Here is a 72,089-nt window from a genome sequence, read left to right on the forward strand (position 1 = left end):
ACATTGGAGTTTCAAATTCTTACCCCTACTGAACAAGGTTTCCTCCTTGGAAACAACTAACTTATGAATTGAACAACTATATAAGACAATTGCACTAACTATTAGCTATACAAGGATAATGAACTAATTACACAAAGGGTATATAAGGCAACCCATTACCAAAGAATTAAAGTATTTTCCATCAACTTTCCTACTTCTTTCCCTTAAAGGGGTGTTAACCCGTTATGAAGGAATTGCAATATTTCCCATCTTTCTTACTTCTTTCCCTTATATAAGGGTTGCTCACCTATAAGAAACTAGTTATTAAAATGTCGAATGTCGTGAAATTTCAATAAAATATCGTCAATATTTCGCTTATCAAGGAGGGTCAACAAGATATTCGGCACCAAAAGTCGGATGAGAGATATTTCAACATCGAAAGTCGGATGAAAGATATTTCAACAATTTTTCAAAAATATTATTGAAATACCAACATTTATCAGATAGGGGGATTAAAACCTAAGCCAAAAGGCTTGGATGAGAGCCAAGCAACCACCAAGTCAAATCTATCTTTGTTAATTTATGTTCACAAACATGAATATTTTAAAGTCCATTATTAAAAGAATAAATAAATTAATTTAATTACTATATTTTAAATTTTATTTAATTGATTAATAAAAGTACAAAAATCATCATTATAATTTTCTTAACAAGACTTTTTTATATCATTTATATGATAATTAAATATAAAAATATAAATATTAAAACAAAATCATATATGTATCATCATTTATTTTACATTATTGAATGTATTTGAATTAAATAAATTATAATTTTAATATTAAATATATCATCATTTATCTCATTAATCATATCTTTAAAAATTACTATCACTTCACTTTTAAATTTTTTATATTTATCCTTTTAATTTTGAATGTTTTATTTTACAATATTAAAATTATAAATTAATTCAAAAAATTACTAAATTATAAAAAAACTAAAAAAAAAAACTAATGAAGTTCTAATATTTTAAAATTAAAATTAGTTTGATAAGATAAATTTTTAATATAATTTTTAATAATTTTAAGTATTTAAATAAATTAATGTCAATAGCAAAAAGTTGTCACCATAAGTAATAAAATTTTAGAAATTAAATCTCAAATAAAATATTTTATATAAATCTTAAAAGGACTTTAAATTTTTATTTAAAATGTAATAAAACATATTTTAATAAAAATAGTTTTTAATTTTTAAAATAAACGAAAATAAATATATTAAAGGAATTTAAGACAACATTTAAAAAAAAATTATAAATATTATCCTTGATCATACCTACGTTAATTATACATACAAAATAATTTTAATTTTAACATGTGTATTCTTGCTTATTTTATTATTTGAAGTTTTTTCATAAATTTTGAACAATTTCTGTTTCCACTATATTTTTGTTAAAATATCCACTGATATTTATGATGTATCTATAAAATCCAAATACCAATAGATCTGTATTTACCAATATTTTCATCCTTGCAAGAAATACATTGACATATCACACACTCATCCCATGCATGTTTGTATAGTACACATTGGCATATCAAGTGAGAATAATTCCAAAAGAAAATAATCATAATCTCAATCCAAATAGGCATTAGACAACATGAGATCAATCAATCATTCATCATTTTTTTATCAGTATGTCATTAACAATTTGTGTAGCCTATGCATCCACATGAAAGCATGGATAATTTCCATATTCAAGCATGAGAGAAGAAGAGTAGAAAGATGGAGAGATGAGCATAATCAAGACATAAAGAAAATTAAAGAGAATATACCTATTTTCCAAAAATGATCAAGCATGTTTCTCTTCTTTTGTCTCCAAGATTTTACATTTTCTTCAATATTTGTGGCAGTTGGCATCTCCTCAATCTTTACTCTCAAATGGCAGTCATGTTTCTTCTTCAATGGTGTACTAAGACAAAATGGAGGGTCAACAAGTTGTGAACCCTAGATTACTCTATTCTCATGCCCTAGATCATGTAAGGTGTATGCAAATCTATCCTAAACTTTCTAAATATATCGCAACGGATAAACATGTATTACAAAACAATAAGGATATCATAGAAAACATATATATATATATATATATATATAGGGAATAAATCCACATACCTTCGATCGAGATGTTCTCAGATCAATTTCAATCGATGTAGATAACTCCGAAGTTGTAATGGATCTTGTAAACACCATGATCTTCCGTTCAATGACTCTTCCTTGTGTTTAAGCATGGAGATGGTGGAAATTTCAAAGATAGAGGCTATGGCTCTCTGGACTGAAAAGGGAGAAATGCAAGACTTAGAAACCTTAACCCCTAAAGGGGCATTTATAGGCTTCCTCTAGGCTTAAGTGACTTAAGCCCACCATGGCTTAGGTCACTTAATCTAGCCTAAAAAGGTTGTTAATTGATTAATTAACTATACAAGACCTAATTAATCAATTAGCCCAGTCTAGAGATACTACTCATTTATTCCTATGCAAACTTATGTAATTATCAAAACGTTCTTATGCACAAAAGTGAACTAAAAACACATCCAACTCTCATCAAGTCGTGCCAACAAGGAATATGAACTCAAAGCAAGGACCACTAGTACCCATAGGAGTATTAGCTCTCTCATAATCAAATTCTTAAATTGAATCAACATCCCATTACAGAAAGTCAACTGCATTCCAGTACCCTATGTATATTACAATGAGACACCAAATGCTTGGGTTCGTGACTTACTATCCACTACATGCAGACTCCCTATGAATTGGTGTCTATAATCTAACAAGGTATTGTTATCACCTATCAAGATTACCTCTCAAATCATTGAGTTACAGATCTCACTTATTATGTGATCAATTAATATACTCTAGTTCCAAACAATATATGTCAAATTCCTCTAAAGGAATTACTATGACCATAGATTTCATGATCACATGTCTTTTAGATCACCCAAGTGGACATGTTGTCTCAATCCCATGAGATATCATGGTGTTTCTATTGAGAATACTTGTTGGCACCAACCTCTATCAATAGTGACCCAATCCATATGGATATATGACCACTTTCGGGTCTCACCTATAAGTCAAAGTCTCCTATTGATTTTGACACAGGCTCAAAGTCTCCTAGTGAATCATGACAATTGATAGCCTTACATCATTCACCATAGGTCTTATCTAGTGTACATCGCATAAACTAGTGCACTCACCATGGGAAACTCATCCCAACAACCAAGACAAGTCATCCCTCCAATTAGGAGGTGGTGCACTACAATCTCTAATAAATTGCCCAAATTCAGGAACTGATTGTAGACAACTTGTCTATTTATAAGGAACTCATGGTTAGCATTTTCTGTGCAACTCTTAATGCACTTAAGTCTTGTACAATGTAAGAGACATCAGTTGAATGCTCAAATCAATGTCAATACACCAAAGAAATAGCAAATGGATAGTTAAGTCTAACTTTGTTACATCATGTCTTGCTTTTAGAGACTTAATCCCATCAAACTCCTACTAACCCCAAAAGCAAACTAGGCACTACAGAAGATTTTGCTCTACAGTCATATCACCTCTCTATACTATCTCACTAGAAGATAACACTTGCTATTTATGTGTTTCCTCTTCTAATGGTACTTTAGTTCTTTAGACCATTCCATCGTCTCACTGTTATCACATAACATGATCTTAGATGATATAGCCAAGTGAACTACCCATAAGCCAAAAGGTTTCCTTTGTTATTATGGAAACAACAAAAAATCACTTAGAGTGTACACATAACTAGAGGTTGATCTGTGAGAGTCCTTATCATACTAAAGTCCAATTTCTTGATACAAAAGAAGTACCAACTCATCGTAAAGACTCACAAACATATAATCCATCATTCTCCAAATATACTAGAGTATATGTTTGACATCCGCCAAAGCTTTAATTAGGAAATGAACTAATATTCACTAATTATTCCTATAATAAAGCAAATATCTAGTTTAACACAACATCGCATACTTAAGGTTATCCAATGCAGAGGCATTAGATACCACTTTAATGCGATGTCTCTCCTTAGATGTCCAAGGACATTGTTTTTAAGAAAAACAACTCCAAATCCAAATAGTAACAAACCCTTCTTGGAGTTTTGCATCATGTGCTTGACCAAATGCTTATTTATGTAGGTGACATGGCACAATTTTCATATTCTTGCAATCCTAAAGAACCATGACCCCAAGAATATATTGTGTCTTCCTCTAGATTTTCATCTAGAATTGAGTAGACTACCAAATCTTGACTGGTGACAATATCCTTACTTCATATCCAATAAGTAGATTGTCATCTATCTATAAGATCTTAGAGTGTCACCATGCTTCCTTATGCCTTCTTATACACACAAGGCCTTTTTCTATGAAAATGTTTGGTTCATGTATCTTATAAATGTGACACATTGTAATAGATAAGAGTAATTTGATGGATTTGAGTATGACCATTGTTGAAAAGGTTGTTCATAGTTGAAACACAATTTCAAACTATAACCTTTAGCTACGATCTTAGCCACATAAAACTCAAGTTTTCCATTTGCTCTTATGTTCCTCTTGTAGACCAACTTACACCTATGAGTTTTATCTTTTTAGGTGCTTTTATAGGAACTTAAACAATGTTAGAATACAAATATTTTAACTACCTTTTCATAACTCCTTGCCTTAAGTGAGGACAAATATTGCTTACCACTTCATCATAATCTATGGGATATGAACCTCTTACTATGATGAGGCACTAGTGTACTATAAATCATAGGAATGGTATTTTTTTAATCCTCTAGATCCATAGTATCCTATGCAATGTGGGACTATCTTCTAATATATCCTCCAATTTGTATCACTCTTTGTCTTATTCCTTATCATATAGTTTTCATCAAAAAAAATTGATATTTGTGTCAACAAATATCTTTTGATGATCCTGAATATAAAGGTAATAACCTAAAAATCCTCTTAGATATCCTATAAATTGATATACCTCTTAAGAAAAAGAGGTGTACAAAGTCTATAAGACATATCCCCAAAAGAATTCGTGAAACAATGAGAAACTTATCCACAATCTCACTATGTCCAACCAAGTTTGATATTTTCTTTCCACTTCTCCATTTTGCGATGGAGACCCTAGTGCCTATGACTAGGAAATAATCTTGTGCTTCAATGGAAAGAATCAAACTTACTAGACATATAACATTGATCTAATCGAAGTGACTTTGTATATATACACAATAGGTTATCTAATCTCGCCTTAAATTCAATGAATGTATCCAAGGCATCAGATCTCCTATGTAAATATCCAAACTTAGAGTAATCATCACTAAAAGTGATGAAATGCCCATACCTTTCCCATGCATGGACATTAGAAGTTCCATACATGTCAATATGCACTAACTCTAAACATTCCTTGACTTTAGTCTTCTTGATCATTTTACCATCTATTTAAGATTTGTAGATTAAAAGATCTTCTGGAATTATGGAGCCCAAACGTTACCAGTCTTTGGATCCTATTTAGATTAATATGACCTAGGTCTAAAAAACCAAATATTTAATTAGCACTATGTTCAATCTTGAGATCTGACTATTCTCATCACTTGGCAAAGTAAAAATGGAATATATATAAAAGAAGAGGATATTATCTCCCACGAACTTGCATAACTAACCTTACATTTGAATCTAAGGTGAGTATAATCTCATCATTTAACATTCTCACTTTTTGAATATCCTATAAGGACTTATAGACAATGGACCTAGAATCTATCCACCACTAAATGTTCAATAATGAGAAAATGATGTATATTTTTTTTTTTTTTCTTTAGTTAAACTAGGTATTCATTTTCTAGTGTCCTACAAGGTCATAAATGAATTACTTGCCCTTGAACTTGCTCTCTTATTCCTTCTCTTGAACTTTTCTTATTTGGTATTGTTCTTCTTCTTCTTGAGAAATAAACCTGAAGAACCTTTGACTTTTATATGAACACCTTATATCTTTTAGAATCCTCTTAGCCATCTCGAAGGAAAATGGCAAGGTCTCCAAGATTATATGAATACTAGTGTTCCTAACAATCTTAAGAGTAGCTTATCAAAGCTGACCTACCCTTATCACGAAATAACCATTGCAAACTAGATAGAAAGAGAATATCAAAGTCTCTAGTAATAGACATGTGTTACTATTGCAACACATTATCCAAAGGTCCAAGTATTAGACACTTGTCTTCTGATCCATCTAATACCAACTTGATGTACCACTCTTTTTTTTTTTTTTTTGCTAGGCTAGTTCATAAGGAATAACCAACTCTACCTAAACTAGCTTCTATGCAATTAGTTACTATATCCAGAATAAAATTAGTTCAATTGATTAGTTGGGCTTAGCCTATTATGAGAAAAAAAAAGTGATAATAGAAATAACTTGATATCCATAACAAAGAATATAACCAAGCATATGAAATAATTGAGAATTGATGGCAATTGGTAATTAATTTAGCAAAAATGTAGCATTCTCAAACTACATGTCCTTTTGCAAGGTATCCTAATGTTATAAGAATCAAGCCTACGTGGGTCAAGTCATGGCCTTATTACTAGTTAGAAACCCTCTCATATTGATCTTCTTGCCTTAATCATAAATGTATCTAAAGACAAGATCAACATACCTTTTATTTGGCCCATGGACTAAGCAAGTGGGACCGCATGGGGCAATTCTACCACTTCATATCCAATGTCAAGTGTATAATCATTGTCCTTGAACTATCAATGTCACCAAGTAAAGAACCCCACTGTGTGGATGGTCGCTCCCACTAAAGACATATCTAGTCTCATTCATATGAAGAGTCTATATCTCCTTATTCTTAAGCATAACCCATTGTGGGGGTGGTGATGAACCCAAACCAAGATAAGCTCAACAATAAGACCGTGGGCTTGCCTTAGGACCTCTCCCACTTAATCTTTTGAGATAAATAAGAACATTTTAAAACCATTAGTAAATTCCCTGATCAATAAATTATCTACTTTGAAAATTCCCAAAAATATTTATTTCCTAGTTGGAAACCTAGTGTAATAGGAGAATACCAACATAAAAAATTTAAAATTTCCATAAGAGTAATTTTGATAAAACATCCACTCTCAAAATTTTAAAAACTATTTACATACAATTCTTCTCCTTGTATATATAATTCCAATTAATAAATATTTTATCTAGGAAATGTTTTAAAGAAATTTATTTCCACCAAATTACTAAGACTTTTGGTAATAATTTTTTAATGATAAATTATCTCTAATGAAAATTTCCAAAATATTTATTTTCCAAATTGGAGACTATTGTGTAATAAGGAAATTACCAATTTATGAGATTTTGAATAATCTTGAGAGCACCTTATCCAAAAAAAAGAACTTTTGCTTCTCATTTTAAAAAATCCTCATAAGATTTACTTTCCTTATTTCTTACACTTTTTTAACTTAATAAATATTTCAATTGAAATTCCAAAATAATTTATTCCATTAAATATTACCAAAAATAGAATCTTTTAGCAATTTCTTTAATAGATAAAATATTTTCTTTGAAAAACTTCCAAAAATATTTATTTCTAAAAAGGAATTAAATAATCCATTTTGGAAAGTATTTTCAAAATATTTTATATCTTCATTGAATTACTAAAAATTTCCAAAGTTATTTTGGTAAACCTTCTTATCATAAATTCTCTATCATGAAATTTTCCAAATTCATTAATTATTTTAAACCGGGACTTCTATGCTAAAAGAATTGTTATTTTATTCCTTATCATTAAACTATTCAAATAAAATGATTTTCTCATTCTCTCTAAGGAGGAGCGCCTGGAGGAACTACTATAGGTATAGTTTTCCTTCTCTCACTAAGAAATAACAAGAAAACCTTCTAAAGTTTAATAAACAGATAGTTCTAAAGAAATAGCAATCTTTTTAGCAACAACCAATTTAAAAAGACAATCTTGGAAAATCTCTTCTTGTGAAAATTTACTAAGAATATCAAAAAACTTTTCTTTAGGTTCTAATATTTATTTTGGCAACCATTCTTAATTATAAATTATCTATCATGAATTTCCAAAATTAACTTATTTTCTTTAATTCGGAATCCTGTGTAAAATAGGAAAAATATTATTTTATAAAGATTTGGAAAAATAAGAGTTTTTCCTTTTAAAAAATTATTTTTAAAGATCTCAAAGATTTGAGAAGATTTTAAATAAAATTAAAATCTCTAAGAATTAATTTTTTAAAAAGTAAAAAAAAAACTTTTAATCCTTTTTCCAATTTATCTTTTCTTTAAAATAAAATTTCCTAACCATGCACATTCCAATTTAAATAAGTTTTCCAATTTTGAAAAATGCATAAAAATTTATTTCTAATTAAGAATACCAAAATATCTTGAGGCCATATATGGAATTAATCAAGAGCATATAATAAAACAAGGGAATAAAAAAATAGAAACTTTTTTCATGGCCTTTAAGGATCCTTTTGCATATTTGGTAATTAAAATTTGGATGAAATCCAAATTACCAAAAATAACCCTACAACCAAAAATTGGGTTAGTTAAAATAGAAAACCGAAAAAGCCCAATTGTCACAAAAAATTAAGCCCAAGAAGAGGCCCAAAATTCAGCCCAGACAATAAAAAAGAATTGGACTTGTATGCAATCTTATAACAACATGTTCTTTGCGCAACATTGTTTCAATTGGCCATATATCCCATGTTTCAACTCTAAATTGCAATCATTTGAAGCATTGGATTTCTAAATGTGATTTTCCCTAAGAAAATAATTGGAAGTGCCCTTGATTTTGGCTCAAAGTTGACATCAATGTGTTGGCATGGACTTCGCGCAACCTTGCTTCATTCGACCATATCTCTCTCATTTCAACTCCAAATTGCAATCCACTTGAACCATTGGATTCATGACTTCCTGAGTTTCAAATCCATATGCGGGTTTCCCCAAGAAACCATTGGAAGTTGGTCCCAATTTTGAGTTCAAGTCAAAGTCACTGTGCTACCAAGGATCTCAAACCAAGAACTTCCAAGAATGTTTTTTTTTTTTCCTTCAACCACCATAGAATTTCAATAAGAACTTTTAAGATTCCTTCTTTTCTCTTAGGTTACCACAGATGGATAAAAAAACTAAAATTTTCACAACAATAAAAATTCCTATGCTCCTTTAATGGAGCTTACAACCCATTTATTGAAAATCAAAGATTTTAACAACCAAATAAAAAACTTATACCCCTAATGGGGTGTACAACCCAATCTAGAGAATCAAAAGACATAGAAGATATCCATTCAAATCAATCAATAACAATCAATTAATCCAAATATACTAATACATTTAATTCAATGAATAATTTCATTCATTCATCCCTTAGAGCCATGGGATGAATAAAACAACCATGCAAAATTGAATTAGCACACTCTAGAACAAATCTAAAATGCTAGAACCTACCCTAGGGTTCTAATACCAGTTGGTGGGAACCCTAGATTACTTTGTTCCCGTGAAATGGATTGTGTAAGGTGTATGAAAATCTATCCTAGACTCTCTAAATCTATCGAAGAGGATAAACAGGTATTACAAAACAATAAAGATACCATAGAAAACATAGATCTAGAGAGTAAAACCATATACCTTTGATCCGGATGTTCTCAAATCAATTCCAATCGATATAGATAACTCCAAAGTCGTAAAGGATCTTGTAAACACCATGACCTTATGTCTGATGACTCTTCCTTATGTCTAAGCACTAAGATGGTGGAAATCTCAAGGGTGGAGGCTAGAGTTTTCTTTCTGGACAAAAAAATGAGAAAGGCAAGACTTGGAAACCTTAACCCCAAAAGGGGTACTTATATGATTCTTACTAGGCTTAAGTGACTTAAACCCATCATAGGTTTGGGTCACTTAATCTAGCCTAAAAAGGTTGTTAATTGATTAATTAACTATACAAAACTTGATTAATCAATTAGCCCAGTCCAAAGATATCACTCACTTATCCTTGTGCAATCTTATGTAATTACTAAAATACCTTTATACACAAAAGTGAACCAAACACATCAACCCTCATAAGTCATGCCAACAAGGAATATGAGCTTAAAGTAAAGATCACTATTACCCATAGGAATATTGGCTCTCACATAGTCAAATTCTGAAATTGACTCAACATCCCACTATAGAGAGTCAACTACAGTCTAGTACCCTATGTATATTATAACGAGACACCAAGTGCTCGGGTCCGTGACCTACTTCCACTACATGCAGACTCTCTATAAATTGGTGTCTGTAATCTAATAAGGTAATGTTATCACCTATCAAGATTACCTCTCAAATCCTTGAGTTACAGATCTTATTTATTATGTGATTAATTGACATAGTCTAACTCCAAATAGTATATGTCAAATTCCACTAAAGGAATTATTATGGCCACATATTTCATAATCACATGTCTTTTGGATTACCCAGGTGGACACATTATCTCAATCTCATGAGATATCATGGTGTCTCTATTGAGAATACCTGTTGCCACCAACCTTCATTAATAGTGACCTAATCCATAGGAATATATGACCACTTTCGGGTCTCACACATAGGTCAAAGTCTCCTATTGATTTTGACACAAGCTTAATATTTTATTAAGGTTGAAAGTCCATGCAGTATACTAGCTTAGTGAATCATGACAATTGATGGTCTTGCATCATTCACCATAGGTCCTGTCTAGTGTATATCACATGCATTAGTGCACTCACCATGGAAAACCCATGTCGAAAACCAGGACAAGTCATCCCTCCAATTAAGAGGTGGTGCACTACAGTCTCTACTGGATTGTCCAAATCTATGAACCAATTGTGGACAACTTATTTACTTACAAAGAACCTATGACTTGTATCTTTTGTGCAACTTCTAATGCACCCAAATCATATACATGTAAAAGATATGGATTGAATGCTCAAATCAATGTCAATACACCAAAGGAATAGCAAAGGGATAGTTAAGTGTAACTTTATTACATCATATCTTACTTTTAAGGGCTAAATCCCAACACTACAAATATACCCCTATTTGGTAAAGAGAACAAAAGAACAAAAAGAAAATCAAATGAAAGTTGGGAATTAGTAAAAAGAACTTCACCAATCTTGTGATGTGGATCACAAAGGTTAATCCTCATAAAAAAAATCCTCAATCACTTTGGTACCATCCTTAGCAATGACGCCATTTTTGAATGACTGATTTTTTTTTTTTTTTTTTTTGTCATTTATAGCATCAAAACACAATTTATAACATAATTCACTATTCTAGAGTAGCTACCTAATCAAAAATGGTTTTAGTACAAACTACTATAGTATAGTGGTTTTTAGATGTCGTCCACTAGGATGGATTATTCTCGACGATTAAGTTTTGAATAGGGTAAAAGAAATGATTGTGATAAAGTGAAACTGGTTTGACAATTCATGATAAAAAGTTAAAATAACAATGATTTCAAATTTGGAAGAACAACAAAATGTAAAATAAAAGAAAATTAATAAGAAAAGAAATTCTCAGAGTTAGGATTTTCTAGAAAACAATTTCTATAGTAAATAGATGTTGAGATCTATTTTTCATCAAGTTAGATTGAAAACCTAAATTCTCATCTAAACTGATTTTAGATATAGTTGTAAGTTTAAACTTAATTTCTCCTTAAATTAAGTTATTTAATCCAATAGATCAATTTAAACTATATATTCAATTCATCTTAAATCAGCTTCCAATAATTCATACAATGCAACTATTTGATCTCATCAAATCTAACTTTAAGAATTTAATGAATCTATCTAGTTTGTAATTTAATATTCATTCAAGATAGTTTAAAGAGAAAAATCTTCAAAATTCAAGTAATTAATAAATTGGATCAAATTACCTTGGAAATTTTGCATATTCATACGAAATCAATTTAGACATCCTCCTTAGCCAGCAACACAAATCCTTCATCTGGTCCAATTCGCATGGTCATGCGAAATTCTTACATGATCATGTGAACCTGCAACATTTAGTTTTTTGTGATCCCTTTGTTATTTCCTCTATTTTCTTCTTTTGACTCCACCTTAACTACCTCCAATTAGTTTAAAATCATGATCCAAACTAATCACATTGCTTCTTTCTTATCATCCACATCATTCACCCTCTTCAATTCCATTTATCTTTTTCGTCACTCAATACATTAAAATCACCTTGAAATGACTCCAAAACTTCACAAAAATCATTAGTATATCTTGCAAAGGCAACAATGTATTAATTGGGCATGTTAGACATAATTACTACTCAAAATATATGAAATTCATGTGAATTATTATTTAAAATATGCTCTTTTTGAATAGTAATCCCCCCCCCCCCCTGCCAACCAACACATTGCTAGTTCCCTAGCAATGGTATAATAAAAAGAACTAAAAAAATAAAAATTAAACAACTCAATTAGAAAAGGTTTTTGAAAATCCCATAACACAAATGGTCAATAATAAAACACACCTTACCATCCATAAGTATCATCAAAATCCCAAACTCATTTATTATCTCTAATAGAAAATAATATCATGCAAATCAAAGTATCAAAGACACATCCATTTTCATTCCCCAAAATGATCTTTCAAACAAATCTTGAGTGTAATTAAACTAGCCCCATGATATACTATTCAAAACTAATCATTCCCTCAAACTAATTCAATTTATCTCAAACAACAAAACCCACTCTCTCATAGGTCAAGAACACACTCATCTTTATTTATTTATGTTTTTTTTTAAAAAGTCTTATTGCAAGAGTGCAATTCTAAAGGTATTTTCAAGTATGTGGTCCATGTAACGGGGATTCATTTATGACTCCCAACCATAAGGCATAGGGCACCAAGTTTATAGGATTAATTTAGCCACTAACTCCTTGAACTTCACCATGGACTTCACAAATTAAGATCCAATACCTTAGCACCTATAATTGAACTCATACTCCACCTATCTACCCATGTAGCAAGTATTGAGATCGATGACTCCCAACCAAAATGGCTTAAGGCACTAGGCTTTAAAGACCTTTGGTTATATACCCCTCAAATCTTGCTCAGATTTCAAGGCAAGCATAACTCAACATTTTTATTCATCAACTTTTTTTTTTTTTCTAACATATATTTTAATTATCGGTATGAGATTATGAAAAATATGCACGACTTGTAAAATTGTAAAATAATAATAATAAAAGGAAATTTGACAACAAAAAATATAATTTATAGATTATATAAAAAAAAATGGTGGAAAATAAAATATTATTTTTAATCATAAAAATTAACCGAAGTACTTGTTTTTTTAATAAAAAAATAATTATTACCTTTTTACTCTAAAATATTTACATACTCTTTTATTCTTAAAAATTATAAATTGAATATTTAAAAAAACTATGAAACTTCAAAAACAATTTCTATTGTATTTTAGGTATTTTATTTATTGTCTATGATTATCTATCATATGTTATCATTTTGTGTTTAATATTGTGTTTAATAAAATGATTTAAGCCAATAAATATAAGAAGATGAAACTTTAAAATTTTGAAATTAATAAGGTTTTAAAAGGAAAACCAGCGTGGTTTTGATATATTTTAAAAAATATACATCAAAATGTATATAGAGTAAAAAGGGAAAAAAAACAAATTGATGTTAAATGATAAAAAAGGAAAAGGATATTAAAAGTGAAGATGGCCAAGGATTCATGACTCCTTGATTTTTTTTTTTTTTTTTTTAAATGATTGAACCTTTTTTAGTGTTTTGTCACGTCAAGAAAGGGCAATTATGAACTTTTGTTATAAATGCTACTTAAGTGCATGTAAAAGGAATAATTTTCCACTCGTACTCTTGACATGAAAGGTGAAAGTTGGAGTTATTAATAGGTTTTTTTTTTAATATGAAAACATGGTTTCCCTTCAAACAAATGTCCTATGGGATATAAAAAAATTATTATAAAAAATTCTTTCTTACTTTAAAAAAAAACAAATTTCAAACCTTTTTTCTTTTGACTTACAAAACAATTTAAAAAAAAAATTATGTGAATATGTATGTATAGGTGAAATGGAATAATTATACACATACGTGCGTCTACAGACGTATTTTGGGTGTGCTAGGTACAATGGAATAATTGTATACACAGGACTCTGCTCACGACGCCAGGTGCAATGGAATATGTATTCCATTCTTTGAGCTTTTCCTGGTACAAAGGTAACTTGAAAAAAAATATTTCGCAACTCAATTAATCTTTTGATTGTAGACTAAAAATAATGTTAATTGAATCGATAAAAGTAATATAAACTTATTAGTAATTGAGTCGTCTTTCAAAAACGCCTAAAGGGTAAGTTATGGAAGCATTATATTGATTTGCTTTTCCAACATCCGGCTCGACGTGATAACACATCTTTGCAACTACCATGGCTGGCAAGTCCATCGCGCGCACAGTCGTCTATACACCAGTAAAAGATTTAACAACCACCATAGCCATAGCTTGTGCTTCCATGGATGGAACTGTACGTAGAGATTGAGGACTTACTCAGAATCCACCACTTTAGCTTTTGTTAGTGGTGACGCAAGTCCTTCCCTGCCATTCATGAATTAAGAAATATTCTAATGACAATAAAACAAGGTCTACTCCAAATTGATTAAGACTCCTGCATTTTGCCTCCTTTTGATTTCTTTCTTGGGAGTAGTACTGCTTTGTTTCCTCCCCCATCCCCCCAATAGAAAATAGTTAATACTAAGGGATGGAAGAGACTTGTTAATATGGCCATAGATGGAGAAGGGACCTTTCTTCTTTGCAACTATCAATTACTTCCATAAAGACTCAGAAATCAATTCAACTAAAGATTACTGATGGAGCATTGCCTAAACTTTGAAAACTGCTTTGTATTCGTGCAGTCCCACTAGTCACAGTGGCGTGCACATAAGAACTTGCAATAAAGTTCTACATCGCATTCTGGGATGGTGACTGATCCATTCTTTGGAATGATCCGTTCTTTCAATTAATAATTAGATTGTTTGGTGTCCCTTTGGGGCTAAATTATCCTAGTGATCTTATTTCATGGCTGAGCTCGGTGCTTGTTTTAACCATTGCAGCAGCACTTGTATCTGCTAATCAATACAAATATGAGCATGCGGAAAGGCGGTGGGGTTGAGCTGCAGGCTGTTAATGCTTCAGCTAAGGCAGTTTGATATTTATATTGCTCTAAAAGTCATGAACTAAAGAACCGCTCAAATAGACTACAATCTGTGTCGTTAAAATTTCAGTTTTTGGAGTGTTATCACAGAGAAAAGATAGCAAGCTTGAACTGTGTCTGAGTGAATTGGAAATGACGGATTGCAACCTTGTTTATATCTAGAACAAGTGTAATTGGATTATCAATTCCTTTTAAATTGATGGCAAATGGACACACCTAGTAATTCTCAGTCAGTATAATATGCCTGAGTTCACCTACACTGTACTTGTAATACTTTTTCTAAGCAGGTCTTGTATGCTCTCTTTCTTAGTTTGCTTCTTAGATGTTAATTAATTGTTGGCAAAACCACTTAGGATGGTACCCGTTTTAATGGTTTATATATCCAGTACACATCAAACCTCCAACATCATATTTAAATTCCAACATTTTATAATAGTCCAGGTTTATTTTGACTTACTTTTAAATCAGCTAATCTCCTTTATATGAAGGTGGATACAAAAGCACTCCCAGAACCACATCTCTATTAAGGATTTATTATATTTTTTGTTTTGATGGAGGGTGAGTTGGGAGCGATAAAATTCAGGGAATGACTTTGTGACCACAATCTGTGGATGCCAGGGAATGGGAGTTCGGATATGGGTGTTGACTAGATGGGGTTTGAATTTGCATTTTAAATGGTGATCAAGGGGCCTGAGATTTTGGGTGCCTTACAATTATTGAATGTAGGTGCTGTTGACTTCGTTGGCCAAGCTTGATGGACAATAATCAGAGTCAGCTGCCACAAATGGCTGTAACTCCAATTTTCCTCGGATGTGGCTCAACTTCAACCACAAGGCACTACTTCAATTCTTATTCGTCTACTATCGAATATGGGGACTCCTTTTCTTGAAGTAATCAACAGATTCTGTCTTTCTTCTTCAATTTTTTTTTCTCTCCTTTTGGAAGAACCAATATATTTTTCTTCAACCAGGCACCATGAATCAGATAAAGCTCAAAGCTCCCATGTCTAAAGTAGCATGCCCAAAGGAGGGGAGTTAGAAAACATGCAGCAAAAATTGTAGAATAAAGTTTATTTTTTGAAACTGTACATCGTAGTTTCCATTCTAGTTGGTTCACTAAGCCTTATTGGGTATGACAGAATCTTATTTGCCATTAAACCAAAAGTCCCAGAATCTTATTTGCAAGTTGTAAAAAAATTGATGTCACCGAACCAGGCATGACCCCCAATAATTTCTCGACTAAAATGAAGCGTGTCCACTTAAAATGTTGAGAAAAAGATGTTGACTAGTGACTAGGTTCTCCCGCTTTTATACGTACGTATGCCTATGTCATGTTGTTTGGATAACGTATTTGGATCTCGCAAAGTACCATAAATAATTACGTTGCATTTTTTTTCCTCACTTCTGCAACTGAGAAAATTAAAGGGAGGTAGCTGGATGCCAAAAGAAGATATATGATACCGATTCCGTACCATAGAATGGCTTGAGAAGATAATGGCAGGTTGTTGAACGATGTATTAAAGTTCCACATATTTCCATTGGCAAATGTTAAAAGTATGCGTATTTAGAAGTTTTCCATAATGAGACATGTATCATAGATGCATACCATCTTTACAAAAGTGAATAGAATTACTTAAGAAAAAAATATGAGACCAAATCCTAAAAGATCCTAAAGATAAATCTTTCTTTTATGACAAATCAGCCATTTTCAAAGAAAGAGTGCTAAAGGTGTAGCACAACTTTGTTAGAAACGTCCATCAGTTTTTCAATTTGCTTAGAGTCATGATCAACTGCAAACCCACCAAGAGCATCATGTTCCGTCACTAAAATAGAAGAACTGTAAACAGGAGAGCATTTAAGATAATGCTGTGGGCCTATGTTAACATTTTCCAGATCTAAGCCTATCAAAAGTTCAACCAATTAATTTTTCTTACACAATCACATTCCACCTTTGTAGTGTGTGCTTAATAATTGCTCTTATTTTTATGTTGTTTCTGGAATAAAGCAGTAAATCAATAATGTGATAGTTACAAGAGCGTATTAAGAAAAAGTTTTAAATGCAATGAAAACGTTGCAGGAATCCAAAGCAGAGAAGGAAAACGAAAAAGAAAAGAAGAGAAAAGAAAAGAAAAGAAAAGAAATGAAAATAAGGTCCATGAGGGTTAGCCCTGTAGAACTTTTTCTTGTCGGTTCTTACTTCTTATATGATAATGGACTTCCTTTTCCAGTTTTCCCGCTTACGAATTGAATATTTATATTTGGATCACAATATCGGAATCTTCCCATGCATTTCTCCGGAAAGGTCATCTGATGTGACAGAATATTCAATAAACAAGCCGCCATCAACAGAACAATTACTATTACGGCCTTCATTGGATTTTAATTATAGGTATATCCTCATGGCTGATGAATGTTAAAGCATTAAGTCCTGGACGTCTCATAAGCATGCAAGAAAATATTGTTTAGAAGAGTGATGGCACACGTCTTCTCCAGGGAGCCCCACGTAGGAAAAGTGGGTTCACTGGAATTGTGAAGCCCAGCAACTTCAATGGATATCTATCCTATTGCCGTATATTCTGTTCAAGTTGAATGGCAATCTACTCACTCTCACTATCTCACTTCAGCATCCAATTGTTTAGAAAAAAAAATTCAAATTAAGTCCACCACTGTCTCGTCTTTTACCTTATCACCCTCTCCCCCCTTATAAATATGGGCCAACATTTTAGGTAGTAGGCAACAAAAAATCCATGGAGGGTCAGAAAATAGAGAGCATGGAGAGCCAAAACCAGCTCCCACAACAGCAGTTGAGCAGAGGCACCACCTTCCTCAGGACTTGCTTCAATGGTATCAATGCCTTATCAGGTCATTTTCTAAATTTCTTTCTCATTAGCCAAACTAAGAAAAAGATGAATCCATGACTGGTAAGGTTGAAGTGGTCTGTGAAATCAGTCCACTCCGTATCTCATCTGAGTGATGAGAACGCCCTTCGAATGATTCGATTGCGTGTCTTTCCCGACTTACAAACTTCTATATTGGTTGTTTGTTGCATTATGGATGTGTAATTTCAAGAGAAGACAGGATATTTCACTACCATCTTTGGAAATGCCCACAAACTATACGCGGATTTCATTCAGTAATCATTGGCGTCAATCTGAATCCCTTTGAATTTAGCACTTGAGGTCATGTCAACCAATTATGAATTGTGTCCTAAATTTCTCTCTTCAATTAGCCAATCTTGATGATCATGAACAGAACTGCTCTAATCTGTTCAAACTCAATTCGGTCTCAAATTAAAGAACCTTTTTACTATGCTTCTGCCACAAGTTAATTTGATTTCAGTGGTGTAAATTATTCAGTTATAATGAAAAGTTATGTCTTCATGAAAAACGTATGTCTCATCTTTCTCCTACTTCAACTCATTCTGAAACCACCATTGAGTTTTATATCTGATGCGGTGTGAATAGTTGGTCACATCTTGTAATTATATAGTTTTTCAGTTCCTTTTCAAACTTGTACAAGCTATGAAGACACTTGCATGCATTATATCCTCATTATTCTGCCTTTCAGGTGTTGGGATATTATCAATTCCATATGCTCTTTCCCAAGGAGGGTGGCTGAGCCTCATACTTCTATTTCTCGTAGCCATTCTCTGTTGGTATACGGGGCTTCTTCTACGACGATGCATGGATGCACACCCACTTATCAAAACATATCCCGATGTAGGCGAACTAGCTTTTGGGATGAAAGGGAGAACCATGATAGCTCTGTTTATGTACCTGGAGCTGTATTTAGTTGCAGTAGAATTTCTAATATTAGAAGGTGATAATTTGGAGAAGTTGTTCCCAACCATGAGTTTTAAAGTAGCAGGCCTGAAGATTGGAGGAAGACAAGGCTTTGTTCTTCTAGCTGCCCTTGTGATCTTGCCAACTACGTGGCTGAGGAGTTTGGGGTTACTAGCCTATCTTTCAGCTGGTGGGGTTTTTGCTTCAGTGATTGTGGTTGGTTGTGTTTTCTGGGCAGGTGCAGTTGATGGTGTAGGATTCCATGAAAGGGGTATGGTTCTGAATTGGAGTGGGCTGCCAACTACCATAAGCTTGTTTGTCTTCTGTTATTGTGGTCATGCAATTTTTCCCACACTCTGCACTTCCATGAAGGACAAAAGCCAATTCTCCAAGGTAAAAGATGATTTTTTTTTTTTTTTTTTTTTGTGATTTTACTCATTCAGAAAAAGAGAATGCCCTGTTCAACATCCAGGAAATTTATTTTTCTTGTATGTTCTGTGGTTGCAGGTTCTACTAATCTGCTTTGCTCTAAGCACAATCAACTATGGATCAATGGCCATTCTAGGCTACCTGATGTTTGGAGAAAATCTGAGGTCTCAAGTGACTCTAAATCTTCCAACGGGAAAAATGAGTTCCAAACTAGCAATATATACAACACTAATCAATCCCCTGACCAAGTATGGGATAATAATTACTCCAATTGCCAATGCTATTGAGGACACATTTTCATTCCACAACAGCCGACCCATCAGTATCACCATCAGAACAGCGCTGGTGATCAGCACTGTCGTCGTGGCCCTAACAGTCCCATTTTTCGGCTATATAATGGAATTTATTGGTGCATTTCTGAGTGTGACTGTCTCAATGTTGTTCCCATGCGTATTTTACCTTAAGATTAACAAAGCTTCTCGAAGTTTTGGGTTAGAATTGATTGCTATCATTGCCATTTTGGCACTGGGCTCCTTCGTTGCTGTAACGGGTACTTATACTTCTCTCAGACAAATTATAAACCGCCTCTGAAAGATCATTTGACGCAAGTTTCTTGTTCATATTAACAAGATTTGTAATTTTACCATATCTCAACATGTTTTGATTTTCCAACATTTGAGTTTTGTTGATTGCACGTAGATAATGTTCCCCGACAAAGGAATTTCCTTATGAATTAGAACCTGATTGCACAAATTTTGAGCAGGAGAACAGAGATTACAGGATAATAATTGCAGTAGATGCTGCAGTATAAGCAAGGTGGAGCTACAGCTGCTCTGTAGCAGCAACATAAACAACTTTAAAGCATTATTCTTCCTATAAATCTGTCACGTCCGCGTCATATGCTTAGTGGCATGCAGGGCAAATCTGCTAAAAGAAGTCAAAAGTGAATGGCTGCTTGGTCATCAACCCACTCAAGCGACAGATATTATGACGGTTGACAGCCACAAATTTTTTGCTAATAAAGATTAATATACAGACAATTAAATAGGTCAAAAGACATGACGGAAATCCCTTTGTTTCTATATTTTTCCATTTTCTTATTTTTCATGTCACTTGATTCAGATATGAAGAGTTGCATCTTTTGCCATGATATTTTCAATGTTACTTTTTATATTTTTCTTAGTAGCGTCAGCATTTTTGTTATGTATATAAAAATATTCTATAACTTTTTATTTTTGGTCAAAGTAAAAATATTTCTTTCATGTCATAAAAGAAAACCTATAAATTTTATATTATGTTTGGTTATGATAATATGAGGAAAATAGAATGAAGAAGAAAAATTGAAGGAAAATAATAGTAAAAGTAAATAAATTTAAATTTAATAAATTATTTTATATATTTTTTTTAAAATTTATTTCATTTATTTTATTTTATTTGTCTGCAGATATTTTTTAATACTAATAATTTGGGATATTTTCAAATTTAAAGGTGGATGCAGAGAGAGTCTTGACCACAAAAACTCGTCTTAGAAAGTCTTATCCATCCCTTTCCTTGAAGAACTAACATTCACGCCTCACAAGTCACACGCAAAGTGCTACAATGGCAAGACCAGCTCCACCCGTAACTCCGATGTGTCCACCCAACTCCAATTCAAACACAACGCACCCACTCTCTCTACTACCCAAATGCACCTCTCTTAGAGAGCTCAAGCAACTCCAAGCCTTCGCCATCAAAACCCACCTCCACAGTGACCTCTCTGTCCTCACCAAGTTCATCAACTTCTGCAGCCTCAACCCTACGACTACCTCTATGCAACACGCCCACCACCTGTTTGATCAAATTCCCCAACCAGACATTGTCCTCTTTAACACCATGGCTCGCGGCTACGCCCGCACTGATACCCCTCTTCGAGCATTTACCCTTTTCACTCAAATTCTTTTTTCTGGCCTCTTCCCTGATGATTACACATTCCCGTCTCTTCTCAAGGCATGTGCCAGCTGCAAAGCCTTGGAAGAAGGCAGACAGTTGCACTGTCTTGCTATCAAACTTGGGCTAAGTGAAAATGTTTACGTGTGTCCTACGCTTATAAATATGTATACTGCGTGCAATGAGATGGATTGCGCTCGGAGGGTATTTGATAAGATATGGGAACCGTGTGTTGTTACTTACAATGCGATGATCACGGGTTATGCTCGGGGGAGTAGGCCTAATGAGGCCTTGTCATTGTTTCGAGAATTGCAAGCCAGAAATCTCAAGCCTACTGATGTTACTATGCTTAGTGTTCTTTCCTCTTGTGCTTTGTTAGGAGCTTTAGACTTGGGGAAGTGGATGCATGAGTATGTTAAGAAGAATGGGTTCAATCGATTTGTGAAGGTGGACACTGCACTAATAGACATGTATGCAAAATGTGGGAGTTTGGATGATGCGGTTTGTGTATTCGAGAATATGGCTGTAAGAGATACGCAGGCCTGGTCAGCAATGATTATGGCATATGCAATTCATGGGCATGGTCTTAAGGCAGTATCTCTGTTTAAAGAAATGAGAAAAGCTGGAACCGAACCTGATGAGATCACATTTTTGGGTCTTTTGTATGCCTGCAGCCATACTGGATTGGTAGAGGAGGGTTTTGAGTACTTCTATGGTATGAGGGACAAGTATGGGGTTATTCCTGGGATCAAGCATTACGGGTGTATGGTGGATTTGCTAGGTCGAGCTGGACGCTTGGAGGAGGCCTATGAGTTCATTGTGGGGTTGCCAATTAGGCCCACGCCCATACTCTGGCGAACCTTGTTATCTGCTTGTGGTAGTCATGGTAATGTAGAATTGGGGAAGCGGGTGATTGAGCAGATTTTTGAACTAGATGACTCTCATGGCGGGGATTACATAATCTTATCAAACTTGTGTGCCAGAGCTGGAAGATGGGAAGATGTGAATTATGTGAGGAAACTGATGAACGAAAGAGGGGTGGTAAAGATTCCGGGGTGTAGCTCAGTAGAGGTGAACAATGTAGTACATGAGTTCTTCTCTGGGGATGGGGTGCATTCTGTTTCTACGAAGTTACACCAGGCACTTGATGAATTGGTTAAGGAATTGAAGTTGGTTGGGTACGTCCCCAATACTTCTCTAGTCTTTCATGCAGACATGGAAGATGAAGAGAAGGAAGTAACTCTTAGATATCATAGTGAAAAGTTGGCCATTACTTTTGGGCTCCTAAACACTCCCCCAGGGACAACAATTCGTGTTGTGAAGAACCTTCGGGTCTGTGGGGATTGCCATTCTGCTGCTAAACTTATATCATTGATCTTTGATAGACAGATAATTCTCAGAGATGTCCAAAGATTCCATCATTTCAAAGATGGTAAGTGCTCTTGTGAAGATTATTGGTAGAAGATTATTGGTAGAACGATTTATCAGAACGAAAATTTGTTCTTATCATAACCCAGAAGTCATTCTTGTCATAAGAATGATGTACAAGGACCATATATTTCCGTATCATTCTCCTCAGTGGAAGGTGAAGAATTTGATGCTGCAGTCGGTTAGACATTCCATTGATTACATGAGTATTGGACAACCTTTGACATATTGGAGACAGAATTAGCAGAATGGCGTGGTTCCAGCTATACTCTCTTACAACTTCATCTGGTTTTTCATGAATGGTCTACTTGCAAGGGTTGATGTGGAGAATTATTTACCTATGAGATCAATAAGCTATGGTACCTATCTATCATAAACGCGAGCAATGAAATATTTCTTAGCAACCCAGGAAGAAAATGCATCTTGTTGGTGATACTATTGGCAACAGTTTGATGACATTCATTCCATTTGAGGGTACATAATCCTCTGTTTCATGGTAGCACTTCGAAGAACCCTAGATGGGTTTAGGCCAGAGATACGCTAAACTTGCATCTTTGGCATGAATAAGCACAGATTTTAGTCCATTGACCAAGAGTGATCTTTTGGTTCTGATCTTTTTCCAAGGTATTTCTCATTTATCTGATTTTTTTTTGCTTTCTTGTAAATACTAATTCTCTTACGTGTATCCCTATTCCCCTTTCATCTCAAATCAAACATGAAATATTTCTCTTTGATTTGCCATGTTGGTATTGGTTAGCAAAATAAAGCTTAAGAGAAAAATTGAACACTAGAGATACACCAGACACCACCTCAGTATACAAAATCTTATAAGCAGAAATCAGATATCATGACCATCTTCATACATCCAAATTCAAATTGCGCCATCATCATCCAGCCACTAAAAATAAATAAATAAAGAAAATTTGAAAAATTAAAGTAGGGTTTTCATTGTAAAGAAGGAACAAATATTGAAAAATAAAAATTTGAAAGCTATCCCGACTGACTTAATATTTCTTAGACATATCAGTAAAGGTAATTGCGGTCTGTTACATCAAAGAATGGTTTGTGTTATGCATGATTGTAATCTTATCATATAAAACTATATCAGCGGCTTGAGACTGAAGTTGGCCGTCGGCAAGCTAGCCCCTCAAAGGTACATTTACACGGTATCAAGAATATTCTTCTGTTCTGGGGGTTGCTGCAGTAGGCTTAAGGCAATCATAGTGTTTTTCCAACATTAAACAATTCACTAGTTTATCATTTTCCCATGAATTAGGACTTATCACAAGCTGGGACCATTTTTCAGTAGGTGGAGTGTGAACATGCAAGGAGCTGGGAGTTTGAGATATCATGCTCAAGATGCTTTTGCGTCTTTCATGACCTCAAAACATGTAAGAGCACATCAATCAGTTCGAGTATCAATTATTCTAATCAGAGTTCATGTGAACAGTGAATGCTGGGACCTCCTGGGATTCACTTTGCTAGCTCTAGGATCTCCCTGGTGTGTACAGAGTACGTTACTTGGTGGTGACGCAGTTTTCAATGTGAAAACACTGACTGATAAAGCTCCCATAGATTCGAACAAATGCTACACCAAAGTAGAAAAAATCACCACAAAACCCTATCTGCTATGTGGCACTAATACAACTCAACTCCCTGGTCCATATATAATATGTTCAACCATATGCATACCAACCACATTGGACTTCTTTATTGTACTAGTTTGAAAACCTTGCAAACATATCATAGCTTGGTGGCTGGTCCAATATAGTTTGTAATAAGACAAATCAACATTGGGTTTTTTTTTTTTTTTTGGTTCCGCCAACACAAACCACAAATAGACATGCTATAAAATAGTAGAGAGGAAAAACCCAATCAGCACAGGGGCAAATTTCTTCCGAGTTCATTATATAAATTTAGAATTAAGAGATGTTTAAAAGGGCTGGATTTATTGAGTGGGAATAGGATGAATTTTGTGTCATTGGTCTTAGATAATCCTATTGAATGTAGTAATTTTGTTTGCTCTATCATCAATTCCATTGAGAGTAAATTGCATGCAAACCAAGCCCTTAATCCAATCCAATCCAGTCGAAGATTGGGCTCTCTAATATTTCCCTCTACTCTTCAAACTCTCTGTTGTATTGAATGTGGGAGGGAAAAGACAACAAAACATCAGAAGAAACAAGAAGCAATGTAACTTATAAAAAAAAATGAGGGTGACTAATGAATAAAATTGGAACGTACAACTTGTGTCTTATGCTTAACCGTTTAGCCCGTTCCACTTTCAAAAGGATGACTTATAGGAGGAAAAGAAAGAGACGAAAGTGAAAAAAAAGTGTGTGCCTTCCGTTACTTGCTTTATTTCTAGTCATAGACTCTATCATGACTTCCATGACTCCGGGTATACAAGACTTCTACGACTTCATTCTTCATCTTTATAGTGTGAATTTGATTTGGGAACATTTGAATGCAAGTATGTTTTTTATTAGCATTTTTTGAATTCTTATAAAGTTTTAAAATGCATTTTTTCTATTATGCATAAGATTTAGGCTATGTTTAGTTCTCGGAAAATTTGAGGGAAAATGCAAATGAAAGAAAACAAAGAGGAAAAGTAAAAGGAAAGAAAAAGTGAAAAAAAGTAAAAAATAGAGCTAAAGATGATAAATTATTTTTATTTGATACTTCAAACTCATTTTATTTATTTTAAAATGTATAAATTTTTTACTAATTTTAATTATATTTAATTTTCTTTGGAATATTTTATAAAACAATCAAATATGATAAAATCATTTTTTTTAATATTTTTTTTCTTTCCTTTATATTTTTCGGGAACCAAATATAACCTTAGAAAAGTCTAGGATAATTTTACATGTTCCTAGACTTAAAGAAACGAAGAGATTTGATTTTTTTCGGTTAGAAGAAATTTTTGAATCTTCAAGCTTGGATTTGAAGATTTTGAAGTGATCTCTTTTAACTTTATTCTCATATTGTTTTTTTTTTAATTGTTATGGAAACTTGGAATTTAATTGTATTTATAAGGATAACAACACATAGTTTTATAATTCTTTAAAAATATTATTTCTCAATTAAATTTAATATTTTAAATAGATTATAAAGGCTATGTTTCTTAGTCTTAACCCTTTAAAGTATCATTCTTTAATTAAAAAATAATATTTAAGGAGATTTGAAAGATGATATTTAATAGTCTTCAAGTTGATGCCTTAACAAGAATTGATAATTAATTTTTAATTTTATCATTTTTCTATTCATTCCAATAATTATATTTTAATTTTCATAATGTATGTATTTATTTAAATTGAAGATAACTTATCTTACTCTTACGTGAAGCCCGTAAGACAAATATCATAATTTACTTTCAGGAAGTTACTATCTTGTGAGAAATTTAATTTTATCACGTGTCTTATGTGATGATTTTTAATTAGTCAAAAATTAAATTAATTGTGAAAATTTAATTTCTTTCCTCTTGATCCATAATTAACTAAATTATAAATATTCAATTTTTTTTTTACCCATAATTAACTTAATTTGAAGATATGATAAATTGTAAAAGGTTAAATTAAATTGGCCTTGAATATTTTTTTAATTCTTTAAAAATATTATTTCTCAAGTAAAATTAATATTTAAATAGATTTGAAAAGCCATATTTGGTGGTCTTAACCCACAGAAATATTATTTTCTAATTAATAATAACATTTTAAGAGATTTGGAGGTATAATTCTCAATTTATTGCTTGAGAAGACTTGATAACTACCTTTTTAATAGTCAAACTTGTCATTTTTTATTCAATCTAACAATTATATTTTAATTATCATAATACATATTTCTTTATTTAAAAAATGAGTAGATGACTATTTATAACTATTATCGTGACACCAAAAGAGTGTTGAATACAATGTTTTATTTTTATCCTAATTGATCCTAATTCAACATTAGAAATATATTGATTTTTCTCTAAGATAACTTGTATTTCTCTTGTGCCTGGCCCATATGAAATATATTACAAATTAATTTGAGAAAATTATTGTCATGTGACATTTTATTTTAGCATAAGGATATTGCATTTTATGCATACAAATGAATTTTAATTAGTTATAACTTAAATTAATTATCATTTATTTATTTTTAATCCCTATTTCACTTACTTTTTAAATTATCAAACTTGTCATTTATTTATTCTAATAATTATATTTTAACAATCAAAAAATAAGTTTCTTTATCTAAATTGGAGACAATTTGTCTTCCTTTGTGTAGGGTCTATATCATTCATATGACCATTTTTATTTTTTCACATATATCTTGTATTTTTTTTACCATTTTTAATTGGTCTAAACTTAAATTAATTGTGAATATTCATTTATTTTTGTTGATTTATAATTAATTTTGTTTGAGTATATGATAAATTGTAAAAGATTAAGTGTATATTTGGAAGTGATTTTAAAAAACGTTTCTAACATTTTTAATACTTGAATAATAAAAATGCTAAAAAAATTTTACTAAAGGAATTGAGTTGATTTTATATATAAAGTAAAAATTTAAGGTAACATATCTTAAGATATGCATATCCCTTTAGAATATGTTTTAATATAAGTATGTTATGTTATATTTATATTTAACTATTAAAATAAATAAAAAAAATAAAATATATATTATTTTTCAATGCTTAAAATAAAATTTATATTACATTCTTAAAAATGTAGAATTTTTTTAATAATTTTAATTATATTTGACTTTCTTTTCTATTTTCTATGACAAAATCAAATATGAGAAAATCATTTTTTTAGTTTTTTTTTTCCTTAATATTTTTTGGGAACCAAACATAACCTAAATAATTTTAATACTTTTTGAGAACCAAACATAGTCTAATACTTGAAAATGAATTGCAAGGGTTTATAAATTTTTAACTATTTTAATTATATTTAATTTTCTTTGATATTTTTCATAATAAAACTAAATATAAGAAAATCATTTTTCTTAACATTTTTTTTCTTTAGTACTTTCCGAACCAAACATAACCTTAATGTTTTATAAATATCCAAATAAAGGCATTAATATTGATGAGAATAATTTTTTTTTTTAGTGAATCTTAAAATGGTTAAGAATTTCTCTATTTGGAAACAAATCTAAAAGGATTAATGACATTTTCTAATATATGGAAACACCTTCTTCTTTTTTTACCAAAATTGCCTCTTTATTATATACAACATTATAAAAAAAGACGTTTTTAAAATATATTTTTTGTTTATATTTAAATACTTAAGTTATGTTTGGTTTTTGATGGAAAATACTAAGGAACAAAAATAAAGATGAAAGGAAAAGGAAAGTAAAGAAAAAAAAGATTTAAAATTAACAAATTATTTTTATAAATTACTTTAAACTTATTTTTATTATTATTATTTTTTACTTTTATAAAAAGATTAAATAATTTAAAAGAGTATAAATTTCTAATTAATTTTAATTATATTTTATTTTCCCTCGATTTTTCATAATAAAAGCAAACAAAAAAAAAAATCATTTTTAAAAAATATTTTTTCCTTCCTTAATACGAACCAAACATAATGTTATAGCCCTCTTAAAAGTATTTTCTTTCCTAGAAATATTATTGACAAAAGTATTATAAAATAAAAATATTTTGACAAAAACTACTCTCATATAGACCGTTGGCACCATAATGGTAATTTCACTATTATATTTTTAGGCCAAGGCAAGGCTCGAGCCTAAGGTCTTCGTGTGCAAGTCAGTTCAAAGTGAATTTCGAATAGATACTCTTCCTTGGCAACTATCATCGAGTCGTTATTTCCTTGTGGCTTGACATACGCGACTTTCTGCCATATGGTTGAGGCAACATTGGCAACCATATATTAAGTTTAAATATAAATAATTTATTATTTAAGTATATTTTTAAATTTTTAATTTATAATTTAATAACTTTTAATTAAATTTTAAATTTAAAAAAAAATAACTAAAACCGCAGTTGGTAAATGCGGCTTCAATTAAAAAATGAAGTCGCATTTGCCAACTGCGGCTTCAGTATTTGCTAACTGCGGCTTCAATTAAAATAATGAAAAAAATATATTTTTTAATGATATGGTACTAAAGAGGTCATTTTGAACATAAGTTTCAACAAGAACCTAAAAGTGATAATTTTTATAATAAAAGGTTCATTTTGACCCCAAAGTTCATTTTGCGTGTTGCGACGAAGCAGTGTTAGTCCCACGAGTAAAAGCCCTTTGGACTTTGGAGTCTGGACCTAACAATCATTCATTGCTTCATCATTTTCCACATATCAATTAGTGCATTGGGGACCACGGTTCTAAAAGGAATACATGCCGAGTGTAACGCACGGTTGATGTGACGAAGAAATGGTGGCAATTCCAGCCATGGCGATGGTGGGTAAAGGGGTCTATCTGCTGTGTGGCTCAAACTGCACTTGGACTTGGATGCATTACAACTCAACTTCCTGGTCCCACATATTACAAGTAAACTACATGATTAGATTTCTTTATTGAGCTTAGTCATACAAGTTTGAAAACCTTGAACACTTTTCACAACTAGGAGGCTAATTCGATCTTACTTCCATTTGTTCTGTCACAGAAGGAACAGAGCTAAAAAGCAAATGAAAGATACCTCACTGAGGACAAAATTCTCCACTCTCCATCAATCTTTACATTCATTGAATACATTTAATCAATACAAATTATCTAATGCTACTGCTTCATTTACTAAACAATCCAAGCAACTGCATCTTTTTTATCTGCCCCATAAGATCCATTCAAGTCTAGATCCTGCTTCTTGTTTCAGTCTGATCATCCAACTCATTCTTGGGGAGAAAAAACTGAAGGAAAAAGACAAATATACCAAAAGAAGGAATGGGGATCGAATTTAAAAAAGGGAAGCCAGAAACATGACAACCTAAGGAAATCGTCACACGCAAGGCATGTCATTTAGACATTGATATACGGTTGGTAACAGCATCCTGCCCCGGATATTCTGTCCACATTTTCCATTTTTGCCTATAGATACACTTCTATATCAACGCCATTTCATCGGGTAGACAGAGAAAGATAAGAGATTGGGAGAGATGAAGTCCAACCAATCATTCTTCATCAAGCTTTTGATAATACAATGCCTCACAGTTGTGTGCTTTTCACAGGATTTTGATTTCTTTTACCTTGTTCAACAAGTGAGTCATCCACGCGCTTTCATCTACATCAATGTTTATATTTTATCTGGGGTTGTTCCTGAGTTTGTGAGCTTTCTTCTTCGTTAATTTCAGTGGCCAGGATCCTACTGTGACAGTAAGCAAAGTTGCTGCTATCCAACGACGGGGAAGCCTGACGCAGATTTCGGAATTCATGGGCTCTGGCCCAATTACAGGGATGGCTCCTACCCCTCCAACTGCGATTCCAATAACCCTTATGATGAATCCGAGGTAGGTGCATCCCTGTTGAAACTTAGAGATGATAAAAATATAATTATATTAATTTTTTTCTTCCTTAATGGCCTATTTCTCATCTTCAGAATTTTTGTTGTTTCTATAAAATTCCATTTTGTTCAGAATTTCTCACCTTTTCTTTTTATGGAGAATGAAAGGGACTGGGCCGGCATAAGTGGACAAAAAATCACCTTGTTTTTTAGGGGAATTTTGTTCCCACCTGACAATTCATTCACATAGCTAGGAATTTCATAATTTGAGGGACATTGGGATGAATAATTGAATGGTCGAGTTTGGTTTCAATGGAGAAAAAAAATTTGGGCCTAAAGCTTATTTGTAGTGAACAATTATTCTCATCTAGTAGTTGAAGTTCTAAGCATCCTTGTATATCATCATCATGGTGTAGATCTCAGACCTCATCAGATCCATGCAAGAGGAATGGCCAACACTGGCCTGCCCTAGCGGCAACGGCTCCAAGTTCTGGGCACATGAATGGGACAAACATGGAACCTGCTCGGAGTCGGTCCTCAGCCAGTACCAGTACTTTGAAGCAGCTCTAGACCTGAAGAAAGATGTAGACCTCGTCCAAATTCTTAAGAAAGCAGGTACGTCTGAGTTTTCACGTTTCACCACATTGCTTTACTTGTTTTACACCATTCATTACAACTGCGGCAGGAATCCGAGCGAACGGAGAGTCATACCCCTTATACGACATTAAAGATGCTATAAAAGATGCAGTTGGAGTCACACCGTGGATAGAATGCAATGTGGATTCATCAGGCAACAGTCAGCTATACCAGGTTTACCTTTGCGTCGACACTTCTGGGAAAAATATCATCGAATGTCCAGTCATGCCCAGGGGGAAATGTGGTTCCAGAATTGAATTTCCCGCATTCTAGGGGACACATCGTGAACTGTATTGTCGTGCTTTATAGCCTAGTCACAATGTTTCTGTGTTCTGAATGAATGAATAAAGGTGCACCTTAGGCTGGATCAGCATTTCCTTAGTGCTTTTCTTCCCTGTTTAGGACTACTTGTGTACTATGAATGACATTGGAGAATTTGGGAGACCCCCAGAAGGTATTATTTTCAAATGTAATACACATGAGGGTAATGAAAAAGTTCAAATTAGCAATTAATTCTTCTTTATTTGTATGATGTCAAACATTAAAGAATCAAAATGTTTCAACACAAAGATGACGTGTCGGGCGGAGAATTTTGTAAAAAAATTAAATTGTTCAAAACAATTAAAATCATATTTTATAATTTTGTTTTGTTTTAAAATTTTGATAGTAAAAATTTTAAACCAAGGCTTGCTAAAGAAAAATTAATGTCTATTTTTTTTAACTAATTACAGTAGGGAATTAACAATCATCATTCACTAGTGTCTCATTCTTTTCAAACATCAAAGCTTTACCTATAAACCAAATTTTTTTTTCTATAATTACATAAATTTATGAGAAAATCATCCAAAAGAAATATTTTTTTCCTTTTATTTATGATTATATTTATTTATTACCATATAAAATTACGAAGTGTTTTTGATATTTTTTTTTTCAAAAATAGTCATGTCATTTATATTATATATGTGTTTATATCCCATCATTATTATACATAATTAATTCAAATAATGTTTATTTTTTCATTTTTTTTTTCTAATGACAACCTACTCTTTATAAAAAATAATTTTAATATCATCATAAAATATCTTAGATGAAGATTCTCTTTTAAAAATATTGATGATAATTGAAGTTTTTATTATTAATTTATTGAATTTAAAAAAACATTTGATAAAAATAAGTTTCATACAAAATAATATTTTTTAGAGACAGAATTACATTTTTCTTTGTTACAAATGCTTGTATCCTATCATATGTAATTAATAATTCAAATAATGTTTTTTTTAGGATAACTTACTTTTTAGAAAAATTATCATAATTTATATTATATATAAAAGTATAAAGTGTTTGTCTACTTTTTTTTTCCTAAAATAATTTTATCATTTTTATTATATGCGTTTATATCCTATCATTATTCTATGTAATTAATTCAAATAATATTTTTTTTTAGGATAACCTATTCTTTAGAAAAATTATCATCCCCCCCTAAAATAGCCTTATTAGATAATATTTGTTTTTTTCAAGGACAAAAAATAATTTTAATATCTTGAAAAAAAATTGCATTAGAAAATAAATCCTCTTTAAAAAAATGATGATAATTTTAGTTTTTAATTTTAATTTATCTATACTACATATAAAAAGATTGCAGTTTTTGTCAATTTTTTTCCCTTGACCTTATCATCTCACTTATATACATGTTTATTTATCATTATTTTGTTTAATTAATTGAGATAATGTTTCTAGGTTATCTTCTATTTTCATTTTCAGATTTTTTAAGGATTTGGTTTTACTAATTTATGAATAACTACACAATTATTTAAACTATTATTTATTTAATTGGTAATGAAACAAAAATTTATTTAAATATTTGATATTTTATCAAATGATGGGTTTTGAGATTTTTGCCTAAGTTTCAATTATGACAATATATTTATATCATCATGTAGATAACTTTAAACAAAAATTATCATTATCAAATTATTTATATTTAGTTATTTCAAAAAATTCTAAAAAGCTTATTAGTTAAATATTAAAATTTTCTAAAAGTCCAATAAAAAAAATCTAAAATGTATATATTTTTAGTGGTGGGTTATCTTTTATTTGATTTTAAAATTTTTACATTGAATCATATTATTTAAATGATAAATTATTTAATTGTTGACAACAAGTCCCCTCTAAATATACTTTTATTTTATTCGGTCCAATGATCCAATCAAATATCTCATATCATATACATATTCATACTATATTTATTTATGATAAGGAATTTTTTTTTACATCATCTAAATTTGAAAAATAAAATAAAATAATGAATGTCATTTAGTTTATGTAGAGTGTTTGAGTAATAAAATTCCACTCATTCTTATAATTTAGTTCTTTTACAACTTTTTTAGAAAGACTTATAAAAAACCTACGAAACATCTCATGGTAATAGTTTTAAAAATAGGAAAATAAATGAGTTTTCTTAACTAATTTTATAAAGTAGAACTTTTAGAAATAAAATAATTCATACAAGTATTTTTTTATCTTAAATATTAAATTCATCTCTTCACGATTATCAATACCTTTTTGAGGTGTAATCGCTACCAACCCACAAGAATAAGATGAGATACGATGAAAATCATTATTGCTTATTAAAAAATTTTATAATTGAAATTTAAAAGTTAAATTATTTTAAAAAAATTAAATTATTGATATTATATATTTTAAAGTTATTTTAATAAAGTTTAATTAAAAAATTTATTTGTAGTAATTAGTTAAAAATTAAAATTTAGATGATTACTAAAAACAAATATGTGAACCATGATTGCCTCTTGTTTCAATCGATGGATAAATGTTACCCATGCCTTTCTTTAGAATTACGATTGTCTCCTTTATGGTTTTTTTTTTTTTTGAGATCAATGTTATTTTTTATGAATTTCTTATAAATAGATGATTTGTTCATTACTAGTTCATAAAAGTAGGTAGTCAATTTGAGGTTATAGTGTACTACCTTATAATTGGAGGGATAACTAGTCTTGCTCATCGGGATGAGGCTCCCATGGTGAGTGCACTAAGGTGTATGGTCACACAATAGACATGACTTACGGTGAATCATGACATTGATTATCGTGTGATCATGATTCACCAAACTACTATATTGCATAAACCCTTAACCTTGAGAGGATATTAAACCCGTGTTGAAATCACCAAGAGACTTTGACTTATGGATGAGACCCTAAAATGGTCCTTGTTCACTGCAAATTATGTCACTATTTATGTAGGTTGGTGACAACAAGTATTCTTAATAGAGGCACTGTGGTATCTTATGAGATTAAAACAATGTGTTCTCTTAGGTAATCTTAAGGACATGTAATCATGAAATCTAGTATTCTCTTATGAGTTAGAGTATGTTAGTTGATCACATAATAGAAAAATATGTAACTCAAAGATTGAAGAGGTAATCTTTAGAGGTTGATATATACCTCATTATATTACAAACACTAGTTCATGAGGAGTTTGCATGTAATGGATAATAGACTACAAACTCGAGTTCTAACTTGTTGTAATATACATAGGTTATTATAATGCAGTTTACTCTTTATAATGAGATATTGAGTCAACTTCATAATTGGATTATAGGGAAGTCAATATTTTCTTATGAGCCTCAATGGTCCCCGTTCTAGCTTTAGATTCATGATGAAATGGTTTTGAGTTTCTAATTTATATGCGTGTGTTAAGGTGTTTTGGTAAAAACATAAGGTTGCACTAGATCATATAAATTGTGTTTTGAGATAGGGCAAATTAATTAATTGAAACTTAATAAGACTAATTAGTTTATTAGAATTCAAGTGAGCTAGATTAAGTGACCCTTAAGCACAAGTTGACTCAAGTCACTTAAGACCACAAGAAAACCTATATAAACCTATTTAAGGTGTATGACTTCAATCTTCTAATTTTTTTAGAGAGAGAAAACCCTACCCTCTTCTTTTAGATAGAAGACCACCCTTCTATCATGCCAAGATCCATGAAAAGAGCAATTGAACAAAAGATTGTTTGGGTTTATGAAATTAGCAAAACCTGTAGAGTTTCTTTATTGGATTAAATTTGATCTAGAAACATCCATATCACATGTATGATATCTAAAGTCTCTAAATTTATGTCTGTAATAGTTTTTATTATCAGGTTTTTTCCACTGTATTAGATCTAGAGAGTCCTGGAAATATATAATATGCATCCTAAAAGATACAGGTTGGGGATGGAAATATCTAATTTTATAACGGGCTAGAATGGAGATATTCAAGTTTCCCTACAAAGACCAATGTGAGTGATATTGAATTGAATTCAAACCTAAAATGAGTAAATATGTAGATGAGTTAGGCCAAAAGTTATAGCCACCATTTAGAGCAACTGCTTTTTAAGAGACTTATTCAACCATCATTCAACCTGAAAAATTATTGATTCCTATTCATTGGTTAAATTGATATGATATTATAAATATATAATTTACATGTTATTAAATTTTAAATATATATATATAAGAGAAAAAACCGGAAGTTGTTTTATTTTTTTAAATCTTCAATATTATTATTACTAGGGTGCTTAAACTAAAACTAAATAATAATAAAAACATTCACTTATTTGTTTATAATTCAGTATCATAGGTCAGTTTTATACCAATTCTTGTCAAGTTTTTATTTATATTTAATTAATTTTATTGATCTAGTATTGGTAATGAAAAATAATTTTTCCAAGTTATTACTTCATATATTAAAATCAATAATATTTCTAATTTTATTAGCACTTAGCTACCAAAATTTTAAGAATTTTTAGTTGTTATTTAATATCTCAAAATTATTAATATTTTTAATTCTATTAACATTTGGCTATTAGAAAAATTATCCAAAGTAAAATTAAATTTTATTATTTAATTTGATAAAAATTCAAGAATTATATATATATATATATATATATATTATGTTTTGTTTCCAAAAAGTAATAAGGAAAGAAAAATGTTGCTAAAAAAATGATTTTCTCATATATTACTTTCACATGGAAAATATAAAAAAAAAAAATAAATATAATTAAAATTAGTTAGAAATTTATATATTTTAAAATTATTTATCTTTGTGTAATGAAATAAAATAAGAGAAATGAATTTAAAAAAATATATAAAAATAATTTATTGATTTTGAATACATATTTTATTTTCCACCGTTTTTTCTTTTATTCAATTTTTTATTTTTATTTCATTTCCCTTATATTTTCCGAGAATCAAACATAACCTCATGTTAGGAGAAAATATTTTAACCTTAGAAAACCAATAAAACTATTGTGTGCTATCAATATTAATTGTAGTTTGATCATTATCACCATTCAACAACTAAAAACCAAATAACAACGACAATAATAATAATAATAATAATAATAAGTGTCAACAAATTGTAATAATAACAACATTTGTGGTGGAATTGTGCTACTTAAAAGGAGATATAATATTATGATGATGATGATGATGATGATGATGATGATGATAATAATAATAATAATAACAATGATAATGATAACATTTTTCATAAAATTGTGCTATGGTAAAGGAAGGCATTGTATGTTGGGACAAACTCTTTTATTCCATCCTTTGCAGAAACACACTTGGTAAAGTAACTGTGAAGTGTAATTCACTGATGGAATCGCCCTTTTTGGCATATTAGGGGTGGTAGAAGAGCTAGTAATATTGATTGAAGAAAAGGGAAGAGACAAATTTCGTCTTTGAATTTGATTATTGACAAAAGAAGATATTTTTCCTCTTAATTCAAAAGGATAAAAGACCATTTCATTTTGAATGACCTAAAAAACTTGGGCATGAATGTTGGCATTGACAAATGTTCTATGCCAGCGCTTTCTTTAATTAGTGATTAAATGCACTCGGCGCAAGATTGGGCTGCGCACCGACAAACATATCCTAAGGTAATTTGGCATTACCCAGATAATTACCATGTGTCAGGAAGATGTCCCAGTTGTATAATTGAGACTGAAGTGCCTTCAATCTTAGTGGGGACATCACTCATCTTCCTATCGTCTTTTGGGATTACTTGCATCGACAGAAACCAATCCTTACCACGGTCCACTCCATCCTTCATCCGAAAGTCTTAATCTTCTTTTTCTGTCTTTTCCTACAACCTGAGCGAGCATTTGGGATTGTGTTCCCCACCATAAAGCCTTACGTTGTTGCTGTTGGTCGTATTACTCGCTTCATCTTCAAGCCATTCATCATGTAACCTAAACGGCTAAACCTCAACTACCTCCATTTTGCCAGCAGTGTTGTAAAATCAACTACTTTTAAAATAACAATGTGTCGGTACATAAATATACAAAGGTAGCAGTTAAAACCAAGTTTTCACAAAGGGAAGAAACCAGCCAGGCTCATAGCCAACTGTCAGTCCAATCTCTCACCCTCAATTTCGACAAAAGTAGGACCGCTATTTGCGGTGACAAAGGTGGGTGTGTCCCTGCTTGTTACCCTATCATATTCAACGGTTGCCATCTCGCCTATATGGATACACTTTACTATTGGAGTCAAGGTCTGTATGCCATGTGGCGATCTGCCACTGGATTTAAGTCAAAGCTGGAAAAAAAAAATTAAAATAAGCCTAGTTGTATTTATTAGTTGCTAATAAGAACTCAAAAACCTCGGTGTAGAATTTGAACTTCAAATTTCTTCTCCACATTTTCTCTCACCTCCTCTCGCTTTCAGGCTGCATTTTGCTCCTCCGATTCGGTGCTGCGTTTACTTTACACCTAAAATCGGGCCGGTAACTTGCTTTTTCTTTTCCTTTCTTTCACAAAGCTTGTTATGTTATCAAATTACTTGCTGTTGGGTTGCTTCGCTTTCATGGGAGAAAAAGAAATGAAAATGCGGAATTTCACCACGAGTTTTTCATTTCTTTTCTCTTCTTTTTGTTTCTGAAACGGGTTTTCGGCATTCGAACGGAACGTTTCATCCGTTTCTGCTTGCTGAATTTTCTGTATAATGTGTTTGGATCTGTTTGGGTTTGATTTACTTGAATTTGAGGTCAAATTATCTCTTATCGACTCGATTGCAGCGACCTCCCCTGGTACAGTATCCGATTCCTTGCTACTTTGTGATTTTGTTCCAATCTAGCCTCAGGTTGGTTGCCGAGAAAATTTAGGAGAAGAGAAAGAAAGGAAAGAAAATAAATTTTGAATATCTATATTTAATGGTTTTTTTTTTTTGGTTTCAAAATTAAAAAAAAAAGAAAAAAGAAAAAAAAAAATCAACGTTTATAAGTCAGTTGAGTGGAGGCTTCGTCTTTCCCATAAGAAATGATGAGAATTTCAAGAGTTAAAATCTTAACTTTTTAACCTTTTTTTACCTACATTTTCTCGGCAACCAAACGGAATGTTAGGGTTGTGTTTTTTCAATTTAAGATCTGAGTTACAGTGTTGTGGCCCCCACCCAGAATAGAGGTTCCTCCTGACTTTTGGTGAACTGTTACTGGATCTTCTCGCACATGTATAGTCATCATTGAATATAATATATCAAACATAGAAAAAAATTGGTTGATATGTACTCCCTCCATTTAGACCTTCTAGGTTAGATGTGGACTTATAATTAATTCTTTATTGTTGCCTTTGTAAATATATAGTGCAGTGGGTATAGCTCTTAGAAGCTTTTCCAGCATCTGCTTTATTTTATTATGGTTAGTATGCGTTTGTTACATGAATGGTTCTCATTTTATGTGGCTTAATTGCGTCCTTGTTTGTTTAGATTCACTTTAAAGAAATTTACTTATAAAGCATACATGAAATTATTCAAATTTCCCCTTCTTAGTTGCTTAATTGTTATTTCATTGTCAGTTTAGCTACAGAAGTGATAAAACTAATTACTTATTTCTAGCCTGCCCAAAAGGCATTCTTTAGTTTCAGAAGAGCCACTGAATGACCAAGTGTTAGGTTAATAAAGTTGGTAGGGCTTTAACCCAAGTTGACTTAATGTACATTTTTGGTCCATTTCCCAACTGCTTAAGTTTTTGGTTCAGTTGTTAGCATAGTATCAGAGCCTTGATTTATAGAAGGTCATAAGTTTGACTCTAATCATTGTTTCCTTCTCCCATTTATTAAGCTCATATGCAAAACCCAAAAGGGGCCACCCAAGTTGGTCTAGAGTTAGGGCTTTATTCTAAGTTAGCTTGAAATACATTGTTCCCTTAACCTGGCAATGGAAGTTTTTAGTTAATTGGTAACTTAGCAAGAGTTCGATAAAATTAAATGTACATCATCTTCTATAAAAGAAAATCGTAAAGAATTATCATCATTATCATGATTTCTATTATAATTATTATTTAGGGAAACAGATGTGGAGGAAGTATGATGACTATTATTTAGCAAAACAGATGCGGAGACCACTGAAAAAGAATCTCTATTAAGTAAGCATACGAAGAAATGAAGATGCATGCTTCGTAGACTGAATATGCTTGCAGTTATGGTGACATGAAGAATTTTTTGTTGTTAACTTGATTATCATGCTTTTTGTTAGCCTCAGCAATTAGGGAGATGCCGAATCATTGAAACCTGTAAAATCGATTTCATTTCCTTGGTGTAAATATTAGTAATTTTCATGTGGATTGGTGTTTTCTTGGTTTCAATTTTTGTTGAACTTAAAAAGACAGCGTAAAAGAAAAGAGGGACCTGGAAAAGGCTATCTATGCTCATACATCAAAGTGCTTTTTGATGAGGAAAATAAGCAGAGAGGGTACAAAATACACAATACAAATTTTACACAGTTTTAACATATTAGTGACTAGTCCAGTGGATAATATTTAGAGAAAGTTCAGTGTTCAACAATTACAGAATGACAGGTATGGAAAGCATATCTGATATCCACTTGAGCCATCACCACAAGTAATCCTAATTCCAATGACATAGGTAACTGGAACCCAGATAGGAGGATTTGGCAGTAGGGGGAGATGGGGGGTTGGTAGGTGAGATTGGATCAGATTTAAATTTGATAAAAATACTTAACATCTTCTCTGTATTTTGTGAGCACAGGAGGTTGAGATCTTGGAAAGCTGGGATCTAGGAAAGCCTAGACATATTTAATCAATGCATATTATACCTTTTACATAACATCTTCTCTGTATTTTGGGTGAACAGGAGGTTGGGATCTAGGAAAGCCTATAGATGCATTTAACCAACACATGGTATACCTTTCCTGAATCATGTTTGTGAATAGTCACTCTATGTAACATCACTTGTAGGCATCTGACTTCATTTTGAGATGATGGATTTTGCATCGGGTCCTTTCTTATCATTAAGTTTTAAGTTTTTGGGATGCAGTTTCTTTTTGGCAGTGCTTTGGCATATTGATCATTAACTGATCCTTTTCACTTACATGGTTTTTCTGTAACCCTTTTAGTTTACAGGACGTCCCAGGCAAACCCATATATTTTTGTGAAGGCTAACTGACTTGATCTACAGTCTGGCAAATCGGTTCCCATTTCAGATGCTTCCTTGTGGAGTCCTTTCAGAATTCATGAGCTTTGAATGGTCAATCCAGAAGGATATGTTTGCAAAACAGAGTAATTGGTTCAGTCAAACAGTGGACTAAGAATTGAATCATCTGAAAGTTTTACTGCCAAGAAGTGGACAACTGCATTTTATAGTGGTTCATTTTGGGAGTCTTTTAAGAGTTTGCTCCACATATCTTTGTTCTCTTGTTTATTGCTGCTTGACTTTCTGAACATTTATGAAGGGTTAAATTCTATAATCTCACTGACATCTGATGGCCAATAGCTCATTGGTTCCTCTAAGCTCAATTGACACAAAATTCAGGCTCAAAGCTCTTTATGTGAATGTGTAAGTAGCAGAAATGAAGAAATGGTATGGTGGTGGTTTGATTGCATCCTTGTTTATGTTGCTGGTTCTGAGGTATGTTTTCATGAAAAATCCTATAAGTGACAGTTACCTTACAAGTCCATTCTCCTCCAATTCAACTAATCCCCTTGAATGGATAAATGCTGGAGTTCTACCAGTAGTTCAAAATCCAGAGAATGCTTCACAAGTGATTTCTGCTGATAGTATAGTTTCCAGTCTCTTTGGTCTGAGGAACATCTCTGATGAAGAGCAGCAATCTTTGCACACATGGGACCATTTGAAATACTTAATTAATCATGCTCAGGTTTTACCTAATGCATTAGAGGCTATTAAGGAAGCGGGAATTGCATGGACTAGCCTTTTGGCTTCGGTTGAAGAGGAAAAACTGGGGTATACTAATGAAAGTTCAGTTAAGAGAGCGAAAGAGAAACAATGTCCTTATTTCCTTAATAAAATGAATGCCACAGAACTTGGTAGTAATGGCTATAAGTTGGGGGTTCCTTGTGGGTTGACTCAAGGTTCCTCCATTACAATTATTGGCATTCCAGATGGTCTTCTTGGTAATTTTCGGATTGACTTAACAGGCGAACCACTTCCAGGGGAGCCTGATCCACCCATTATTTTGCACTACAATGTTAGGCTTCATGGTGATAAGATAACTGAAGACCCTGTAATTGTCCAAAATACCTGGACTATAGCTCATGATTGGGGTGAAGAGGAACGTTGTCCATCTCCTGCTCCAGACAAGAATAAGAAAGGTAGAGATGCCTGTTCATTTTGCGTTTTTCAAGGCATGGTGGATTTTACGTGTAGTTTGTAGCCTGACCATGTGTTTATTCAAGATGAATATTTGCATCTAATTCATGCATATTACACTTGTCCTGTTTCATGGCAATCAGTTTTGGTTTCTCCTTATCCGAATATTGTTCTTTTTATCATAGCGCAGATTTGGCACATGAGAATGTAATTCTATCTATCCTGTCAAATTGAAATTCACTGTGCCGAACTTGTTTAGGTAGAGTGGGAGGTTCTATTTGGCTTTAGACACTTTGACTAACCTCCCCTACTCAATACGATATCAAAACTAGTATTGAATATGAGCATCTTCACTTTGGGTAGAATGCAGTGTTCGCATCTCCTATTATGTTACTGAGTTTTGGTTATTTCTCAAGTGATTTTTTGTTTCTCTTATTACCTTTATTGGTTAGTTTCATGCATCCAGAGATACCATAATTGTTTATCTAATATTCTTTTTTTCTTCTCCATAAGTGCATCACATGGGGATATTTAATAGTTTTTATCATCTTAAGAGACTAGAAAAATATCTTGCTTATTATATCTAACATTAATTTATTTAGTGTTTATGTTGGGAAAAAAACTTTCATACCTCTTTCTTGATAATTTTGTTTTCCCTACACTTTTGAGATATGCTCATAGTTGTTAACATGTAAAATGTATTGTGTATTATTTTTTTATTTTTCTGTATCATGTATCATATCATGTCATATATCGTAAGTTTATATATATATATAGTGAAAATAAATAGAAAAAATATGTATATGTATGCATATATATTGGAAGTATAAAGTATAGAGTAATTTATAACCATAATTGTTAAAAACTTATGATACACAAAATGATACAATGATATAATATATTTTTAAAGGAAATTGATACATCTAGCAATGTGTATCTTATCTTACAATTTAACTTATGATACATATTCGATATATGATATAATGATACAATGATACATACATCTTCAACTATTTTCCATAATTTTTAAGAACAATCCAATTCATTTTTTTTTTTTTTTTGTTAAAAGAATGTATTATATTAATTGTTTAAAATGTACTAATAAATTAAAAATAGATCATAAAGAGGAGAAATAGGTAAAATGATTTATACAAAAAACTACATTCTTGTTGTCAAATGCTACATATATATGTCCTTATATATCAATCAACAATACACATGAGTGCATATGCCTAGTTAGAATTTGGAACTAAAAATCATAGCTAAAAATTCAAGAAGTTTAATTTTGTGGATATGTGATGAATTTATACATTAAAGTCATATTTTGTGAATTTGAACATTTCAAAACTTTAATATTGAATGTTTTAATATGATATGATATAATTTGACTTTTAGATCCTACTATCGTTCATAAAATTGGTTATATATTAATCTGTACTTCATACTTTCAATATATTTTTTCTATTTATTTTTCACCATATAAAACGACATTGGATACACAATATGATATGATAATGATACAAAAAATAGAAAAATGATACATAATGTGTTTTATTTTTTTGACAAGTAAACGCACAAAAATATATATATATATATATATATATATATATATATATATATATATATATATATATATATATATATGTATATATGAAGAGAGAAAAGGGCATCTTCAGGCTGATCCAAAGCATACAGGGTGTATACAAGAGGCGCCAAAAAGCATGAACAAAAAGAAGAGGGGATACAAAAAATCACCAGCCCTCATCTAGAACCCGACCAATCAAAAAAGTTGATTAAAGGAAGAGGTCCTTCATCTATAATCGACTTAGTCCAAGACCAAAAATTACATACAGAAGAATTTTTCATCTTATGAATCGAAAGCTCCTCATTTTCAAAAGCAATTCTATTTCTTTCCTTCCAAACCGCCCAAAAAAGACATAAGGGGGGCTGCCATTCACGCCTTACTACGCTTCTTGCCCATGTTGATACCATGCCAACCAATAAGGGTATCTCTAACCGAATAAGGAAGGGCCCACATCACTCCAAAAAGAGCAAACAATAACTCCCATAAAACTCTTGCCTTGGTGCAATGAATTAGAATATGATCAATAGACTTTTCTTCTGCACAACAAAGGAAGCATCTATTAGCTAATGTCCACCCCCTCTTTTTTAAGTTGATCCAAAGTTAACACCTTACCCCAAGAGGCTTCCCAAGCAAAGAAACCCACTTTAGTAGGAACACAAGGGTTCCATATGATGCTCTTTGGAAACTGAACAACACGTCTTGAATCTAGAGCATTGTAAAGAGATTTGACCGAAAAAATCCTGTCCTTGGTCTCTTTCCACAACACCCTATGTGTTTTATGAGTTAACAACTATGTTTATAACTAATTTCATGAAAGATAGTAGGATATAAAAAGTTAAACTATATCATGCCATATAAAAGATTGAACGGTAGGATTTTGAGAAGTTATTAAAATGCTCCCAAGTCTAACCAAGAATGTCCTAAAGGAGGAGGGGGTGACAAAAAATAATTTTACAAACACTTGCCAAGCATTATAAAATAAATTAAAACGCATTCAAGAACCTATATTTAAGAGTCTAGGGCTCACAAACAATCCAATTAAGGATTCAATCCTCTAACAATATATTTAGCAATCCTGAATCTTACTAAATTAACAAACATTCTCCAAACAAAAATATGCGCCTAGGGCTCACAAATAATCCAATTAGGGATTCAATCCCTTAACAAAGCAATCCCAAATTTCCTTAACAATATAAAGCAATCCTAAGTTTTACTAAAGGCAAAAAGGAAAACTCACAATCCTTTATCTAGATCCTCACCAATTAGAACTAAGTGGTCACTTGAACCAAGGACATTCAATCCTTTTTTGAGAGTAGGACTTGAACCAAGGACCATATGCTTCGCCTTCTTAAACCTAACCCAACGATGTTGATTTCCCTTAATTGAAAAGAAATATACATATCAGATACTCACTAACATTTCCTCATTAAGTTTACAAGAAATTGCCAAACCTAGGTTCTCACAAGTTCAATTTAACAAAATGAGTTTAATGCATAGTTTTATCACAAAAGCCACAAAAATAAACTTTCAAAATTTTTAATTGAAGTTTTAATTTTAAATTCTAACTAGACATGTGTACTTCTATGTGTTGTTGATATATATGTCTTTATGTGTCCAATCAAAAAAATATATATGTCTTTATGTGTTGTTTCTAAAGTTCCAACTTTTCATGTTTATTATTATTCCTTCCCAATTGAAAAAAAAATAAACTTAAAAAAAACCTAATATATTACATAAAACTTTTTTTTTTCACCAATCACTAGCATTTTCAATGTCAACATTCAAACCATTCAAATGAAAATTCCCTATTATTTATTACATGAATAAATTTACTTAACTTCCAATCTGGTCTTTGACAATAATAATATTACTTTTTATGTAGGATTATTTTACTCCTTTCTCCCTTTTATGATCAATTTCTAACCTTTTTGTACATTTAATCAATTAATATAATAATTCTCTTAACAAAAAAGAAAGCCATCCTGCCCTTTTATCTCTTCTTGCTTTTCTCCTCTCTTGTGTTTTCTAACAAACAACTTAGTATTAGAGCCAAACATCAGAATGGGTTTTGAGAATGTGCTGAAATATGCCTTCTACTTATTTACCTAATTGCAGTCGAGTTTTACCATATTCATTTTCCAGTTTCTTCTTTTTTTTCTCTGTAGACACCCAGTGCTGTCCTTTGCTTTTGCTGTTCTCTTCTCTTATTTTCTTTCCTACCAAAAAATCTGGTATTAAAGCCATCATGAAAATGGATTAGGAGAATGTTGTAAAATGAAATTACAAAAATAATCTTCATTCATATTTAACTAATTGCAGTCAAGTTTCACCGTATTCATTTTCCAGTTGCCTTCCTTTCATATCTTTTGTTAACTTCCACAAGTCCTGTTTTACATTACTTTCACTTACCATGCCCAATTGTTAGATAACTTTATTCTGTCTTACATATCAGTGGATGAGTTGGATCAGTGCAATGAGATAGTGGGTAAAGATGATAAGCGGGTTCTCATGGCTAATTACTATTCCAATGGTTCAAGGCGGCTTCCAATGGTTCAGGAAGCATCCAAAACCAGAAAATATTTTCCCTTTAAGCAAGGCTATCACTTTGTGTCAACATTTAGAGTGGGATCAGAGGGAATCCAAATGACGGTTGATGGAAAGCACATAACATCCTTTGCTTACCGAGAAGTAAGTTACTAATCTCATTTTTCTTTTTCAGTTGAGTTGCTTTTAGAATTTACAGAACAGGTTCCAGTTTGTTTGTCTTTATTTTCTTTCTCGTTTGCTTATCTGTTCAGAGTTTGGAGCCATGGCTCGTTAGTGAAGTTAGGATGTCTGGGGACCTGAACTTAATATCAGTCTTGGCCAGTGGTTTACCCACATCAGAAGATTTAGATCATATAATTGATTTAGAAGCACTTAAATCAGTTCCTCTCCTTCCTGAAAAACGGTTGGAGCTCTTCATCGGTGTTTTCTCTACGGCCAACAATTTTAAACGCAGGATGGCTGTTCGGAGAACGTGGATGCAGTATGCTGCAGTGCGGTCAGGGGCAGTTGCTGTGCGCTTTTTTGTTGGTTTGGTGAGCTTCACATGTGAATTGCTTTCTAGATTTTTGTTACAAAACTGTCATGTGGTCAGCATTTTGGTAATGATATCAAATTTTTGTGGTATCCACCATAAGAACAGTCTCACCATGGAGTTTATTATTGCAATAGGCTGTCTGATTTTCCAAACTTTGGCATATATCAGAACACTCTCTCTCATACACAGACAATTTCCTTAGAAAGGTTCATGGCAAAGTTACAGAGTCCTAAATTATCTGCTCAAATAAGGCAACACCCATTTGTTAGCCCCCGCACGCCCCCCTCCCCTCTCTCTCTCTCTCTTGTACACACAGATAATGTCATTAGAAATTCCTATGCTAAAGTCACATAGTCCTAAGTTATCTGCTTAAAAAAGGCATATATAACATCCTTAGGAAGTCTCAAGCTGAAGTTACAAGTCCGACATTATCTGCCCAAATTAGCGATACCCATTTGCTAGCCTCTGGCAGACAGATAATGTCATTAGAAAGTCTCATGGTGAAGTCACACAGTTCTAAATTATCTGCTCAAATAAGGCAATACCCAGTTGTTAGTGGTCCATTTTTATCTATCTGTTTTGTTTCTAAGCCTAGTATGTGAAAGATGGCTCTCAGCACTAAAAAAATGTTGGTTGCTTATATCAGAGCCGAGGCACTCAGATTCTATGTTGATTTTCATTATTATAAGAACCTTAGGTAGTATTTTTGTGTATAATAAAAGAAAATTTTCCAAGACTCTATTTCTATCTCTCTCACTCATACACACAAATAATGTCCTTAGAAAGTCTCATGGTGAAGTCACACAGTTCTAAATTAACTACTCAAATAAGGCAATACCCATTGGTTAGTGGTCTTTGACCTCTCTTTTGGTACCAGGCCAACTATGTTAAACTTAGAACTAAAAAAATGTTCATTGCTTATAGCAGAGTCCAGCCACTCAGATTCCATCTTTATTTTCATTACTATAAGGTCCTTTAGTTAGCATTGTTGTGTATGATTGAAAAACATTTTTGCAGGACTCTCTTCCTTTGGATTTTTATACCTTCTAGAACTCTGGTACAATCAAACAAAAGTTTGATGCATAGGCTTAGTTGTTGAAGCCTGTTTTTGATTTATTTATTTCTTTGTGTGAGTCTGTAGCCTATTTTGAGTTATTTATTTTCAATGAACTAAAACTTTGACATGTATTGCAGCATAAAAATAAAATGGTGAATGAGGAACTCTGGAATGAGGCACGGACATATGGAGATACACAGTTAATGCCTTTTGTTGACTACTATAGCATCATCACTTGGAAGGCTTTAGCCATCTGCATCTTTGGGGTAAAGTCTTGTCTCTTGCTTAAATGAGGACTATCCTTCCTTTGCCTCATTGACCTCATCTCTTAACAGACGGAGGTTGTTTCGGCAAAGTTTGTCATGAAGACAGATGATGATGCATTTGTTCGTGTGGATGAAGTGTTAGCTTCTTTAAACAGGATAAATGTGTCACATGGGTTGCTTTATGGTCTTATCAACTCAGATTCCCGACCTCATAGGAATACAGAAAGCAAGTGGTATATTAGCCCCGAGGTAACTTTCCTCTCAATTTATTAACTGAAATTCAAGATGTGTTTGTGACAACTTAGGTTTGTCACGGTTCTGGGTAGTGTGGGGTTACCCAATTGTAAAATAGGTCCTGCTGATTTCTAACACAGGATACATGTGTGTGCAGATTGCCTGGTCTAGATTTTTTTTTAACCTGAAAATTGATGATTAAATTTGTGTAACAACCTGTAATGCAAGACTCCACAGTAGATTACTGAGCCCTTGTTTTCTCCTTGTCGATGTAAAGAAGGCAACACTACTTTTTTGCTTTTAGTGCCACTGCAGGGACAGGCTACCTCACTGAATTGTATTTTGGGTACCTCATTGAATTGAGTTCATATATATGTGTGTGGAAATAACAAGGTTTTCTTTCCTTTTCTTTTTTTCCTTAGAACAACCTTCAATACTGAAAAAATATAAACTAAATAATTGAATTTTAGGAAAATAAGATCTTACATTTGGCGCCAATCCATTTATAATTGGATGAAATTTAGTTCATTTACTGATTGTGCATTTGGTTCCTTTTGTGGTTATCTCTAACTATTTTAGTAATAAATAACAAATAGCCTTGTCTCTTACTTTTCTCACTTTTTTCCCATTTTGTCTGCACTAATGAAGGAATGGCCTGAAGAGACCTATCCTCCCTGGGCACATGGTCCTGGTTATGTTGTGTCACATGACATAGCAAAGCAAGTCTACAAGAGATACAAAAAAGGTCGTTTAAAGGTATAATAGTCACTGATCTTGCTTTTTCCCTTCCAATCATAAACCATTTTTGACAGTCTACAATTGCAGCACTGGTCTGAACAGGAAGTCCTTTGCCAACAATGAAGCTAATTTCTATGGATATTGGCTCTTAAATCACATATCACATACAGGTTCACACATTTTTGAAATCTGAAAATATTAGTTCTTGATATTGCAGATGTTTAAGCTTGAAGATGTGGCGATGGGCATCTGGATTGCAGATATGAAGAAGGGAGGTATGGAAGTTTGGTATGAGAAGGAAGAAAGGGTCTATAATGAAGGGTGTAAGGATGGTTATGTTGTTGCTCACTACCAAGCTCCCAGGGAGATGCTGTGTCTATGGCAGAAACTTCAAGAAAAAAAACGAGCTCAATGTTGTGGCGAACCATAGGCATAGTCAGTTTACAATCTTGATGACAAATCAACTGAAGGATATAATTTTTTTTTTCTTTTTTCTAGTGTTTTAGATGTAGGAGGGGTTTGTTTCCAACATGGATGTATATTAGGAATTAGGAGTTAGGAATTAGGAGCTAGAGTCTGCATATAGGTAGTCAATCTGCTTGAGTTGGTGGAGATGCTGTGAATTTAAAATGGCATGGAGGAATTGTACCATATGTGAGAGAGCTGGTGCCAGGTACAGATTACACTATCAATAATAGAAGAGTCTGCACCCTATAATAGGATCTTAGAATTTAAAGGTCTTGATAAATTGCTGATTTTACATTCTTTTTGTTAATCTGAAAAGTTGATAATTGTTTGGCTTAATTTGCATCTGAACCTCTCGACTTGCTTTTGCTGGCTTGATGAGTACATTGAAGGAAGAGGGTACCAGTAATACTGAAATGTTTGTGCAGTATTCACCTCTTCATTTTCTCATATTATTAAGCAAAATTTACTCCAACTAATGTGAAACTAGTTATTAACCATTGGCCCTGAGATTTGTGTCAAGTTATCCCTTTTTCTCTCAGGAGTACATACTGTTGCAGGGACATGGGTGCTGACGTGGATTGGTTTGACGATGGGAAAATGACCTTAACCTGACGAAAAGTGGTTGCCCACAACTTTTCCCATCCTCCTGCCACGAGTGGCCTTTGGCTCCTGCGAACAGCTAACCCCATTCACAAGCTCCTCGCATGCTTGGTTCTGAACAGGGACAAAAGGACCTTAACCTGACGAGAAGAGGTTGCCCACAACTTTTCCCACCCTCCTGCCACGAGTGGCCTTTGGCTCCTGCGAACAACTAACCCCATTCACAAGCTCCTCGCATGCTTGGTTCTGAACAGGGACAAAAGAAAATCTGAGTTCGATGAGGTTAAGGTGGGTCGTGGGATCATAAGTTTCTAGCTACCATCTAAATATAAGTTTTGACGCCGATAACTCGATTTTATGTATATAGGAGGATATTTTAGAAAATATCGGTAGATATTTGGATACAAAATATCAATGACTTAAAAATTAATGAAAACTTATAAAAAAATATTAGGAAAAATCTTAATTAATTATATTAGAAGTAAAAATAAATATTTTGAAGTTATTTTTTTAAAAAAAATTAATACATATAATTTGTCATATTTGGTAATAATATGCTTTATATTAATTAAAAAATATAAATTTTATATGTATATATTTATTATTAAGTTACGTTATATATTATTTTACAATAATATTATGATAAAATACCTAATTTTAAAATATATTTAATATTGAAAGTATGATCTATTTTAATTCAAATGTAGTCAATGTTAAAATAAATGATAATATATATATATATATAATCATTTTTTTAATATTTATATTTTTTATATTTAATAAATATGTAGATTATATAAAATAGTCCTATTAAAAAAAATATGTTTTTATATTTTTAGTAATAAATTAAATCAATTTTAAAAATAAATAATTAGAATTAATTTGTTTAATAAAATATTCTTTAATATTATATATATGTTGGTGCATATTTACTAATAAGGAGACAAACTTGCTTTGGTGGTTATTAAACATTTTGTTAGGACATTGAGTTTTGTTTGTATGTTGCCAATTTTGTTCTAATTTATATTTGGTTTTAGAAATCTTTTTAAATATTGACTTACTCTTCATTGAATATTAGGGGATGCTATTCATCAAACCAGAAAGTCACAAGTACGTCTAAGAAGGTTTGACTTGTGGCAAGTTAGTCTCCTATAAGGTATAAAGAACAACATTTTTTCTGGAATAAAAAATGCATTTTATTTTAAAAATAAATATGTAGGGATTGCTTGAGCGGGCAACAACATTCAGACATTGTGACCACTCAAGTGCTTAGCACCGTTTAAGCGCTCGAGGTGCTCAAAAGATGGTTAAGTGTGCTTGAATGCTCATACCTTTTCTACTGAGATTTGGGAGAATGTTTTTGAGAATTTCATGCAAATTCTATTTAGAAACCTTATGATACCAAACCTCTTCAACATATTCGCCTATAAATACCTCATTATAATCTATTTAGGGTAAAAAATCTTAATAATTTGGAGAGGGCTTCATTGAGGAGAAAACCTAATGAGCCACACCATTCTTGATCTCTCATTCGAAGGATTCAAACATTGAATCTTAAGACTTTCATCCTTTTAGCAAGGCTGAAGTGTATTAATTGGAGTAATCAAACCTTGCTACGTCGCAAACATGGATCAAGTGGTAGGCACTTGAGAGTAAGTTTTTAGAGTAAAGTGGTTAGGTAAATCAATGTAACTTAGTTTCATATAATGGATTTAGATTAATAGTTTTAGACCTTGTGGGTTTTTTTTTTATCTCCATAGTTAGTAAGGGGGGGTTTTCCATGTAAAAATCCTTATGCTTCATTGTATATCTTTATTATCTTATTTATATTGCCTATTGTTGAAAGAGTTGATTATCTCTAACTTCTTGTAACGAAAAAAATGGGTATAATATATAAATATTTATTTGAAAATTTTTAATTACACCCATTCATCCTTCCTCTATGTGTTACCTTACTGGACTTTGATTTTTCAATTAGTATCAGAGCAAGATAAAAATCAAATTTTTGTTAATCCTATAAGATGAAAAATCAAATTTTATTGATCTTATAGGGATAAAAATGAAAATTTTATTGATCCTATAAGTCTAGTTGAAATAATAAAAAATTGTGGCTCCTCTGAATAGTTTACCTTACTTCGATGTGACTAACTATCCTCACTGGAAAGCCCATATGAAATATTTTCTTAAAATACAAAGTGAACATGTATGAAATTCAATGAAATATGGATGGAGACCCACCATTGATTCTTGATTTCCATGGAAGATCAACAAGAGAATTAAAACTTAAATAAGAATGGGACAAAGTCGATAATGAAGGAAATGAAGTCATGTTAGGGCTTTGTTTAGTATTTTTAATGGAGTTTGTCCAGATGAGTTTCACAAGCTAACAAATTGTACTCATGCTAAGGAAGCATGGGATATACTTCAAGTTACTCATGAAGGTATGTTTGTTGTAAAATTTTCTAAATTATAAATGCTTACTATTAAATTTGAGAATATTAGGATGCATGAAAATAAGAGTTTTTCTTCTTTCTATTTTGAATTGAGTGATATAGTTAATTCATCATTTAACCTTGGAGAACCTATTTTAGATTCAAAAGTTGTAAGAAAAATTTTGAGATTTTTTTTAAAGAGATTTAGGCCTAAAGTTACTGCTATAGAGGACAACAAGGACATTGATTCGATGAGAATTGATGAACTTGTTAGCTCCATACAAACATATGAGATAACCCTACCTAATTCTTAAAGGCCTAAAGACTATGCTTTCAAGGCTTTTGATAATAAGGAAAAAGATAATGAAATGTTGTATATAATTAGAGATGAATTGGCTCATATGGCTAAAAGGATTTTAAAAAGTCATAAAATTTAATAGAAAATTTTACAAAAATCACGATTATAGAAAAAGAAAAAGCTCTTCTTGAGAAAAATAATGCTCTTACTTAAGAGATAAAAACAATAAATCCTTTTCATTCATGAATGAGATCTTTTATCCTGGAACTAAAGTTCTTAATGAAATACTTGATAAATGCAAAACCCATGGTGACAAAAGAGGCTTGGGGTACATTAATAAAGATGAAACTCCTTCTACTAGAGAAACAATTTTTGTCAAAGGAAAAGTAACCAAGCAACATCTCTTAGCCCTTCATCACTATGCACAGAGTGTAAAAAAATTGGACACACTTAGAGTAGGTGTTACACTAAGTTCCTAAAGAGATTTGAATCTCAAATGAGTAGGCTAATGAATGACTTTAATTCCCTTAAAAAAATAACATCTTGAATAATCAGAAAGAGAATAAACCTAATTAAAAGCCTAGAAATCAACAAAGCCTATCTAAGTCACCACCTAGGATTAAACAAGTTTGGATAAGAAAATATAGGGTTAAATGTCAGGTTGTTTTTATTCCATTTAAAGTTAGGTCTTCTAGTGAGTGGTAATTTGATAGTGGCTACTCTAGACACATGATAGGAGATAAGTCTTTTTTCACTTCTCTTGAGGATTATAATGGTGATACAATTACATTTGGAGATGGAAGCCTAACTCATGTGAAATGCAAGGGAAGTATATCTATCCCTGGTTATCCTAAATTAGATGGAGTTCTTTATGTAGATGGACTCAAGGCAAGCCTCCTAAGTATTAGTCAAATATGTGACAATGAACATATGGTGAATTTTTTCCAAGACTTGTGTGAGGTAATAAAAAAAAAAAGAAAAATCATAATCACGGGACATAGGATAGTTGACAACTATTATGCAATAAATCCAATTTCCAAAACACCTATTGTGTGCAGTAAGACAAAGCTATACCTTACTGAGCTCTGACATAGAAGGCTAGGTAAGGATCTTGTGCACTTAGTGAATAATGAAAAAATTAGAGTTATTCTTAAATTAAGTGGTGAACCTAAACCCATTTGTGGTGAGTGTATGAAAGGTAAACAAAGAAAAGTTCACATAGAAAGGTTAAGGAAATTAGGACCACTAAACCTTTAAACCTTCTTCATATGAATCTTATGGGTCCCATGCATACTAAGAATAGAGGTGGCAAAAGATACGCCCTAGTTGTTGTGAATGATTTTTCAAGATACTCGTTTAGAGAAAAGTTAGAAACCATAGAGCACTTGAAGTCCTTGTTCATCATAATACAAGTAGAGATAGGTCATCTAATTGTAAGGATTAGGAGTGACAGGGGGAGAGAGTTTGACAATGTGGATGTTGACCTCTTTTGTGATTCAAAAGGTATCAAACATGAATTTTTAGCCCCTAGAACTCAATGTAATGGAGTGGCCGAAAGAAAAAAAATAGTGTTATAAGGAATAACTAGAGTGATGATTCATATATATGATACCCCTATGCAATTTTGGGCTGAAGTTATAAATACAACATGTTACACTACCGATAAGATTTTTCTTAGGCCTAGAACAAAGAAGACATCTTATGAATTATGGATTGAGAGAAAACATAACTTTAAATATTTTAGGACTTTTGGTAGTGAGTGCTACATGCTCAGGGATGAGGAGAACTTAGGGAAATTTGATATAAAATCTGATGTAGGTATCTTCCTAGGTTATTCTACTAAGAGTAAAGAGTAAAGCCTATAGTATTTATAATCAAAATTCATAAGTTATCCAGGAATCCTCTAATGTGATTATAAATGACACTAGGTATGATTAGGATATAATAGAAATTCAAATTTCAACTCGAGAATTTATTGAGGACAATCCTAAAAATGTGAAAAGCATAAAAGATATCCTTAATAATATCCACACATATGAAGAAATGAAGAATAAACATAAATCCAGAGTACCCAAGAATCACCCTATCTCAAATATTATTAACTTGGATGAATGTGTGGTTACAAGAAGACAATTAAGATTAAATGAGACAAGTATTGTATGCTACACCTCCCAATTAGAGCCAAATAATGAGATGAAGCCTTAAGAGATGAATCTTGGACTACTACACTTCAGAAAGAGTTAAATCAATTCATTAAGAATGATGTGTGGTACTTAGTCCCTAGACTTAAAGATAAACATGTCATAGGTGCTAAATAGATCTTTAAAAATAAAGATGAAAATGGGGTCATTGAGAGGAATAAGACAAGATTAGTGGCCCAAGGATACTCATAGATAAAGGATTGATTATGAAGAGACCTTTGCACTTGTAGCCAGATTAGAGCCAATTAGGATACTATTAGCTATTCCTTACTCCTTGAGAAAGAAGCTTTATCAAATGGGTGTCAAGAGTGCTTTCCTAAATGGGATTCTAAGTGAAGAAGCTAATGTTGAGCAACTTAAGGGTTTCAAGGATCTAAAATTTTCTAATCATGTTTATAGGTTAAAGAAAGCCCTCTATGGATTAAAGCAACTCCAAGAGCTTGGTATGAGAGACTTATTACTTACCTTTTGGAAAAAAAGTTTGAGAGATGAGGAGTTGATAGAAACTTGTTCATACATAGGTCCAAGGATGAGTTATTAGAGGTCTAGATTTATGTTGATGATATTGTTTTTAGAGCCACTTCTAGCTTGCCTTTAATTTTTCCAAGGAAATGAAGATTGAATTTTGAAATGAGTATGGTTAGTGAACTAACTTTTTTTTCTAGGACTCCAAATTAGGCAACTTAAAAATGGAATCTTTATTTCACAATCCAAATATGCTAGGGAGTTAGTTAAGAAATTTGGTCTAGAATCCACTTAACACTCTAGGACACCTAAGAGCATTACCACTAAGCTTAGCAAGGATACATATGAAAAAAATGTTGAGTAAAAGCTCTAAATGAGTATGGTAAGAAGCTTGTTATATCTTACTATGAGTCATCCTCATATATCCTTTAGCGTTGGAGCTTGTGCTAGGTACTAAGCAAACCTCAAAGACTCACACTTAATTTCTATTAAAAAAATTATCTGATATATTAGTGAGACTCTAGACTATGGTTTGTGGTGTCCTTATGACTATTATTATTATTATTATTATTATTTTTTATTGTTGGTTGTTCCGATGTTGATTGGGCAAAAAATGTTGAGGATGGAATAAACACATTTCGTGTTTTATTTATTTATTAGTGATTGTCTTATGACTTGGCTTAGTAAGAAACGTAATTCGATATCTTTATCTAATGCTGAAGTTGAATACATTGTTGTTGGAAGTTGTTGTACACAACTCTTATGGATGAAACAAATGTTGAAAGACTATGAGAATGAGAAAGAGACCATGAACATACACAATGACAACTCTAATGCTATTAATATATCAAAGAATCATGTTCTTCATTCTTGTACTATACACATTGAAATTTGTCATCACTTTATTAGGTATCTTGTCGAAGAAAAGGTTGTTTCTCTAGAATTTGTCCCCATTGAACAATAATTGGCAGATATGTTTACAACCCTAGATTTTCTTCGGTTTGAATTTCTTGGGAAATCCCTGGACATATGCCTAAGTGACTAAGCATCTAGTGTTATAGGCCTAAAAAGGATTGTTTTTATTGTCCATTTTATGTTTATTACTTTGACTTTTTGTTATCTTTTGAACATATGATTTTTGTTTATTTACTTAATATATTAGCATGATTTGTAATATCTCAAGTTTTTGACAGAGAAATATACTATGTCTACAAGACTTGATGTAGACTAATTCTTAGATATTTGTTAATCACTATTGACATGTATGATTCCTGATAATTAAATATCTTTGTATATTGGAATTTCAACCTTAGTTGCATCTTGTGATTTATCAAAATGGAGATTTTTTAATTTTAACTCGTAAAGTAGGCTTTTATATCTTTGGAAGGATCCTTTGTCATACTCAAATCTTATTATCCACATGTCTTGTTTAACTAAAATCATTATAATTGTTTCTAAAGGTGAGTAAGTGAAGACTTGAATATTTGATCAAGCATAACTCTCATACACTTTCCGAGATTCATTCTATTAAATATAATATTTTCACTTGCAACATTTGGAAACACCCCAAAGTGGATAAATGGATAACCATGAATGAAAATAAAATAAACAATCAAAAGAGATTATGGTGTACAATGTCTCCACTTTCAAAAGAAAAAAAAATGATATCAAATTAGGGGGAAGTCGAGTTGTGTTGTATGTAGATCAATGAGGATGTGTTAAATAGAAATTCAATGATCGGATAAAAAATTCATTGGATGTGTAATTTAATTTGACCAAAGACATGATTGGATCTTTTCTAAGTGATCAATTTCGAAATATAGAACTAGACAGTAAGTCATATTCCCTTGAACATCAATACTTATGTTTCTATGTTGGCCCTCTTATACACTAATAGTTATGCATTAGGTTTCTAAACCAAAATTGAGATTAACTATGATATTTGGAATTGAAACTTCACTCTTGATGGATTAATGTATACTATCTAGGAAATTCACTTAATACATTACTGATCAATCTATGATTCTACTCCAAGTTGTTTTCCTTTTTATTTCTTGTCATTCTTTTAGTTTTTTTGTAAAATTAATAAAGTTTCGAAGCCTTTTGGTAAGTGTTTTTCTTTTCTTGATGTTGAGTTTCTGCATCAAGTGCTTAAGTGCTATCACCAGTGCTTGAGCACTCCTTTCCAACGCTCCAATCACTTAAGCATTATAGGTTGTTTCTAATGTTGCTTCTAGCATTCATGACACTTGAGTGCTAATCTACATTGAGCGCTTCTATAGAGTATAAAAAGTCTTTCTAGTATGCCATATTCACTTTTTATCCATCCTAGCTAGTTCAAGTGCTCTAGGTTTCCATTTTTTTGTCATTTGAGATCAGTTTGATTCATTTTTCTCATTTTCATCTGCATGGTATTGTTTAGTACACCTTTTAGATATTTTCTAGTGGTTTAGTTTTTTTTCTTTAGTTTTCTTGGTTTTTGTGTCTTTTTGTATTCCATTTATTTATTATGGCTAGCAGTAGGTGCCAATGTGAGGTGACCCTTTCTAGGTTACCTAAGCCTATTCAAGGCATCACTGTCTAAGGTTTTTTCAACTTGGGAGACTTCCCAATGTGTTTCCACTATGAGGAGTCATGTGATTGTTTTTATGATTCTTTCTGTGACCGTCGAAATAAGGTCAAGTGTCCTGTCAACCTTCCTATATTCTAGGATACTCATCTCTTCACCATCATCCGTGAGCAAGGGTGGGATACTTTCTTTTCTCTTCAAAAGACCTATTACCCCTACATCATGTTGATATTTTACGCCAACATGCATTGGGTGGTAGCCAATGTTACTTTCCAAGTGGCCATGTATGGCCAGTCCTTTCATGTCTCATTTCGATCTATTAGACATGTACTTGACATGCCTCAACTTGAAGTTCACATTCCTTCATTCTCTCCAGAGGTATAGGCTCTCATTTGAGGGGAGCTTAATGTCATTTCAACCACTCTCTGTGGCACTCATCGCTCTCTTTTCTCCTACATTTCCATTGATAGCTTCACCAAGCCAACATGGCTTCTCGTTACCTTCTTCACTTATACTTTCTATCATTTTACTCACTATACACAAATCCGTCGCTCGACTGCTAGGTTCATACATGTCATTCTCATTAGCCAACAGTTCAACATAAGGTAGGTTATTTTGGATGTCATAACCCCTTACCGTGATCCTTCTTATATATTTGATGGTCTTCTATTTACTCTTCTTATTTCTCAAATCTTGAAGGATGTTAGGTTCAAGATCGATCCTACATTAAGGGTCTAAACTTCTTATGCCTTTTGGATGGGAGTTCCTAGGCCAAGCACTATAGCCATGTGTATGGCCCATGGCACCCTTTCCTCCTTATGGCCCTCAGGACGCCGCACCAACTCAGGAGGCTCTTATAGAAGAGGTTGAGATTCGAGGAATGGAGCAGGATGCTCTAGTTCTAGAGGCCGACTTTCCAAAGCCTACTCTGAGGACTTCATTTGTAGTCGTGCTAGTTCATCATGAGCTTTTCATGCTGAATTAACTTTAGTTGACGCATCTTTCAAAGAGATCATCAATTCCATGACCCATATTCACTTGAGGATGGACTCATAAGACACTCAGCTTTGTGAGATCTAGGTTCAACTTACTTATATTATCGTATGGATCCACTTTTAGAACGCCTTGAGCTTCGCTCATTCTCTATCTTCTCTTGATGTTTAACTTTATCATTTATATATATATATATATTGATTTGGATTGCTTTATATTGTAGTAAGAACTAAGTAATAAGTTTTAAATCAACAACTTAAGTATAATTTAACTTAAAATTAATTTAAATCATTAAGTAATAAGTATCAAGTTTTACCAAACATGCCCTTAATTGTTAACTTTTATCATATTTTTTAGAACTTTATTGTAATTCTTGTAAGAAATTCTCTTATGTTGATTTTGTTGGAAAAGTTGAATGAGGGTCAGTTTGGCTTCACTTGTGCTTTTTAATTTTTTTTTCATAACTACAAATTTCAGATAAGAATAATGACATGTTCTTAAGTTAAAAATGTAAACATATAAAAATATTTCTGTACCTAAACAAATTCTAAAATGAAAATTGAGGGTATGTTGAACAACAATTTTAAAAACAGTTTTTGAAAATGATTTTTCTAGAATTGAAAATATTGTCAACTTGTTTTCTATATTTCCAAATGTTTCTTGAAAATAATTTTTATCTCTAATTTTTATTTTAAATAATTTTTTAAATTTTCATAATAATTTTTTTAAATAATTATCAAAAAATAATTAAAATATGTTATTAAAAAGTATATTATTTTCATAATAAGTGGGTGTTTGGTAAACCAACTTAATAAATTAAAGTGACTTAATTTAAGTCATAAAATAAATTAAGTATGTTTGGTAAAATAACTTAATAATATGCCTTAAAAAAACTTAAAGTAATAAGTAAAAATAATTAATTTAAAGGACATTTATATTTTTTAGTTTTTTGCTTAAAGCAATTTGCTTTTAAATTTTAAGTAATTTGTTTTTCTACTTTTTCATAACTTATTATAAATTTTTATTGAATAAAACAAGTCAAAATATTTTACTTTTTCTAAATAAAAAAAAAAAGCACAATGTTGATTTTGCTTTACTTTTTAATGTTTAATAGAAATAAAATATTTAAAAAAAAATCTAATACTTAATATTATTAAGTATTAAAGTTTTATTTAGAATTAAGTAAAAAAACCAAACACCACCTTATTCTTAAATCTCCATCTTTATTTTATTTTTTTACCCTTATTTGTCCTAGTTACTTTTATAATCCTTATTACTGTTCCACAACCTCCATTATTATTCGACCCCCTTTCTCAAGTTATAATTTATGAAGATAAATATATCAATTTGATGATTTGAAATAAATTTTAAGTTAATTTTATTAAACAACCTTAAGATTTAAAGTAAAAAATTAAGTAATAAGTTTTAAGTTAACAATTTAAATATAATTTAATTTAAAGTCAACTTAAATTATTAAATAATAAGTATTAAGTTTTATCAAACACCTCCTAAGTTCTCAAAAAAATATTTTCTATTAAAAATATTATTAAATATGTTTTTAGTCAAGAAAACAGTAATTAAAAAAGCTTTAAGACATTCACGAGTTTATCAAATATCGATATTTCACTTATTTATAATGAAAAATCATCACACTAACTAAAAAACTCATAAATATTAATGAAATTAACATAAAAATATCAAACATCTAATTAGAAAATTGTTTATGTTTTATACTTTAAAATAGTAAAAATAGAAACATATTCAAAAAGATTAAAACTTCACTAATTTGGAAATTTTCAAAAAGAATAAGCCATGTTTGGCCCAAGGACTACTAGGGGAAAAAAGATGTTAAGGAAACGATTTTTTCCATGTTTGGTTGTACTATCGTATTTTTATATTTATTTTTTAAATAATAATATTTTTTTAAATAACATTTTTTTACAAAAAATAAAAATCCCTGCCACCACCTAATTTAGGCCCAATATTAAAAGCTTCAATTAACTCTGCTTTAAACACCCAGCGAATCCCTACACGTCCCAATCAATGATCAACACGTCCTCAAAAAAAACTCAGAGGGCACGAAATTGGATACCTTATGGTGAGGTGAGCCGTAGAGGATCTTTTGCGCAAAGAGAAAACGATTGGAATGCAGTGATAAACATGAACTTGTGTGCTCTAAGAAACGGGGGGCTCAGACAGCTTCTAGATCCTTCCACAACCTTCCAGTGTACGCCTCTCCCTATTCATCTCCTATATCTTCATCTCGATTCCCCCTTCCACGAACTTCATTCTTCTTCTCTCTAAAATCCCTTCCTTGTTTCTGTTTCTGTTTCTCTTTGGAGGAAATGGCTTCCGAATCTGAGGCTTCAGGGGCATCGTCTAGTGCATCTTTTCTTGAGAGGCTCATAAGTTCAAGGAACAGAGACCTCTCCATGTTCATACCCTTCATCTTGGGCTTCACTGACACAACCACAAGGCAAGAATCGGATGACCCAGATGATGAAACCACTGATACGCCAACCCCTCGCGACAGAATCATCCTCATCAACCCATTCACCCAAGGGATGATCGTGATTGAGGGCAATTCGAGCTTTGATTCTCTGCTGAGAGAGCTGGCCAGCAAGGGTGGACAGCCCCCGGCCACCAAGGCCTCGATTGAAGCCATGCCGTCGGTGGAGGTTGGAGGAGATGATGGGGAGTGTGTGATTTGTTTGGAAGAGTGGAAGGTGGGTTGTGTGGCCAAGGAGATGCCATGTAAGCATAAATTTCATGAGAATTGTATAGTGAAGTGGTTGGGGATTCATGGGTCTTGCCCTGTTTGCAGGCATAAGATGCCTGTTGATGAGGAGGATTTGGGGAAGAAGAGAGAGGGGAGTGTTGGTGATGAAGAAGGGAGGGGGAGGAGGAGGGTTGAGAGGGAGATTTGGGTGAGCTTTTCCTTCAACAGTAATAGCAGAAGAAATGATTCAAATCAAACGCCTTCAACTGCTTCCCACAATGATTCTTCTTCCAGTCCAACACCAGATGATCATGTAATGGAGAATTAAAAGAAATTTTGTACATTTTTTTCTTCCATATTTGTATAAGGTCATGTTTTTTTTCCCTCTCTTTCACCCCCTTTTTATTGAAGCAATAAATGGAAATATTTTCTCTTATTTTTTCTTCAATTTATTCTTCGAATTGCACAAAAGAGGAGAATACAATGGATGATATGGAAGATAGTTGTGGATTGAAGGGTCGGAAAAAAAAAAAAAAAAAAAAAAAAAGGTAAGATGAGGAGTGATTAATTCCAAACATTCGAGAGTGTTGTGTTGCGATGATTAGTGAAATGGCAAACTAAGATTCAGCACTTCATTGGGTTGATTCCGGGACCAGTGTAGGTTTCTGGTTTTGGTTTAGCACATTGCTAACACACAGTATGTTCTGAATTTTAGTTGGGATAAAATATAGAAGCATCTTTGTTGTCTGTGAGTAACTAGGATCCCTTGGTGCCTCCCTAGTATCTGAAAGGGTAGAACTTTAGTTCTGTACAGGTGAATCCAGAAAACCTGTGCCATTCACCACTCTCAATCCTTTTACCCACTTACACTTGTCCAAAACGCGTCAAACATATTCTTCTTGTGAAATGCTTTCACCTCATTTTCGTTGGGCACTCAGTTCCTTTCTGTTGATTCCCAGGGTATAAAGCAATTGATTCATGCCTTGCAACTTGCTCAATCAATCACACATCTTCTCACGTTCCAAGCTTTTGATTGGCTAAATTGTTGGATTTTTCTGGTGGGTGTTGTGTCTTGTGTGGGTTCTCTGTTATTTCATTAAACCTTCATTTTTTATTCTGGGAATGCGAGTTTAGCAGTAATGACAATCCTTCTGCACTTGAGCTCAGAGTAGGATTGGAGATTGAATTTTGAAGTCGTTTGCAATGCAATATGTACACCTTGAGGGGAGCTGGTGCTGAGCTATGGGTGGAGTTTAAAGTAGGGCCATGCAATAGGTGTCCGTGATTCCTCATCCAACTCCTTTTGGGTCGACCATGAATGGAATCTTGAATTCTTAAGGTGTATTATGGGGTCCAATGCTGCTCAACAACTGCCTTATGCCTCTGCCGACAATATCACATCATCCCATATGGGCAATGGTTGAGGTAGGCTTGGGGATTGAACTGTGTGGCCATTGCTTTCAATGAACCTGATACCATGGCCTCAATGCTTATTTTTATTACCAGCATTATGTGGAGAGACCAGAGAGTAGGAGCCGGTGATCAAAAAGGAAGAAAAAACTTGATTTTCTAAAGTTCATCCGTGGTGATAGAAAGGTTAAAAGACAACAGTATTTACTGTTGCATTGCGAAGAACCCATGGAACTTCTTGATTTCCCACCCCTAGAAGATCAGGTCGGGTACTTCTTCTTCCATATTCAGTTGAAGGCTCTGTGCCTTCAACATGTTCCAAACTATAACCAGTGTAAAATAATATGCTTGCTTGTTTTAAGGAGGTGATCTTTAGCAACATGCTGGCATGAGCTCAAGTCAATTTTGGCTTAAATTCTAGTCTTCTGGCCTTGATTCCACCTATTTACAAATCATCTTTGGCTGCGTTTTATCCCTCCTATCTTTTTTCAACACAATCTTAACTAGCTATTCATTCCAGTAGCCTCCTTCCTCTACTCCATCCTTGGAGATGAAGTTCGGGGTAACCAGTGAAAAATCATCAGTTCGATCATTGAGAACCCATATTTTATTTACATTTAATGTGATTGTATTTTCCCAAGGTAAGCCATCGAGTTCTACTTCTACCAAAAAAAGCTTCTGTATGATAAAAATGCTTCTTAAAAAATACGCCCCTGTGGATAGTAGAATACTTTCAGTCAATGAAGAACATGAAGGCAGAGAAGAAGGCTTGTTTATTGAGCTGTGATGGGCTATATAATAGTGAATCTCTGGGGGCTACTGCAGAAAATTGATTTAGGCCAATCAATGAATCTTGGTTGCCCTGTTGAGGAACCAACAATTTTGCTGCTAGAATGATTCTTCACCCCTTTCGATTTATATTTGGATATTCTAGTGGAGAAATTCGCATATAAACATGCCCTGTCATATTGTCATTTACAAATATAGAAAAGAATTGAAGATGATAAAAGCTGGAATGATCCAGATTTGGAGTCTAATACTAATACCACATGTGTAGGGACATTATTTGTGGAAATAAATTTGCTATTGACCACAGAGGACTGAAAATCTTCAGGGGTGCAGCCATGGAAGAGAATATACAAAAACATTCCCAGAATACACAGTTTAACTGATTCTGATTACCCAAGGATGAGGTCCTCGAGCAAAATTAGGAACTTGAGCTTTTCCTGGACCAGACAATCAAAAGGAATAAATGAAAATTAAGACAAAGAAATGAAAGAGATTTATCCACACAAAATATATAACTTCTTTTGACATGGATATACTTTCAAAAGTTCCTCAGGGTCCGTACACATATCGATATACATAGTTTATAGACAATATTTAAACTCCAAGAGCCAACCAAGTTTGCTTTATATAAACCATATTACTAAAATCCATCTGGTGTGAAGGTCTAAGAAGCATTAAAAAGATGCACATCCCTATTCCTTGCAGTTCAAATCTATTGCTTTTGGAGCAGAATCAATGTCGATCTGATATTGGGTATTCAGATCAAGCGTCTCTAATAATCCTAATTTTCTCAACCGGTCACCAGTTTTCCCTGCATAGGTTGGTGATCTTTTACCAGAGGGCTGCTCCACACAATTTCCATCAGAAATGGTGCTTCCGTTTCTCTTTCTTCCACTAGCTTGATTGCTCGAACCACTCTTCCAAGCTTGGCTATCTCCAGGATGGATCTCCATTAATGTAGGAGCCATGGAAGTACACTTATTGGTGTTCCCATTCTCATTCTTCGGTTGCTTCTCTTCTTTTCTCCCAGAGCTCTCTGAGGATGTTAAGGAGCTTTCCAGGGAACATCCTGTGCCCCTCATTGGTTTCCTCTCTTTATCCTTTAAGCCAGAACCTCCTGTTTCTGTTAATTCTGAGAATGAAGAACTTGGGCACCCAGTGTCAAAAATAGAGACCAGCTGAGTGAGTTCAGCTTTTGCCAGTTCCACCCCTACAGAAGAAGAATTATAGCCAGCAAGCGTTTCTTGAGCTTTCTTTAATACTGACTGTAAATACTTTCCTTGGGCTTCAATACGCAGCTGCAAATGTCTCTGCACCTGAAGAAAAAAAAAATCTTGATTAATTGGCATATCTTGATCTTAACCAACATCAATGATCTAGATGGGATTGGCCAATTGTGTCCTACCTCAATATGTTCATGAAGTTTCCTCTGCACCTCCAATTGCACTTGTAGAGCCTGAGCTATCTGCAAGCTTCTGATAAGCACAACCCATAGTCAATCGAAGCATAATTAGTAGGAGCTTTGCTTGCTTTCTCATTCAATTTATCCACAAAACGGGAGAATGATCTATATCTTACTCATTAATCGGATTCTGAGTTCCATCACCGGTTTCCCTATCAAAATGAATCTCTCTGTTCTGATTCTCGCAGTAATCTGCATCAAAGAAATTGATAATAAAATTCCAGCAAAGCCCATATTTCTGCCCCACATGCCATAACTATTTGATGTACTATATTGAAGTCACCTTCTTGATTGTTGTCACTGAAGGTTTCTGCCTGCTGACTTTTCCCCAGCCTATATTTCTGCAATAAGGTTCACCAATATACTTATAATTCTGTCTTGCAATTAGTATAATGAACAGAGACTGTAAACAGAAAATGCCTGTAAATGACTCTTCAAGTGGTACAGAGTCAGTCCAGGTACTCCCATCACCCTCATCAAAGTCTTCGGTGTTGCCTCTGCCAAAATAGAAATGTAAAAGAACATCAGAAGCTCGATATAATTGTCAAAAGATTTTATTTTATAAGAACTAGTACAAAATGGAGTTGGATAATAAGGGCTTATATACTCACTGTCTGGCCCTCCAAGGTGAGCCACAGCTTCAACAAACCGATGATGAAGTTCCGGAGTCCATTTTAGCCTGGGCTTTGCATCAGTTGACAGAACCAAGCTCATATCTTGATTTTGCATATTGGGAAGACCCACGAGTGTTATAAGGATCAGAGACAGACAGAAGAGTGGAGCATAAATATGGGTTTTGATCCTTCCAGCTCTACTTCAATATGTGGCAGCTGTAGTTCTCTTTATAATTTGGAGTTGTTGGCCAGTCCTATGTTCTCACTCCATATCTGGAAACATAAGTGGGGTTATGTTGGAGGAATATATGCCACGAGCTGTGGCTCTTCTTTTCCTCCATCTCTTATTTCCCCCTTTCATATCAACTTTGTTTAATTTTAATTTTTTTTTTTCTTTCTTCTTTGACTTGAATGGGGTGGAGAGAATCTCTGATGCAGCAAAAACAGAGAAAGCAACACAGTTCATTTCGAGTCTCAAAAGGAGAGAAAAGAGGAAAAGTGTATGGTTTGTTTTTATCTTCATGTTTTCTCACCCCCCATCCCCCCTCTCTTGGTGTTTTCTCACATCTCCCTCTCTCTGGATTCCCTGCTGAATAGGGCAGGCCCACCATAATGAATAATGGGTGCAACTTTCTTAACACTGCGAGAAGCTTTGAAGAAAAAAAATAAATAAATGGATGGGATTGCTTTAATGGATATTTCTTTTTGGTGATTGAAAGGGAAAACCAAATGGGCCTTTCCTTCTTTTTAATTTTTTTCTTTTTCTTTTTCTTTTTTTAATTTTCCTTTTAGGGGAGGGTGTTGTGTGATTGGCAGATTCTTTTTGTTCTTTGTAGGGATGGAGGAATCAGAGAATCTAGCCTTAGATTTTAGGGCTCCAAACATTTACCCAATTTCTGTTATAATAAGTACTTTAATAAAGAAAGTGAATCAAATCAGCCATCCTTCTGAAATGAAGATGAAATTCTATATAATCACCTCCAAGTCATGTCAATTTTTTTCTCCTGGAAATTCAACGGGAAGGGAAAAAAAAAAAAAGACTCGTACATTTCTAGGATTATCCAAATGGAGAAGAATCTGAGGTCCTGAGGTTTACATACAGACTGGCAATACAGCCAATTATTTGATAGAAATGCAACCAAATGGACCTTCATTCAATGGGGTCTTGTCCAAGGGAAATCTCAATCACCCAGTAAGATTTGTTGCCTCAGAGTCATCAGGTGGTAAATTCCACTCTCTTGCATTATGCTACTTCACTAGCCATGCTATAGGATCAAAGGTACCAGATTCAGAGCAAGGCATAATAATCATGATTCACAAGAAAATATTAAGATTGCAATTTTTCTTGTGCAGATATCTCAGTGACTACATCTGTCCAAAGGGGATTATGACTACCTCTCATGCTGTGGTAAACAATAGAGGGTAAGAAACTAAAATTAAATGGAATTGAAACTCTCTCTCTCTCTCATGCAAACACACACAGAGGTGACTCCATTTGAAATCCCATACCAGTGCCATGTGGTTGCAATCCAAGCAACACAAAACACTGTTAAATCTCTCTTTCTCCCCACATGCGCACGCACATGTCATGAAATGACAAAAAGCTCCCAATAGTTTATTGCTGCACACTTTCTTCTCATATGAAAGTAATCAACAAGGCTCACACTGCATAAAAGTCCCCTAAGAGATATATTCCAAAGGCAGTACATGTTAGCTTTTAGTCTGTAATCCATATCGAAGCAGAACTGAGGAAAAGAAATTTCACCAGAAAAATAAAGGAGAAAAAAAGAAAAAGGAAGGCCTCAATGGCCAACAACAAATCGTAAAAGTAAATTAGATCAGATTGAACTTTGGATTTCTTGGGTTGCGGCCAAGAAGTTGATAACCGGAATCAAAATCCAATGATTGATCTCAAAGCATTGCCATCTCAGCGCCATACATGCAGCTGGTCTGCTGCATTAATGAACAATTTTAAGGTTTCAAAGGTAAGAATGATCAGACACCAAGTAATATTTTAAGGGGACTATTAAAAGAGCAAGAGGCGTGTTCAATCAATAAACAAATTAGAAGATATGCCTATATGTGTCTTTGTAACTCTCTGAACCTAACTAATTGACCCACCTTATTTTCATCTATTGTTAGTTGGATAAAATGCACTGGGCATAGAGTGAAAAGGTAAAAACATCAAATTGTTACCATAATCATTATCTCAGATAAAATTTAGACCCGAAACATAGTATGGGGTAGGGGGTTTGAATCTCTCATGTTCTTGTATTGAGAAAGAGAATGAGATCAGAAAGCTATTTGTGTGATTATTGAGGGATCCCAAGCCAGTTGACTCGCCACATTTTCATCTATTGCTAGTTGGATAGAATGGGAGGGTGGGCATGGAGTGAAAAGCTACATTGATCAAATGGTTACCCTAATCATTATCTCAGATAAAATTTTGACCTGAAAGATCTATGTGGTGGATCCAATAAGTTGTGGGTCCATTGTCACAGCAAGGAGGGGTTCTTCCTGAGCAAGCATCTGCTTCTCCTGTCCCAGACTGGTATTCCTTATTGGCAAGCACATAGCTCAAATTCAAGGAAAGGAATATAATTATTGACAAGTTTTACAATATATGTGGCCCAAATGTTTGAAAAACAAGAAAAGAAGAGTTATTGAAGTACCTTTCTCTTTAACCAGCTGCTGTACTTGAAGCTCCTTTCTTGCTTTAATATATTCCATAAGGGGTAAAGGAGATTCCGGGATGATGCCAGACGACCCATGGTATTTTTAGGTCAGTAGGAGAAGGTCCGGTGAATCAAAAGTCATTTAAACAAAGGTGCCTCATCAATTATTATTCCATGAGGGACCCAGTCAAGGAGATCTACAAATCCAAAAGCATGGAAAGAAGATGAGAAGAATATGGCCTCAGGAATCAGGAAAAGAGAAACAAAAGGAACTAGTCACCATCCCACCAAAGAATAATTGAATTTTATTGCTGCGAGTTTATAGAATGAACAGTGTTGCATGATGAAAATGACGCGAGCAATATGTCACTTATCAGTTTTTCTATCCATGCACTATCTTAGTAATGGAAAAACTTTAGAAGAATGTAAAAAGAATAAGGATGAATCTATGCAAATGACAGTAAATACTTTTCTCATGTATCAATACATAAAGAGCAATCATGAAATCATAATAATAATAAAAAAAAGAAACATTCACACAATGGTGCAAAATCATAAGGTCATTTTCTTCAACTTACTTTCATCCACACATCTCAACAAAAAGTGCAAAAAAGGTAACATGCATTGCCAAGTTAGCCCCTGCAATCTTTACTTAATTTTCATTTCATCCCTACTCAAGCCCCCACAATGAAGAAATCATAACTCCTCCCATCCCACCTGCGTGTTGTTTGCAAATGTGGCTGCTTCAGTCCACCATCCAAAATCATAATGTGAGTCTAGTGTAAACATGGCCCATCAACCCATCAATTTCTAAAGCATAATTAAGCAGTATATGGCAAACCAGATAAAAATTGAATTCCATCATTCCATTGTATTATTAACAGAAAGAACAAAAAAAAATTGTATGATAATGGGCTAATTATAACAAATGGAAGCATTGGTACAAGGAAAATGAATGTCTCCAAAATAGCATCTCTTGAAATTTTAGAAGTAAATTTGTTTTCAATAAAGAGTGATAAAAACTAACAAATGCAATGAAAAGTAAAATGAGAGGATGTCATTCCCTTGAGGTTCTGAAACACACCCCTAATGAATAAGTCACCTCCAGATGGGGCTCATGCCTCAATCAGTTCTTTAGGAGACATACACAGTTACACCCTATCTTCTGTGAGCTACAAATGAACTTCCAATCACCAAACTTCAGTATTCAACCAGTAAATCACCTGGTGTTTTGAGCAAACATGAGAATTAGTTTGCTAAATAATCTAGAACTTCAAATCATGAGCCAAATATATGCAAAAGTTAAACAAAGAACAAGGTCAATGACTGCAATTGAAGTTTAATGTATTTCCACCTTTGCCTAATTTAAGTTATGTTCTGTCAAAGATGGCCCATAGTACTTGAACCTTTTAAAACCATAATTTTCAGCCATGTTTACATAGGTTTTGTGGTTAATGGAGGATGCCCGGTTTGAAGTTCACCTCATGTCAGCTGTAAAAAAATTTCAATATTCTTAATGTAGAATATGACCTTTATGTCGCACATATGATGGCTTTCTTCACCAAGACAAGGAATGTCATACATGTTTCATTTAGTGATATTCAATATCTAGAATCTGTGTGAGGAACAACATCTTTGTCTAAGACCCCACAACTTGATTGATAGGGACAAAATAGAATCATGCAAAAATATTCCCTCAAATAATTCAGGCAAGACTGAACTCATTTCTGATAAAATGGTACACCCAACACCTTCTACCTCTTTGTTGACAAGACTTGAACCCAGAGCCTGGATGGATGAGGCCTGAGCTTCACAAAGAGAAGAAGCTGTAGATACTGATATAATCAGTTTCTCAAGAAAATTAAACCAGTAGAGCACAGGAGGTCTCAGAGAATTTATACAGAGAAGTTACTTTTCCTATTTTGTAGTGGATATTGAATTATTTAAGATATTGTACATTCTCAAAACTTAAAATAACATTGGAACAAGAGCATGTCAAAAGTGAAGTTTGAAGTCTTTCCTTGCAGAAGACCATTCTTGTCTTTCTTGGAGATCTTCTCTCCTTTGATTTATTTAATCCCATCTTCTTCCTTCACAACTGCTTTCAGAAGCGAGTTTTGATCAACCCTATACATGTTAAGTAGATGCATTGTAAATTCTCAACCCTGATGAATAGAGTTTCATTCTTCAGAACAAGATTTTCCTGTCAATGAATTTAAAATTGCCTGTAGATGGTCCACAATATTTTCTGATAAATCTAGAACACACTTCTGAACAACATGCCATTAATTTTCTGGGTGCCAAGAGGACAAAGAGAAAGAACATAAAACTCAGAGCTTTACTATTAATCTCATATGAATGGTTGATGCACTACTTAATAGTTTAAGCTTCTTGAGGTAATTGATAACTTACTATGATATCATTTTTTTGTAACCCGTAAATTGTGATTTTCCTCTTCACATGTGGATATGAGGCCATATAAGGGGTGCATGGTTGGGTGTTAGCTTGATATACACTGTTGCCCCACTAAGCTGTTGGGTTTATATGGTCCTTTACATGGTAGTTGCAATATATTTTATTTTATTTGCACCCTAAAAGAATGATGGCAACCTCCCAGATCAGCATGGCAGAATTCACATGTCAAATATCTCCTGAAGGTTTCTAAATCTAGTTACTCAATTACTATCTCTCTTATTCCAGGGGTTCATTTTTGCTGATGAAGTCCAAAGTTTCTAGGCAGAACCTCAAGTCTCCCCAGTCAATTCATTACCTTGGAAATTCCAAGACAACAAAAGAAAGTATACGTTCGTGTCATTTATGTCTTTTAAGCAATGTTATTAGTGTTACACGGAAACTGTTTCTTGTCACTCACAGTTCATATATCCAATGTGAATTTTTTAAGTCAACATATACTCACAAAAAGTGTCATGGGGAAAGAACCATGGACACCTGCTTCATGTAATAAAATCAATACCAATTAATAGTGATCAGATGATAATCTTAAATGACAACCTAGGATTTGGATACACCTGAAATTGTGTGAGCACTGGGGTTTATTTTAATGTAGTTGGGCCCATTAGAAGATTGTGGTAGGAGGTCTCCTAGCTGGTTTCTAACTTCAGTGCATATAGGTCATCAGACTCATCACCCAATTCCATACATATAGTTCTTGTGCCTTTTCAATTCCTATAGACTAGAGGAATAAGAAAATTAGGTGTAGAACCTTTTCCTTTTTCTCCTCTTTTATAATGAAGTAAAATAACCACCATGATCATCATATAATGGAACTCCCGGAGGTATATCTTCCTTTCAATGATCTAATCTTATTTGAGGTTAATAAACCTGTAATTCATTTATGTGTGTGTATAGCACATATGCTTCAGTCATCACCTGGGCACCACATGCTGAACACATGGCATTAGCTTGATGTGTCACATAGGCTACGTGGTGGTCGGACTTTGGCTTAGTGGTTGTTCTTGCCAGCTTGAATAAGTGACCTTGAGAATCAATGGCAAGGGTAAAAAACTAGCAGGTTGCTTACGGTGTGCTTGGCATGTCATCTTGACACTTCATTAGGTCAATGGCAAGCCCAGTGAATCCCCACAAGGACTTGATGCAGTAGACAATGAAAAAGTCAGCTCACTGTGAACTCTAGAATAGTCGAGGGTCTTGATTCCATGGCTACAGCTGAATCTCATCAAGATGTTGATCCTCTGCTGTATGTCACCTTCTTGATCTATATGTGAGAAAGGCCCCCAAGGGGTTTGTCATCTTCACTCTGTCTTTAAGACAAAAGTCAGCTCATTCTTTCCTAGGGCAGATGTCAGCTCAAATCTATCCCCAGTACATGTTGTAAAGGCTGTCTACATTGTAACTAGTGGAACCTACAGCTCCTGAGTTTTCCAGCAGCAGAGCT

At 32.9% G+C, this 72,089-nt stretch overlaps 6 protein-coding genes across 9 annotated transcripts; 5 read left to right on the plus strand and 1 right to left on the minus strand.

Annotated features, from left to right (window-relative positions):
* Nucleotides 1–18,004: 18,004 nt before the first annotated feature.
* LOC100256814 (amino acid transporter AVT1I) lies at nucleotides 18,005–20,213 on the plus strand. The gene is made up of 3 exons (XM_002269699.5): nucleotides 18,005–18,111; nucleotides 18,817–19,424; nucleotides 19,539–20,213. The coding sequence occupies exons 1-3, from the start codon at nucleotides 18,021–18,023 to the stop codon at nucleotides 20,049–20,051; spliced, it is 1,212 nt and encodes a 403-aa protein (XP_002269735.3). The 5' UTR covers nucleotides 18,005–18,020; the 3' UTR covers nucleotides 20,052–20,213.
* Nucleotides 20,214–20,985: 772 nt separating this feature from the next.
* On the plus strand, nucleotides 20,986–23,546 carry LOC100261911 (pentatricopeptide repeat-containing protein At2g02980, chloroplastic). The gene has a single exon (XM_002269658.4). The coding sequence runs from the start codon at nucleotides 21,060–21,062 to the stop codon at nucleotides 22,845–22,847; it is 1,788 nt and encodes a 595-aa protein (XP_002269694.1). The 5' UTR covers nucleotides 20,986–21,059; the 3' UTR covers nucleotides 22,848–23,546.
* A 6,039-nt stretch (nucleotides 23,547–29,585) lies between these two features.
* LOC100249919 (extracellular ribonuclease LE) lies at nucleotides 29,586–31,406 on the plus strand. Its single transcript, XM_002275235.5, has 4 exons — nucleotides 29,586–30,015; nucleotides 30,109–30,264; nucleotides 30,674–30,872; nucleotides 30,943–31,406. The coding sequence occupies exons 1-4, from the start codon at nucleotides 29,914–29,916 to the stop codon at nucleotides 31,164–31,166; spliced, it is 681 nt and encodes a 226-aa protein (XP_002275271.1). The 5' UTR covers nucleotides 29,586–29,913; the 3' UTR covers nucleotides 31,167–31,406.
* A 6,106-nt stretch (nucleotides 31,407–37,512) lies between these two features.
* Nucleotides 37,513–49,282, plus strand: LOC100244775 (beta-1,3-galactosyltransferase GALT1). Of its 4 annotated transcripts, none has more exons than XM_002269571.5 (8): nucleotides 37,513–37,678; nucleotides 40,310–41,518; nucleotides 45,554–45,789; nucleotides 45,900–46,181; nucleotides 47,378–47,506; nucleotides 47,576–47,755; nucleotides 48,389–48,496; nucleotides 48,696–49,282. In XM_002269571.5, exons 2-8 carry the CDS (start codon nucleotides 40,756–40,758, stop codon nucleotides 48,906–48,908), a joined length of 1,911 nt encoding a protein of 636 aa, XP_002269607.1. In that variant the 5' UTR covers nucleotides 37,513–37,678; nucleotides 40,310–40,755; the 3' UTR covers nucleotides 48,909–49,282. The 4 variants fall into 4 exon arrangements, with proteins under 4 accessions (XP_002269607.1, XP_010651966.1, XP_010651978.1 ...); XM_010653664.3 differs by having other exon boundaries at nucleotides 37,537–37,678; nucleotides 40,303–41,518; XM_010653676.3 differs by lacking the exon at nucleotides 37,513–37,678 and adding an exon at nucleotides 37,691–37,981.
* An 11,344-nt stretch (nucleotides 49,283–60,626) lies between these two features.
* LOC100255065 (E3 ubiquitin-protein ligase MPSR1) lies at nucleotides 60,627–61,659 on the plus strand. Its single transcript, XM_002273425.5, has one exon. The coding sequence runs from the start codon at nucleotides 60,850–60,852 to the stop codon at nucleotides 61,549–61,551; it is 702 nt and encodes a 233-aa protein (XP_002273461.1). The 5' UTR covers nucleotides 60,627–60,849; the 3' UTR covers nucleotides 61,552–61,659.
* A 2,256-nt stretch (nucleotides 61,660–63,915) lies between these two features.
* On the minus strand, nucleotides 63,916–65,870 carry LOC100255052 (myb family transcription factor PHL8). The gene is made up of 6 exons (XM_010653651.3): nucleotides 65,496–65,870; nucleotides 65,305–65,381; nucleotides 65,168–65,225; nucleotides 65,001–65,076; nucleotides 64,828–64,897; nucleotides 63,916–64,738 (listed from the first exon to the last, which is right to left on the minus strand). Exons 1-6 carry the CDS (start codon nucleotides 65,611–65,613, stop codon nucleotides 64,115–64,117), a joined length of 1,023 nt encoding a protein of 340 aa, XP_010651953.1. The 5' UTR covers nucleotides 65,614–65,870; the 3' UTR covers nucleotides 63,916–64,114.
* Between the last annotated feature and the right edge of the window lie 6,219 nt (nucleotides 65,871–72,089).

This window comes from Vitis vinifera, chromosome 1 (genome assembly GCF_030704535.1).
Source record: "Vitis vinifera cultivar Pinot Noir 40024 chromosome 1, ASM3070453v1".
NCBI classification, from domain to species: Eukaryota; Viridiplantae; Streptophyta; class Magnoliopsida; order Vitales; family Vitaceae; genus Vitis; species Vitis vinifera.

What these genes read in the sequence shown, in the direction of transcription:
- LOC100255065 (XM_002273425.5), top strand. Translation starts at nt 60,850, where the DNA reads ATGGCTTCCGAATCTGAGGCTTCAGGGGCATCGTCTAGTGCATCTTTT.
- LOC100249919 (XM_002275235.5), top strand. Translation starts at nt 29,914, where the DNA reads ATGAAGTCCAACCAATCATTCTTCATCAAGCTTTTGATAATACAATGC. An exon ending in TCTTTTACCTTGTTCAACAA is followed by an intron (nt 30,016 to 30,108) that starts GTGAGTCATCCA and finishes CGTTAATTTCAG; the next exon opens with TGGCCAGGATCCTACTGTGA. An exon ending in ACCCTTATGATGAATCCGAG is followed by an intron (nt 30,265 to 30,673) that starts GTAGGTGCATCC and finishes ATCATGGTGTAG; the next exon opens with ATCTCAGACCTCATCAGATC.
- LOC100255052 (XM_010653651.3), bottom strand. Translation starts at nt 65,613, where the DNA reads ATGCAAAATCAAGATATGAGCTTGGTTCTGTCAACTGATGCAAAGCCC. An exon ending in ACTTGAAGAGTCATTTACAG is followed by an intron (nt 65,226 to 65,304) that starts GCATTTTCTGTT and finishes ACCTTATTGCAG; the next exon opens with AAATATAGGCTGGGGAAAAG. An exon ending in ACTCAGAATCCGATTAATGA is followed by an intron (nt 64,898 to 65,000) that starts GTAAGATATAGA and finishes TGTGCTTATCAG; the next exon opens with AAGCTTGCAGATAGCTCAGG.
- LOC100261911 (XM_002269658.4), top strand. Translation starts at nt 21,060, where the DNA reads ATGGCAAGACCAGCTCCACCCGTAACTCCGATGTGTCCACCCAACTCC.
- LOC100244775 (XM_002269571.5), top strand. Translation starts at nt 40,756, where the DNA reads ATGAAGAAATGGTATGGTGGTGGTTTGATTGCATCCTTGTTTATGTTG. An exon ending in CATCCTTTGCTTACCGAGAA is followed by an intron (nt 45,790 to 45,899) that starts GTAAGTTACTAA and finishes TTATCTGTTCAG; the next exon opens with AGTTTGGAGCCATGGCTCGT. An exon ending in TGCGCTTTTTTGTTGGTTTG is followed by an intron (nt 46,182 to 47,377) that starts GTGAGCTTCACA and finishes CATGTATTGCAG; the next exon opens with CATAAAAATAAAATGGTGAA.
- LOC100256814 (XM_002269699.5), top strand. Translation starts at nt 18,021, where the DNA reads ATGGAGAGCCAAAACCAGCTCCCACAACAGCAGTTGAGCAGAGGCACC. An exon ending in TGGTATCAATGCCTTATCAG is followed by an intron (nt 18,112 to 18,816) that starts GTCATTTTCTAA and finishes TCTGCCTTTCAG; the next exon opens with GTGTTGGGATATTATCAATT. An exon ending in ACAAAAGCCAATTCTCCAAG is followed by an intron (nt 19,425 to 19,538) that starts GTAAAAGATGAT and finishes CTGTGGTTGCAG; the next exon opens with GTTCTACTAATCTGCTTTGC.